This window comes from Protopterus annectens, chromosome 4.part1 (genome assembly GCF_019279795.1).
Source record: "Protopterus annectens isolate FY-2018-M chromosome 4.part1, PAN1.0, whole genome shotgun sequence".
Lineage (NCBI taxonomy): Eukaryota > Metazoa > Chordata > Ceratodontiformes > Protopteridae > Protopterus > Protopterus annectens.
Genome location: NC_056734.1, coordinates 744,713,997 through 744,786,085, shown reverse-complemented (window position 1 = coordinate 744,786,085; position 72,089 = coordinate 744,713,997).

Here is a 72,089-nt window from a genome sequence, read left to right as displayed (position 1 = left end):
ATCTGTATAAATATTTGAAATCTAAAAGGAGATGTAGAAAACAATAATGTACCAACCTGTCACACTTATTTTGTGCATGACTTTTAGTTACATATTGAAATATGTCTAGTATTAGTTTTTCTCCTACATGCAATACATTCCTTTAGTTTAGAAAATTCATATAAAAATCCTTTTAAAGAGACAGATACATATTACAGGACCATGGAAAATTATAACATACCACTCAATCATCTAACAATTCAACACCATAGTTTGGCTATAGTTGATGCCCTGTTGCATAACCCCAAGAGGTCACATGGTGGTGTTAATCTTTGCTGCACAAACTAATAGTCAAGATTTCTTTCTTATTACAGAACTGTAAGACATTGGGATGAGTGAGGCTTCTGCTTCACCTACCAAACTGTAGGGAACACCTATCTGAGCATGCAACTTTTAAAAAGGAATACTTTGACTGTTTACATTTATTCATTATGTGATTTTGATCAGTTTCAGATATCATGCAGACCATTACAATATTCTCTGTGCTATTTTGACACTTAATGATAACATGTAATTTTTTTGAGGTAACAAGTCATTAGATTTCTGCATTAATAAACATATTGACTACCTGCACTGTCATTAAGTGATGATAACACAGACAGTTAATAAAACAGTTATTTATAAATATACTAACTTCATAACTTGTTACCATAAAACATTTTAACCAGTGTAATGGCTTTAAAGATGTCACTAAGTGATCCCTACACTTATAGATAGCAGACGATCCTAAGCAGATGCCAAACTCCCTTACTATAGCTTTAACTATAGACATCAATATGAACAAGTAGAAGATGTTATATCACAACATTGAGCTTTCCTATTATCAAACAAGAAGATAAGTAAAGTTTTTAGTTGCAAACTAAAATTTACTTATGAAAGTAAGCAGCATGAAGGAATTGTTGAATAATAAGAACTTATTAATGATTCTAGGCAAGTAATGCATTATTGTAACCAGTGGAGGTGGGACAAGAATATTAATGACAATTAATATTTTACTAATTTTTATATTAAGATAAATGTCACTGTTACCAGTATGCATACTGTAATACCGTGGTAATTAACTGTATTGTGTCTGGTATATGTTTTGCATTTTACATTGGTAAAACCAAAAATATATTGAAATTTATAATAAAAACACATTTATGATTTATAGAAAAAAATATGACTAACACTCCTTTTTGACAAATTGCTGAGGCAGATCATGATGGATGCTATACGTTTCAAGTTTTATAAATGTTTTTAGAGAGATCAGAAGGGATTATTCAAATTAGTTTCTTTCAAATAGATGTTAGTAGCATCATTTAAAAGTCAAAGTAAAGAAAAAACATTCCCCAGGATTCAAGAATATCCATGTAGGCTTGGTGTAGAGCCTAAGCAGAATGTACCCGGTAGCATGCCATGCATTTTAATCATGACAAACTGCCACGGGAGAGCATAGTAACAGGGATATTGAATCCATGTAGGCAGAAGTGTAGAGGCTGGTCATATGTTATGTACATGGCGAGGTATTCCTGTAATGTTCCCTGCTACTGTTGAAATATGCTGCAAATTGTGTTTTAAATTTCTATTTTTTTTTTGTCTTAATTTTTTTAATGTCCATTTGCATGGTGCAGTGCAGAGCACAGCAATACCAAACTGTGCTTACATATAGACAGTTGACACCTGTCAGATATATATATTTTTTAGTTTTTTTTTTCTTTTTTAAATTTTTTTAATGTCCGTTTGTGAGACAAGGTGCAGAGGGCAGCAATGCCAAGCTGCACTTGCATTTAGACAGCTGACAGCTGCCAGACATCTAAAACTAGAAATCAGATGTAATTATTTATTTCTGCTTATGTTTAAGCCCGTTTAAGCTTTTACATTTGGAAGAGCTGTGTAGTGCTAAGCACTGCTTAAACATGATTAATGGCTACTATTGTTTGTGCATTAAACTTCACTTAAACCACAGCTGTGCAAGTTTGTGCTGTGCTCAGCTCCACTTAGCTGGTTTGTGTGATGCTAAGCAACACATCACTTTTTTGAATGTAGCTGAATTATGTCTAAGGATGGGAAAACAGCCTATATTACGGGCAATAGGTGGGAATTCTGCAACAGTTGTTGGAGTCTTCTAACTGTCAGTATGCCAGGTGGTGTTGGAGAGGGTGTGTGCTTTCAGGTGCAGAAATGGAGTGTGCAGGAGTCCAGAGTTTTTGTTGGGGTCCTGATATGCAATTATGAACCTAGGCTGCTGCAGGGTGATTACCAGGGCTCAGGATGTAAGGCTGAGGCCTGGAATCAGTTGGCCAGGGAACTTAACAGTGCTACTGGTATCCCCCACACTGCTGAGCAGCATCATCACCACTATGATGACCCGAAGTGTAGAAAGAGGGGAACTTTGGACACCTGGGTCTAAGAGGCCATGGCTGAGCATGACTCAGACACATGTAAGTATTTCTTCCACTATTTTACTAAAATGCATGCCTAATGTGTGCAAAAACCGGTATGCATAATGGTGTGCTTCTCTCCTAACAGCTGCAGCTGAGAGGACTCACAACATTCTGTCTCATGCAGGGTGCTTGGCCAGGTTGCTCCATTAGAGTGGTAAGTGTGGATTTATTATGCTAACTGTAGTGCAATAAACAATAAAAAACTGTACTGCCATAAAGAACAAAATAAAAATTTTGCTGCAATAAATGAGCAATTTGAACTGTAGTGCAATACATAAACAATAACTGTATTGCAATAAATAATAAACAATACCAATAATAGTAAGCAAAATGGTGTAAAACAGGATTGTGGTGTTATAACATAATTGCACTAGAGCTGTATGCATTGCATGTCTATGATAAGGTTGCTGCAGTGAATTGTAAAACTGTAATAACTGCAGACTGCAAAATTAATGGCCTAAAATGTATTTCTCAACTCATAGTACAGTTCAAGACTGTCTCCAAGCCAATTTCAGTCACATAATGCTCTCTTTTCCTTCCACTCCAGGAACAAAAGGTATATTGGTGAGGTAGCCCACTTTATGGGCAGATATTGTGTGTAGATGTCACAGATAATTAACACCAAGACCAATAAAGTTTTAAGCAGTATTGTGGTTTCCTAAATAAATCTGTCTTAATATTTGTAGTGGGGATGTGTTCTCTGCATGTCTATTCAAGTGTCACTGCAGTCAAGTGTAAAACTGCAATAGCTGTAGAACGGAAAAATAATGGCCTGAAAAAATATATTGCTCAACTCATTGTATTGTCCAAGCTTGTCTCCAGTTCAATTTCAGTCACATAATGCTCTTATTTCCTCCCACTTCAGGAACAAAAGGTATATTGGTGAGGTAGCCCAATTTATGGGCAGATATGGTGTGCAGACTTCACAGATAATTGACACCAATACCAATAAAATGTTAAGCAGCATTGTTTTTTCCTAAATACAGCTGTCTTAATATTTGTAGTAGGGAATTCATTGCATGTCTGTTCTAAGTTGCTGCAGCCAATTGTGACATTATTTGCAGATGTCCTCTGTAGTCAGAGCTATTGGGTTCTACTCCCATGCCTGCCAACTATGGCATGACAGCTGTCAAATCCAGTGGAGTATAGCATTTAAATTACATTATTGCGAAGCCAGCAATTAATGACTGAGTTATGCACTCTTTATTCACACAATGCATTTCAAATGAAATGTCTGCTTTTCAGTGATGGAAATCACAGGCCTGCAGATAGGAACACATGTCACATATCCCTAAAGCAAAACTATATGTGCATAAAGTGTCACATCATGCATAAATATGCATTCACAGAGGATTTTAACTCAGGTAATGCATATGAGGCCCACTAATATCAGAGTGCAGTACACAATCCTTTCAATTTCACAGTGCAGATTAGTACAGCTGCACAACTAACATACACATATGAAGCCCCTGCTTGTAACAAGGACTGCCAGCACACATGTTCTAAATGAGTACCAGACTGTAACACATGGCCTCACAGTTGCCCAAATGGTAGACATAATGTCATATTTATCCCCTCTGTTGCTCAAGGACACAACAAACATGTTGCCTAGTACTCTGTTGGCAATAACATTGCCAAACATACTTACCTTAAACACATGCCTTAATTGGAGTGGAGTGGGTACCCTCACTCTGGCTCTGCCTTTACAGCAAAGCTGACACAGCTCCACAGTTACTCCTACAGCTTGTTCTCCAAAGTGTTCACACTCTCTGCCTATGCCTATTACCTGCAGCAGCCTGTAGAACACACATCTCTATATAAAAGTAGCTGCTACAGACCTACCCTCTTGGATGATATAGTCTGCTCATCTCAGTAATTTCCAGCACAACATATCAGAAAGGGCTTCTAATCTACATGAAGGCCTTATATCTTGTACAGTGGTTGCATGTCATTTGCTGATGATAGCACAAATCAGCTGTGTTGGCTGAAATTAGCATTTCAGAACCACAGATTGGTTAAGAGGTAATCACCTGCTAACAAAAAGCATGTTAAAATGGCAAATAGCTGGCTATGTGGTACCATTCTGTATGAGACTTTCTGCACACAGAACATGCATTTGCACAAACTTAAATATCACCACATATCAACAGAGGAGTTTTGCACTCTATCAGGTATCTAACAGTTTTGTTCACACCAGGATGCAGATGTGTGAATATGCTTATGTGGAATAGGGATTACAGAATTAAGCCTTCCTTGGAACTGTGATAATGGCATGTCATTGATCTCCAGATTTGTTACACCTGCAGAGGACGTACAATACATTAAGGGTGGAACATTTTCGATAATATGGCACACTGGTTTCATGGGACTGTCCCTTTATAGTGGTTGTAATAGTACACTGCTATTTGGCACTGTTGTTTTGACATATTATCAGGGGGTTGCCCCTAGGGGATACACTACAATCGACTCCAGTGTTCGCTGAATGATCACACAGCAGTATCTGTCATGGCATACATGGGAATAGCTGACTATCACTAGTATCTTAGTTGTATCCACATGCTTAGTATGTTTGCACACTGTAGAATATGACATGTGATCAAGCAGTGGATGCTGCCAGCCATTCTGTTCTTGCTGCATCTCTACATAGTGTACTTCCACGCATGTAATCCTGACATGTGTGCCCATTTTACTGTCTTTTAGGAAACATGTATCCAAGATGCTGTGCACCTTTCACGGATGCAGAGAATGATATAATAATGGAAGGCCTCCAGCAACACCATGAACTCCTACAGTCCAGGGGGAGGCAAAACAGGGAACAGCAGGCAGCATTGTGGGCTGATCTTGTCTGTGATGTAAATTCTACAGGTCATCAGAGCAGGACATATGAGCAGGTTCAACACTGCAGACAGATACTGTTTGCTGACATTTGTAATGAGCAAGCCACATAATTGTGTGCACCTTATGTTGTATGATGTTGTAATGGATGTAGACTTGCACAATGAAAGGTGTGTCATGGATCTGTTTATGTTTCTGTTTCAGGATTATGTTTCAGACACATATGGATACACTGCAGCAATAAAGCTAAAGAGGCCACAGCACAGGATGGAATGCCAGCACAGAAGAAATATGTCTTCAGCAAGGTACAGCACTATAGTTGCATGGCTTCACAGGATCATATGTGTATAACAGGTTAAGAAGGGCAATGGCATCATTCAGTGTACTTATGCATCCCTAATCTGTGAAAAGGTCTGATAGCCTTGATAAGTGTAACCAGGGTTTTGGGAGCTAACACATCTGCAAGCTGAGGTGATGGAGATGACCCATCTACAAATTTCTTGTGTCCAGTACAGACATTTTTCTAACACTGGTTATGATTGTCTTGTTAATAATCCCATTGTGCAACCTAAACATGATATGTATCACAGCAAATGTGTGCTTCACATACATGGAAGGCCTGTTACATATAAGGTGTACTGTCTGTGTCACATACCTGTCTCTCCAGCATGTACTATTTATACCACAGCGACATTGTAGGTGTGTAAAACAGGTAAGACATATGTTAGTCCTGTCATAGATATGTGGGGGGTACACAGTGGGATCTGATACCTCCATGTATGGCAGCCATACACATCCCCTCCAAAACATTTAGGAGACAGACTACACATGTAAGGTCTTGACACGGACTTCATAGGACATGTTATCTACGATATATATTAGTGTACCATGGAACCTGTGTGGCTGCTACAGTTGCAAGATATGCCTGTCTAGTGACATAGCAAGGGTGTCATGCACACAATGATAGCTATGATAAGTGTCACATTCAGTATAGCAATGACAATCTGGGATTTACATCCCATACCTTTCTGCATAGGTTGTACAAAACTGAATGCATCCCCACATCTTACCTACCAGTGAAAGTTGAAGGCTACATTACTCCCGTATGTCCATAATTCCATGAGTAATGGCTCAATTGTGTGTGGTGTGCTGACACTACTATATTTTTCAGGGGTGGATGACTTTCCAAAGGATAGTATTGTGCAGTCGGCATTTAGTATTTGTCAGTGGCTCAGGCAACAACTGAATGAGTGTCTCAGGCCATCATAGATAACTTTTGGTTCTGTGTGGGATTCAGTGACAGCTCCTAATATGCAATCACCTGCTAATGTAGTCATTCAGAGGTCACTGACAGTGGCTATGACTGCAGGGGCGGAATGCCTGGAATAGGTATGCCATTGATGATGTCTGAGGAAATCCACTGGTGACTGGCATCATTGCAGCATAGGTCTCCCAAGGCTATCTTCCCAAATTATGACTGTCAGATTCTTGCCTATCCACCAGATGAATGCTATCTTCCCAGATCATGACTGTCAGGCACTTGCCTATTTACCAGCTGACATAACACTCTGTAGATAACCTACACAGTTTCCAGCAAGGTCCATTGGCCTAACATTGTCAAACACCTTCTCAGTCATGGTAGGTAGGTAGAGTCATATTTCCTTCATCCATTACATAGTGTAACACTCAATGGGATCCACCAGGTAGAGTCTGTAGGCATGACTTGGCCTTGAGCAAAACAAATAGTGATTGGTCCAGTATCAGTAGGTGCATGACAGTGTTACTGCTGGTATCCATGCTAACTCCTTTCATGGCATTTCAAGTCACATGACTCCAAGATCTGGGGACACTGCTTAGGACTACATGCTAGTTGTCATTTGTGTAACTAAGTATTGCAGTTACTTCCAGCATGTTCCAAGAAGAGGATCATCCGAGGTGTCTGTACAGAGCACAGACAAACATGTTAGGGAGGTGTAATATGTATACCCTGTGAAGGTAAGGTGGGGGTTTTAAAAAGGTATTCTGCAGTTGGGCACTACCCAAGCAGTGCGTACTGGAAGGACACAGTTATCTTGTGAAGACTGTGTTAAGCATGGGAGTCCTTAGAATTGCCAGTGCCTAGCAATTACTAATGCTCTTCTCACCTACACCACTCTCACACAGAATACTATGCTCTGATACTTTTTCTGTCCTCACATGCAAAATGTTACTATGAAGCACATGATGAGAAGCAGAACACAGTCTGTTTGTGCATCCACATAGCTGTCCCACATCATGAAAGGCTATATAGGCTTCACATACTCTTCTCCAAGTAGATGACTTGATTAACAATCTGGGCACTCAGTTGACTTTTGCATGTCTTATGCCTTCTATTCTAGGGATGGTAGTATGTGACTAGGGAACTGACAAGAAGGGGATTAGGAGCACTGCTTAAGCACCACAATATAATGCACAATGATGAGTGACATAGATGTCAAGTCTTGCTGAAACAATCAGCACACTGGTGGTGAGCCATCATAGGTAACAATTTCACAGCTAGTCTTGCATACTGCCCTTCAACAGATTACTGGTGGATATCTGCATGACATGGCTGTGAGGCATACTGCAGGGAACTGGCCACCTTTGGCCAATGTGTGTCCATCTGTCACATGTCCTAGGCATGTCATACTGTACAGTTATGTACCCAAAACACATTTATGTGTTCCCACATCATGTCACACAACAAGTGTGCTGTCTGGTTGCTTGACAGGTATTGTACACTTGCAAGGCCAATGTAATGGCAGTAAAGTTGAACAAGTCCTCTATGCATGCATGGGCATCCACATTTTTACTACAAGATGTGCGTACAAACAATGTACAGTGGATATAAAGAGTTTAAACACCCACATTGCTATCATTGTAGGGGTCACTAACTGGCCCATTGATGGCACACATACTCAACATAGGGACATCTGCCTCCAACAGCTGATCTATAAGGCAGCAGTGTTCAACATGGCTCAGTCCTAGGTCCTCTACTGCTTGGAATCCATTTAACCATGATACAAGTGAATACTGAATGTCTGTGGCTAACAATGTTGGATGATACCTGCAAACTGTGAGCACTCATGAAGTCAGTTATGTCAATATTCTACAAGAAGGTATTGATGAACAAATGCCTGTTGACATACGAATGGCCATGAACTCCATGCAAATATATATGTAGTATCATTTCCATCACTAACACCTCTGTACCTGGTAAGTAGCACATCAGTCACAACATGTGAAGTACATAGGGGGTGAAAGAACTGGGCATACAGACCTAGCCACATAGGTTTACACCTAATGTGCCTGAGATCAACATGTCTCCCCAGTGGTATGCATAGCTGAGGGCACAATCACCCATAATTGACATACTAATAACCTCCATGTGCTCTTCCCTCAGCATGCCAATATCTGAGTGCAATAGCCAGTTGGCAATGGATCTCTCCAAGCAATACTGGCACTTGCATACAGCAGTATGGTCCCTCACAGGGGAACTTCATGTCTTCAGTATGTGTTCAATGGGGTTCATCTGAAATGAGTGTCATTGTAGCCTGTGGCATATAGACTACTCAGAGGTGATTTCTGCCTTGTATATGGGACAATGTTGTGTGACCCTGCTTGATTTCAAATTCTGCATATATGTAGGTGACATAGTACATGGATTAATCACTCTAATGACATTAATCTAGTATGTGATATTTGTAATACATGCTGGTGGGAGAAATTCGTCTAGCAGACTTTAACACACCTTTGAATCAGAACCCTGACTAATGGCAAGAAGAGCACCTCAGTGTACCTCAGCACGTCATTCATATGATTACCTGGTTGACCATCATTTCACCACAGGGCTTCTGCCTGTGTCCTGCTTGGATTGGGGCAATATGTGCTGATCATGTAAATAAGGACATAAAGTTATCTACAATTGTGAGGGCTGTATGGCCATTATGCTAGTGAAGTTCAAATGTCCCATGTTTCCATAAGCTGATGTAAAATGCTCTAACAGCCACACACACATACATGGCTACACTGTGGATAGCACCACTTCCAGTTACTGCTTATAGGACATGGCACAGCAAACACATAGTGCAAGTTGGCCGTATGTAGATTAGAATACTTACCTATAATGGTACACACTACAGATCACAGTACATGATGCATGCAACACACCTTATGTCAGCTAGTGCTATCAGTTTACTGCACATTGTACTTGATGACATCAGCAGGCCTGGTTGTGGTCAGGCATTTGCATGGCCATATCACCTGCTACAAAAAATACTGCAAAACCCTGCCTCTGTCTAAGTTACCAAAGTGATCATATTTATGCCATATGGACATACAGTACATACACACCAAGTGACCATGATTGAGAATTAGAATCCTTACCTATCCAGTCTTTCACATTATAGATCACAACACTTATTGCTTGCACTACAGCTGAAGTATGATATTACAATGGCAGCTGGTAGTCTTAAGGTAGATGACAGCATCAGGCCTTCTAGAAGAGGGCAAGCATCATTGAAAGCATTAAAAGTTAGCATTGAAAGCTGGCAGCAACTTACAGGGCCAGAAAGTGCATAAGCACTGCAGTTTGACAGCAAGTGAGGGATTCCCAGCTGTTTGGCAAGGAATACACACACACAACCATGCCAGGTGGGCTGGAGTAAGATTAGAACTCCTATCTATTTGGTCTTACACACTAAACATCCCAGTACTTACAATACATGCCATGGCTTAAGTGTAATGCTACAATGGCAGCTGCTAGAGTTAAGGTAGATTACATCATCTGGTCTTGTAGAAGAGGGCAGTTTGAAAGCCAGCAGCAACTTACATGGCCGAAAAGTGCATAGCCATTCCAGTTTCATAGTCAATGAGGGATTCTCAGTTGTTTGGCAGGGAAACACACACACACGCACGCATGCACACACACACGCACGCACGCACACACACACACACACACACACACACACACACACACACACACACACACACACACACACACGCGCGCGCGCACATTCACCAAGTAGCCTGGAGTGAGATTAAAACCCCTACCTATCTAGTATTACACACTACAGATCACAGTAATTATAGTACATGACACAGCTGATGTCTGTTTTATATATAATTGTAGGAAAACTGCTTGTGGATTACACAAACTAGGCTTGTGTTGAACAACATCTGTGACATGCAGAGTGATACTGCTTCATACTGTTATCTTCATCTAGTATCCTAGCAGTGAAATAACTGCTATTATCCTAGCTATGTGTCTACAGTTACCAGTATGTCCATATGAGGCTGTTTGCACTTGGTTGGGCAAACCTGTGTGCATGAACAATGTGCCCTGTCAATGCATGCATAGACAATATTATACATTATACCACCTGCTCACTTGTTGCTTATGTGTGGTGACATCCAGCAGGCACAGGAATCTTTAGGTAAATGCATTATCTACTGTTGAGCCCTTACTTTGGATCCTTTGAGCAACATTACAGATGTGTGATAGAGCAGCTTTACTCACCATTATTAGGGTATGTATGACAATACAGACATCCAGACACATATCTATGTATATCACAGGGATGTATATATATATATATATATATATATATATATATATATATATATATATATATATATGTAAATGTAGCTGTGTGTGTGTATGATATGTATATGTGTTATGTAGATGTATGGGTAGACACTGAGATGTTTTTTCTCTCTCTCTGTCTCACTCTTTCTCTTTATACACACACACACACACATACACACACACACACACACACACACACACACACACACACACACACACACACACACATATATATAGATAGATAGATATAGCTACAGATATAGGTATACGTCTATTTTAAAATACATAGAGACAAATTATGTTAATTATATATTAGGCAGGTGGAATGCATCATAGGTAGCCAATCACACAGTCAGCATCCACAGCAGAGCACTATAAAGTATGCATACACCTTACAATCTGATTTTCCCCTATAATCTGTGGCATTGGAGTACAGACTTGGGAACTTTAACTGAAAGAATGCCAGTGGCTGCTGCGGGTCTGCTACATCTGTATGTGCTAGATGCTGAAGTCAGTGCTGCTGCTGCTGCTGACAATAGGCCTTGGCAGAAAAGGAGAAGAGTGTTCAGGCCCAGAGTAACCTTCCATGAGCTACGTGAGCTGGAGATTGTAGAGAGCTATAGGGTGTACAGGGGCATACTACAAGAACTCACTGAGCTCTGCCACCCTCAACTCATACCCAGAGCCAACAGAGGGGAAGCCATCCCAGTGGAAACAAAGGTATATGTAACCCTTAGGATAATAGCCACAGGTACCTTCCAAACACCAAATGGGAACATGATGGGGCTGTCACATGCATCAGCATCCTTGGTACTCCACCAGTTCCTGGATGCCATGCTACCACATGCCAGTGAGCACATTTATTTTCCCCTCACCCTTAAGGTAAGGACCAGCAATATGCAACACTTCTACCATGTAATACACTACCCTGAAGTACTGGGTGCCATAGATTGCACTCATGTACATGTCAAGGCACCACCCTGTAAGGAGAATAGAATCTACTTCAACCGCAAGAGGTACCACTCTATCAACTCCCAGATTTTGTGCAATGCCCAGGGCATTATCATGAATGTGTGTGCTGGCAGCCCTGGCAGTTATCACAACTCTCATATCTGGCATGCATCATATCTGTATCAGATGTTTGCTAGGGGGGACATCCCACATGGCCATTTTCTGGTGGATGCTGGCTACACAATGGAACGTGGATGATGACATCCATCAGAAAGGCACACACACCCATGGAAAAATGCCATAATGAGGCACATGCACAAACTAGGAACATCATAGATCATGTGTTTGGGCTTCTCAGTTAAAGCTTCCAGTGCCTTAATATATCTGGTGGAGCCCTACAGTATACTCCAGCTACATGTGCACATATATTCACATTATGTGCTATGCTATGCAATCTGATCCTGTGGAAACAGCTGCATCAGGATCAGCAAAGGGAAGAAATACATAACCCCCCACCAGTGCCTAGATCACCACAGCCACACTCACAAGAGGACTCAGAGGAGAAACCCCCTGATGACGTCCCTGTAGGCAGATGTAGGTGTTCCCAGTACTCCCTGGCTTTGGCTAAGAGACAATGCATAGTCCATTCACTGACAACCTAGGACCCTAGGGTCTGACACCTTACTCCTACTCACATAGCTGCCAGGCAACCAACACAACCTGTAACTATCCATGTATTGGCTGTGTACTGCTTGCATCACACAGAGTCAGCCCAGAACTACAGGTCAGTTAACTGCTGCATTCACAAGGTCAATCTCTAACCTAAACACTACTTGTAAGGATTAACATACGATGGTATTGTATGTATGGATCTGCTGCATTTATTCAAGGAAATATAGTGGGCTATGTGTACAGAAGTAACACTGACATGTGACTACAGATACCAGGTCTAATAGTATCAGCAGACTAGGCAATCTCAGAGCTGTAACATAATACTCTATCACACATTGTATGCTCCAAGTAAAGCAGAAATAACAATGTACATATTTATGCAGTCAATTGTGTGATGAATGACTCCTCTCTGGCAGCATGTGTGGCTCAGTGGATTAGGGACATTAGCATGGGTGATGATGTCGATGGTTCTAGTCTACAAGTATTCACATCTTTTGCACGTGGGGTACTATTATATCAGTGTTTTCATATACTGTCATTCTGTGTGTGGTGTAACATGAACCTCAGTCACATATTAAGAACAGCAGAAAGATGGTGAGTGTCTTTGACAGTTTGAGTGAAGTGCAGTACTGCAGGCTTTACTGGAAAGGCTCACCCAGAGTCTGATACAGTTTGGTGTGAGGGAAAGGTAAGTTTGTTTTTTATTTGTTGTGTTTTGTATTACTTTATTGCATTTTTCTATGTTGTATACTGTGATTTGTTTTCTTTACACTGTGTTTTACTTGTATTCTGCTTTTAACTGCATACTAAAACTTGAAAAGAGACCACAGCTCTGTCTCTTGTAAGTCACACAGAAATTTACCCACCCTCCTACCCGGATGCTGTTGAGTTCTTAAACACCACTGTCTTTCTATTTGCCTGCCCCTTATGTTAATTTGACCATATATCCTATTTCCTCTCTGCTTTTACTGGCTGGTGTAAGTAAGCACAAAATTATCATTTTGTGAAATAACTCCCTTTCAACTATTTAAATTTATTGGCCATCCTACTGTATTTCATAGTACCACAATACAAAAGTGACCACCCCCTTTCAATCTATCTTGCTGTTTTAAAAATAGTGACTCTCCACTACAACTTAAATTTTAGACAGGTAAAACTTAAGTTACCTACTTTCACATCTAACTTCTCTAGTACACACTGCAGTGTTTAGGATAAATATTTTTTTCATCTTACCTTTAAGCATCTATTGAAAGACCACAAGTTATTGTAGAGCCCACATTCTGCCTCTCAGTAGTCATCTTGGGATTAGTGCCTCTGTTTTCTCCTGGCGAGAGAAGGCGTTCTGTTACATTAATTCCTGGAGACTGCTGATCACCAGAAAGCTTAATAACTGCTTTATAGGTGAATGCTTAGAATATGTGCTTATATTCTGATCCTGGTGAGAGTAGGAGCAGAGTGCATTGATTCCTGACTCTTTCTGGTTGGAGAGTGAGTGCCTGTGCTTAAACTACCTGATTGGTTTGGTTGCTATCTGAGGCATCTACCAGAGAAAGGCTACAAGCTTGCAGACCCTTGCATCATCTGGGACAAGACTGTGGATCACCAAGCAAGTGATACCCTGTTTCTCTTCTTGGGGTCGATGCTAAAACTAGCTAGTTTTAGCTAGAACTAGCCAGTTCTTTTTAGTTTCAACACTCAAAACTGTTTCCTTGTGCTCCGCACTTGCTCAGAACTCGTAAGCACTAAATAAACTACATATTACTACATCACTCAACTTTCCTCACTTGTCAAGAGGAAAACAATTCTTAGTACTTAAATTAATAAGCACCTATCCAGGCATGTCCATGGGTCAGCTCCCAGTGTTTTCTCCTGTACACCTGATGAATCTGGGCATCTTGGGGCAATGTAGCAATTGCCTCATGTACACTGACAACCCTCTCCTCCTACCACCCAACACTACAACCTGTGAGAGATGCACTTATCTAGCCAAATTGGAACCCAAGCTCTCTCCAGCCAAGACTAGACTAGACAGTCAAGAGTAGAAGGTTAACACCTGCATCACACCACACTCATCACATAGTCCTTCAAAACCCACACTACCAAAACCTACACATAGAAACAGAAAACACACCCCCACATTCATGAGGCTCTCAATAAAAATCTGCCCAAGCAACAGAGACCTTCCAAGCTGAAACGCCGACATGCACCATCCCCCAACACTACCCAAATGACACATAGCCCACAAAATCAGTGTAGAACTCAAACTCAGCCCATAAGGCAAAACAACGTACCCAACACACTAGTCATAGATGACTCCATAGTCAGGCACACTGATGCCCCACTCATCAGGCTAAACAAGGAGAAAGTTACTGTCCTTTGCCTGTCAGGTGCCAGGATCTGCCACATAACTCACACACTCAGGTCACTCCACAACAAGTACAAATATGACTCTGTCATTGCCTATGTTGGTCTGAATGACCTGGGACATACCTGCCTGGACTACATGAAAAGAGACATAGAGGAGCTCTTGGATCTTGTAGCCCAGGCAGGTATAATCCTAGCCCTGAGTAGCATCCTGCCATCATCCAGAATGATGCCACAGTACAAGGACAACATGGTTGACTTCAAGAATTGGCTAAGCTTCTGGAGTCATTCTAAGGGGGATCCAGTATCTATCTGCCTGGGACAGCATGGTCGACAGACCACAATGCTTTGCCAGAGATGGCCTGCACTGGGATTTCGGGTACTGGCTCAGGCCCTTGACACCCCTATAGTGCCATTTTTAGGTAAGGTTCAAATGCAAAATTCACCACCATAACAGGTACAAGCAAGCAAACTCTGAGGGTAATATTACTCAATGGCAAAAGTCTAAATCTCAAAATGCACTCACTCAAGGCACTCCTTAAAATGGTGAACATTGACATCTGTGCTGTCACAGAGACCTGGTTCAAGGCTCCAGAGCACCCCTGCATTGCCAGGCTATAATTCATACCACACCTTTCAGCCATGTAACCTGGACTGAAACACTAAAGGCAGAGGCGTGTCCATATTCATTAAGGATATCCACACCTCCAGGTTAGTTGCTCAACATAATGCATCCAAAATTATTCAAGTGCAACTAACACTGGGCAAGACTGCAATCCAGGTTGTAGCTTGTTACAGATCCCTCACCATGCCCCAGGATTCCCACTCTTCATTTCTTAACATACTGAAAAATATTAGGTTTGACCCAATACCTTAATTATGGGAGATTTCAACTACCCCACCATCAGCTGGGAAAACTCCTCATGTACCAAATCATTTGCTCAACATTTTCTGGAAGTTATAAATTCCAACATCTTTGATCAGCTTGTCCACAACCCCATCATGGACAGCAATATCCTGGACCTGGTCATTACCAATATGTGTAACCGGTGTTCCATGCCAGAGGTCAACTCCTCGCTGGTCAGATCCGACTACAAGCCAATCACCCTAGACATCCGTATCCCACCCCAATTTAAGGAGACCACCATCAAAAACTACTCCAAAGCCATCTTCATGCTTCTTAAGACAGAAGTGGCAAACGTCACAAAATGCATGCAGACGGAATATAGATGTACAGCTGCTGAATCTTATACAAATGCAATGTATAAACACATACATGAGTGCATGGATTGTGCCATCCCCAACAGAACCAAGACGCTATCCTCCAAAAAGGAAGCCAGTCTGGTGGTCCCCTGCCATAACAAACTCAACAACAGAAGAAATAAGCTGTTGCAAAAAAGAATAAAATATAAAGATCGGTGGAACTCGCTCGTCAGCCTCAGCAAGAAACTGAGATCCCTCATAAAATCCTCCAAAGCCTGTTATGAAAATAAAATCACCACTGATTCCAAAGATAACCACAAAGCATTCTACAGCTATGTCAAGAATCTCAATGGCAACACTCAGATCTGCTCTGAGCTACAGCACAATGGCACTAAATATACAGAACCAACAAATACTGCCAACATCCTGGCAGATAGGTTCACTGCTAACTTTACCCCCCTCTTACCCTCCAAAGGGTCCATCTTAATACTGGAAGAATGCAAAGCCCCTGTAATCATGGATGAACAAGTAAAGACTGCACACTCCAAAGCCAAGAACACAGCATCCATATGAGCAGACAACATCCCAGCCTGTGTACTTCACGAACTACAGAACGAACTGGTACCCCACATAAGTACCATGTTTAATCATAGCCTCACCTCACGCTATGTGCCTACTGAATGGTGCACAGTAATGGTTATCTTATTCCACAAAGGGAAACTACTGCCCCATTAGTCTGACGAGCCTGATCTGCAAGGCCATGGAACGTATCATCTTGAAGTTTATAAACAAAGACATAGGTAACCTCCAAACCCAGGACCCCACTCAGTTTGGGTCTGTAAAAGGTAGATCATATCTACTAAACTTGATTGTCTTCTTTGAAGTAATCACTAGAGCCACAGACGAGGTCAAGGTAGTGCACACAGTCTATCTTGACCTCACCAAGGCTTCCAATACCATCCCCCAGTCTGGAATTATAGATAAACTCACTAAACTGGGCATAAATCCCTATGTCACAAGATGGGTGGCCAACTGGCTCAATGACAGATCCCACACAGTAAAAGTAGCCGACTCCAAGTCCGACTTCAGACCAGTGATGAGTGGAGTACCATAGGGTTTGGTCCTGTGTCTTCTTCTGTTCAGCATCTACTTCTCTGAAGTGCAGGCCAACAAAGAAGGTCTTTGGCTAACAAAGTTCGCAGATGACTGCAAACTGGGGGCCATAATTGAATCACCTAATGATGTAGACATTCTACAAAAGGGCCTCACAGAGGCAGATTTTTGGTGTCAAAGTCATGGCCTCAAGCTCAGTGCCAAGAAGTTCATTGTCATCTCCTTTGGGGAAAACTTGGTACCCATGAACTACCACATAGGCAGTAGCTCACTTAACACTGAAAGTGTGATAAGAGACCTTGGGACACAGGTGGACAGTAGTCTCTCTTTTGATAACCACATCAACATAGTAGTCAGGAGATCCTTCTATGTGGCACACCTCATCACAAAAGGGTTCTCCTCTAAAAAAAGGATGTCATTGTTCTTTTCTACTCATCCCTCATCAGACCCATTATAGAGTACAATGCCCCATTTGGCATGTATCTCACAAGACACCTACAACAATTGGAAAGGCCACAGAAATACCTCACTAAGAGAATTACTGGCCTCAAACATATACCATACGCAGACTGTCTCAAAAAACTCCAGCTCTACTCTGTCGCATATCACCTACTCAGAGGCAATCTCTACCTAACATACAAAGATATGTCATACCCAGAGCTGTTGGACATGCTACACTTAAAGAAATCCCAATCTCTCCAAACCACATGCTCCAGGGACCTAAACCTTGTCACCACAATAAATAGAACATGCTGCAGGGATAGATTCCTGTCCCAGAGACTTCCCATACTCTAGAAAAAACTACCCATTCATGTCAAGCAATGCTCCCCGTTGGCCCTCTTTCAGAAAAATCTTGACGACTGGATGGGAAATAGAAAATTCACCCTGGGGATCACTTCTGCAGCACTGCTTGACAGGGGCATGAGAAAATAAATTTCTTGGGTGGTGAAAGCCAGGGAACCTTTTTGGCTAGGCTTATATAGCCCCCAAGGCGGATAGCCTATTACCTACCTATGAATCTATGAACCTATGCAGAAACAGGGACATATGTCAATGTCTGCAACATACCTCTCAACCTCTTAGTGCAAGAAATCTGGACAAAATCCTAACAAAATGCGGGTACAAAGACCCACAAATAGGCACATATCTTAAATACTGCTCTTATATACCTAAACCTTTGCTAGAGTAACAGGGTTTGTGTCAACATATGTTTTTTCTGACTGATTTGAAGTCAGAAAGTCAAATGTATGTCATTATATAGTGTCTGCATTCCACAGATCATTCAAGTAATTTCCCGGAAAGCCACAAATTTTATGAGGAACAGACCAAAAATATGAGCCAAAACTCTGGACATTCTGAAAAAAATCTGGATAGTTGGGAGTTATGGTCTGTAACACACAAAATCCTGGACTGGAGTACAAGTAGGTATGGCCTGGAGTCACTTTATAAGGGCTGATAATCCCATTGGGCATGCCCAAACACTTAGATAAATGAGCGCAATTCTGTTGCTCCATCAGCAAAATTACCTGTAGATATGTCTATGAATACAGACATATACATATACGTCTGCTGGTTTACAGTCAAATTGTTGAAAGTCCGTTACATGACAGAAACCTCCTCGAAGATGGCAGGAGCAATGATCAGAGTGTCAATGTTGAAGTGTCCGTCAGTGAAGAAGGCCATACACACAGCAGGGACACGCAGCATGGTTGGCAATGGCAGCTGCCAGTGTTAACATTGACAGTGAGTTGTTGATGTTGATGCGTCTACCTTTGGAACCAATTAATATTTATGAGTCGAGCATATGCGTCACATAAATCAATGTTTGCGATTGTGAGTTTCAACTTTTGACAGTAAACTCTATCTGCCACTATTAACCTATGAACCTATATCACGTCAGTCGCCTAGCTAGACAGGGGTCCAGGGAAGTAAATAGTGTGGGAAGAAATAGCCAGGGAATTGTTATGGCTAAGCTTGTATAGGCTTTAGGGCCGATAGCCTAGTACCAACCTATGACTCCATGAACCTATATCAGTCTCACATACTTAGTATATCTATCGTTATGTAGTGTCAAATAGATATATACTGATATATAGCTATATATATATATATATATATATATATATCTGTGTGCGTGTATTAAAATATACCCCCATATATCTACATAACACATATACATATCATACACACCCACAGCTAGATTTATATGTACATCCCTGTTAATTATGTAAGTATGTTTGTGGATGTCTGTATTGTCTGACATACTTTAATAATGTTGAGTAAATCTGCACTGTCACACATCCATACTGTTGCTCAAAGGATCCAAGCTAAGGGCACAACAGGACATAATCCACTTATCTACAGACCCCTGTGCCTGCGGGATATCACCGCATACACAGACAATGGTGAGCAGGTGGTGTAATGTATAATGCTGTCAATGCATGCAGGGAGTAGGCACATTGTTCCTGCCCACAGGTTTGACAATCTAACTGCAAGCAGCCACATATGGCCATACTGGTAACTGTACACACATAGCTAGGATAATAACAGTTATCTGATTGTTAGGATACTACATGCAGATAACAGTATGAAGCAATATCTCTCTGCAGGCCATAGATGCTGTTCAACACAAGCCTAGTTTGTGTAATGCACAAGTACTGTGCCTGTAATCAAATATACAACAGACTCAAACTGTGGCATGTGCGATAAGTACTGTGATCTATAGTGTATAAGACTAGATATGTAGGGCTTCTAATATCACTCAAGGCTGCTTGGTGTTCGTGTGTGTATTCCCCTGCAGAGCAACCATGTCCTCATGGGCTATCCACCTGCATTGGTTATGCACTTTTTGGCCCAACTTGCTGTTGGCAGCCAAACAGCCCTTGTATACAAGGCCTGATGATGTCATCTACCTTAAGACTACCAGCTGACAGTCTAGTATCAGACTTAAGGAGTAGCATGTCCAATAACTACTGTGATATATATTGTATAACACTAGATAAGTAGGGGCTCCAATCCCACTCCAGTTTACTTTGTGAGTGTGTATGTCCATATGGCATAAATATGATCACCTTGGTAACTTAGAAATAGCTAGGGCTTTGTGGTGTTTTTTTTGTAGTGGGTGATGTGGCTCCCCAAAAGACTGACCACAGCAGGTCTGCTGATGTCATCAAACATAATATGTCCTAAACTAATAGCACTAGCAGACATGAGGTGCGTTGTGTGCAACACATACTGTGATCTGTAGTGTGTACCATTACATAGGTACATGTTCCCATCTACATACAGCCAACTTGCACTACATGTATGCCTTGGCATGTCCTGTACGCAGTAAATGCAAGTGATGCTAGCCTCAGTGTAGCAGTGTTTGTGTGTGAGCTTGTTAGAGCATTTTACATCATGTTATGGAACTGCAGGATATGTGATCTTAACTATTATAATAGCTATGCAGCCCTCACAATCATAGACATCTTTATACCCATACTTACAGGATTGGCACATATTGCCCCAGTACAAGAGGGACACAGGCAGATGCCCTGTGTTGGGATGATGGTTGCCTAGCCAATATATAGATGGCATGTGTTGAGGTGCACTGAGGTGTTCTGTGTGCCATTATGCAGAGTTCTGCTTCAGGGTTGTGTTTAAGTCTGCTACACAAATATCTCTCACAAGCATGCAGTACTAATGTCACACACTAGGTTAGCATCCTTACAGTGAGTTATCCATCTCCTATGCCTCCTGCAGATAGGCAGCATATGAAGTCAAGCAGAGTCACACATTGCCCTGTATGCAAGGCACAGATCACCTCTGAGTAGTCTATATGCCACAGGCTGCAATGACACTCATTGCAGATGATCCCCAATGAACACATACTGAAGGCATGAAGTGTCCTTGTGAGGGACCATACTTTTGTGTGCAATTGCCAGTACTGCTATGGCAACAAATGTCCATTGCACTCAGATACTGGCATGCTAAGGGTAGAGTACATGGAGTTTAAGAGTATGTCACTTACTGGTGACTGTGGCCTCAGCTATGCCATATGATTCTTGCCATACTACTGTAGAGACATGGTGATCTTTCTTGCTTATTGCATTACAGTTAGTATAATACATCTGTACTTATCACACTCAAGGTGCAACCTGGCCAGGTGCCTGGCATGGGACTCAACATTGCGAGCCCTCTCAGCTGTAGCTGCTGGAAGAGAAGCATACTATTATGCATACCAGTTTTGCAGACATTCAGCTTGCTTATTGATAATACAGAGGTAAAAGTACTTACATATTTGTAGGACATCCCCTGCTCTTGCCTCTTAGACCCAGGTGTCCGAGGTTCCCCTCTTTCTCCTTTTCAGGTCATCATAATAGTGATGACACTGTCCACCTGTGTGGGAGGTACCAGTAGCACTGGTGAGTTCCCTGGTCAACCAGCCCCAGGCCACTGCCTTAGACTCCAAGCACTGGAAACTGTCCTGCAGCAGCCTGGGTACATGGTTCTTTACCAGGAGCCCAACAAGGACCCTGGACTCCTGAACACCCCATCTCTGCGCCTGAAAGCATGCACCTTCACCAGCACTGCCTGCCATATCAACAGTTGATTGAACTCCAAAGAATGGTGCAGAATTCCCACCTATTGAGCTTAATATAGGCTGTTTTCCTGCCCTTACACATCACTGAGCAACATTCGAAAAAGTACAGCATTGCTTAGCAGCTCACAGACCAGCTAAGTAGTTTGAAATCTCACACAACCATGGTTTTAGCGAAGCTTAGCACCAGCACCATGCAAACTGTAGTATTCATTAGCATGTTTAAGAAGTGCTTAGCATGGTTGAGCAGTACTTAGCACTGCTCAGCAATGTCATATTTCACAATTATTTAATTAAATTAAGCAAAAATAGTAAATTAAATTACAGACATGTTTTGCCTGCTAGGGACTCGAACCCAGCACATATTACACATAAGGCCATAATTCTACCCATATGGATATTATAAAAACTTGTATGCCTTCACATATACTAGTTGGCTACCTCTTACTGTTTCTGAGCACTATGCAGTGCCATGCAGACACACCCAAACAGACCTACAAATAAATAATTACAAATGGTTTCTATTTTTAGATGCCTGGCAGGTGTCAGTTATATATGTATAAGCACTGCTCAGTTTTGACATGCCACACTGCACCATGCAAACAGCAATTCTACAAATAATAATAAAAAAAGAAGCATTAATTATGATGATTAATTGCATCCAGTTTCTATTTTTAGATGTAAGGCAGGTGTCAGTTGTCTATATGTGAGTACAGCTTGGCATTGTTGTTCTCCATGCAGTGCCGCACAAACATGCAGGAAAATAAATTCATAAGAATAAAATATTACACATTTCACATAATTCACAGTATTGCAGCAGTGGTGGGGAGCATTACAGGTAGCCTCACCCTGTACATAACATCTGACCAGGCTTCCACACCCATGGGTAGCCTCTACACATCTCCCTTCACTGATTCAGTATCCCTGTTCCTATGCTCTCCTTCAGCAGCATGCCATCATTAATATGCATGACTTGCTGCTGAAGGGGAACCATGGCCATGCACATGGATACTATCCGTGTAGGCTCTACATGGTGTCTACATGGATTTTATTAAATCCTGGGGAAAGACTATATTTTAATGTATCCAAAATCCTGTATTGCTTTTACATGCATTTTTATGGCTAGGATTAATTTATCTACTTGAATACTTATATTTTATACTCTTTATTTATTACTTAAATGATTTACTTTGAATGTAAATGCATATGATTGGGTTTCAGAGTGGGCAACCAAAGTTGTTGGTGTTCTAATTTTCCATGTACCTTTCTTCTTAGCCTGATTGGCCATAAGCAGTATTCTGGTGATGTCAGTGAATGTTACAGTTTCTGAACAACTCTCAGTTATGCTAGAATCCATTCAGGAACATAACTTTACTTTCTTGTAGAAACTTTAATTTCTTTGTGGAAAACTTTACAACCGTGAATGCTTATCAAACGTTTACAGAATCCACTATTATCTTGGTACGTAAAGACAGGTCAAATGTTAATCTGAGTCTCCTTGACATAAAAAAATTTGGTGGAAATAAACTTGTTGACATCATTTATAGGCTAGCAATGATGGCCACTATACCACTGTATTAGCAAGTGAAGCTAGGGAATACCTTAAAGTGAAGGAGTCAGTAAATACATATTTAATGAAACTGTTAGCACAGCACTGAAGAGTAAAAACTGAATATTGGAAAATAGCATACCAACCATGGTAAGATTAAAACCTTTATGCCAATGCATTACCAATGCAGATAATACTGCAAGAGTAGACATAGTCACAGAAGCTGTCACATACATGCATTATGTTTCGTTTACTTCATATTGGCCTGGTAAATTACTATTGCATGCAAAAATTATTTATAGACTGATGGAAGGTAGATTTCAATGGATTTGAACCTCTGCATGCTGAGCTTACAGTCTAAAGACTAAATACCTAAGCACTATCAAGTGATGCCTCAGAAGAATTGATTGTGAGACTGTCAAAAAACACACATTTCAAGGGAATGTTAAACCAGTGCTGAAGAATGAAAACTGATCACTGTCAAACAATATAGAGCCATCAGAGATTAAAACCCTTCTGTCGGTTTTCTGTAAATGTACACATTCATGCATGGGTACACTGAGTCATTGAAACTGTCACATACCCATATTAATTTTACCTTACTTCATTGCAGAAATGATGAAGGGGACAGAAAACACACATGTGAAAGGAATGTTAGAAAAGTGCACAGAAATGACATTTTAAAAGGCCTTTGTGAGCATGTTTGTGATGCTTCTATCTACGTTAAAACTGTTTTCTAGTTTGTAAATGGGAATCTAGGACAGAGATAAAAAGGGGAAGCAAGCAATGGGAACAACTCAAGGTGAACAAATATAAAATGAGCAGGATGAAAGTGGTGACTGGATCCAGACATAAATTAGGTTAGAAAGTGACAAACTCCCCAACATAATTTAAATATTAATAATATAAATAGATTCTTACAGGGAAATGGAACTCATGATAGAAATAAAGGGACATACAATTAAATGGACTTGAATCCCTGCCTTTGTGAAAGATATTCTCCAAACCAGTGCACTAGCATGGCATGTCATAGAAGTACTTATAAGAAAAGGTTCTGAAAAGCACATATCAGGAGCATGCTAGAACAGTGCTGATGAATGAAAGCTGCACATTGTAAAACAACAATCATGGGAACAAAACTGTCCACCTTATTTATAGAGAGCACATCTCTTCATGAGTAAGAAGCCATGGAAGCTGTTACAGTGAAATTATGCACTTCACCTTATTCTGGTATTACTTGATGACATGCCTTGATGTTTAGCTCATTTACAGTAAGTATGCTTGGATCTTAGGCATGCAAAATGTTTCCTCATTTTTGTCATAGAACAAAAATTGTCATTTCTCTATAGTTATATATAATCACTGATGTTGATCTCTGTCAACTGTTGTGCAATAAAATTTTTTAACATAAAAAAAAAACAACCCAACACCAACCAGGTATCTTTGCTTAAAATAAATAACAGAATCGTTGAATAAATAATAAAAAAGCAAAGATTATGCTCCAGCTTCTCTCCAAAGGCAGACTTCTTTAATGGTAAACACAAGCTCTTTCACAATTAGCTTCTTCTGGTGTATGATACATGTGAAGAAGCTAATTGTGAAAGTGCTTGTGTGCACCATTAAAGCAGTCTGCCTTTGGAGAGAAGGTGGAGCATAGTCCTTGCTTTTTTATTATTTATTCAAATAATTTTTAACAGTTTAATGTGATTTTAATATATATATATATTGTATAAGGATTTTATTGAGTATAATTATTTAAGACTTTTTTATAATATAGTTTATTTTTAAGCAAGTTGCTCAAAGTTTGTTTATATTTTAGGTTTTCATATTCCTGGCTGTGTAATAATACGATAGAACCTTATCGGTCCCTTTAAATCAAGTGTGCCATTTTGATTACTATTTTGATTAACTAAATTGATTGATAAGAACTTAATTGATTTTGTGTGTACTATATAAACTCTTTACTTGATGTGTTTTTTGATTCTGATGAAGTCCAACTTCTGGTGGATGAAATCATTCAATCTTTGTTTTAATAAAAGTTGTGGTTTTTAAGTTTGTGGATGTCCAGTTGTTTGGTAGTTACAATACTTAATTTTATTTATTTTTCATACCACTGTGTTTTATTTACTGCTGTGCAATGTATGACCATACAGAGAGGATTCATGGATATTTGTATATTGTGTCCATGCATCTTTTGATCAGGTTGAAAGTTGGAAATGGGATGACCAGACTGAGATGAAAAGGGGAAACATAAACAAGTTAGAACACAAGGTGAGGCAATAAGGAATGAGCTGAAAGAAGGTGGAGTAGAGGCATATTTCACAACTTCTTAGCTCAACAATGTCAGATGATTAAATGTTTACATTTTTCTACACAGTGACATACTTCTTGAGATAATGTAAACAATGATGAGAGTAATGTTTCATTTTTGGGGAAAGAAACGCTTGATATCAGAATAAGATGATTACACATCCATGGATATGAAACCAACCCTTTTGTCTTTCTCATTATCCAATGCTGAGCATGAGATGGGTATACTACAGAACCATACATAGGAAAGGTGTTGGTAAAACCTGTATCGGGTAGCAGAACATAGCAAGTGACATACACCTAAACAGATCTGAGCCCGTGCGTTTGTTATTCATATCCCCAAAACAGAACAATAGTGCACTGAAGTACTCAAAGAATAAAGGCATACAAATAAAATATATTTCAGGGGATTGGAATACATTCATATGATTATTTATTTATTTACTGGCATTTGATTACTGGGAAAGTCTGACTGGGTAGGTGCCCATTTTCATTGGAGGCCCAAGGAGAAAAGCTCCAAAGTACTATGAAAACATTTCAAGAACAATACCTTTACAATCTTCAAAATAATATAAAAACATTTGCAGTTTAAATGATTAGACCAAATTAAGCATAATGTGAAAAAGCTGGTTAAGAATAGGTACAACATATATGACAATGATTTAATATTTAGAGAAGTTGGAAGCAGTTTATCAAGAAATGAAAAGAAAGTTAGTCTAATGCAAATAGGAATTGCAATATGAAGTAAGAGAGAAAAAAATATATGGCATATTTAGAAAGAGAGTCATGGAATAAAAATTAGGGAAGTGAGTGAAGAAGAGAGATTAAGAAGGAGTAAGGTATAAATAGGTACTTGTTCATATTTAGGGATTTATGGTATGAGTACAGACCATGCCCTGCAAATTTGATAGGTTTATGCACAGTGAGGAGTTTTTGGTCATTGGACTTGGAACATAGTTGTGTAGAATGGTAATTAGTGCTGGATAAGCAGATTGATGCTGGACCAATTTAGGCTTTTTAGTTCTATACAGTGGTGGGTTGTGAAAGAGGTATTTGCTAAAAATGTAGCCATTTTATTATAGCATTGTTCAAATTTAGATTTTTTTTTGGATGCCTAGAACTTAGAAAGGGTCTATATTAGTAACTTGCATGCTTACCTTATCGAATCCCTAAATGTCGACCCATCCTTATCGAACTGCGAAAACATCGAACGTCCAAAAGAGCGAAACCGGAAATGTCGAATAGTCATGGTTGTCCTTCTGTGGTATAGCTCCGTAAGGTAAGTGTGCAATAGTCACGGACCTTAGGATTAGGGTGCGGGTTAAGTTAAGTGCATAGATGGTAATGTATGTTAGATTTAGTGTAGGGTTTTGTTATGTGTATGTGTGTGGATTATTAAGTTTGTTTGGGTTTAGCTTTTAAGGTAAGTGTGAGATAGTTACGGACCTTAGGGTTAGGGTGCGGGTTAAGTTAAGTGCATACTTGGTGGTATATGTAAGATTTAGTGTAGGGTTAGAAGTAGGGTTTAGTTTAGGGTTAGAAGTAAGGTTTTGGTTAGTGTATGTATGTGGTTTATTTAGTTTGTTTGTGTAGGTAGTATGTAGTGGGCAGTGGGGTGGGACAAGTATGATAGTTCGATGTTTTGAATTTTGTGGTTTTAGGGCATTTGGTGTTTATGCGGTTCGATGAAGACAGATCGACATTTAGGGATTTGATAAGGTAAGTGTTCGTGTTTATAATATAGATCCCTTAGAAAGGATGGGAGTGCCATAAAGTAATGAGGAGAGAAAGTAAATAGTGGCAAGTGCAGTTTTAATTGCATTGGTGAGAAAGTTTTTGACTCTGTAAAGCATCCATAGTTTCTGGTGAGTTGTTTATGCAATTTTGCATATGCAGGTCAAATTTAAGATTATCATTCACTATCATCATTAATAATTATCTATGAGAAGTGACTTCAGTTGTTGTATTAACACAAGAGAGGATTTTAAATTTGTTTTTTCTATGAGAGATCGATTTATGGGAAAAAATAAGCAGTTTTGTTTTTTGGGGGTAGTTAGTTGAGCATGAGTTGAAGTTACAAAGATGTGTTTCAGTGGATGTTAAAGCTTCCTGTATAATTTCTGGAGATGTGTCAGGTTGTCAGATGTGCATATGAGTGTGGAGTCATTTGCTTATTGTATTAGTGAGGCCTGTTGTGTGGCTGTGTGGAAGGTGTTGATGAGAAGGGGACCAAGGATAGTACATTGTGGTACACTAGTGGTCACTGGGAGGTATGGAAAGAGGTTAAAGTGACATTTTTCTAACTGATACTGATTGGACAGGTGGCTTTTGAACCATAGATAGGTGGGATGAAATAGACCCACTGAGGACAACTGAAGTAGAAGTTTGGTTTGACAAATTGTGTCAAAATCTAGAAATAAGGAGGACACTAGTTTTCTGTGGTAGTATCTATAAAGTTTAGAAGTGCAGTGTTAATATTATAGGAGGGATGGAAGCCATGTTGAGTGGAGAGTATGATTTCTTCCTGCAGGAGATAGTTTAGCAATTGTTTTTGAATACATTTTGCACACATTTTGGAGATGGAAGGATAAGATTGCTATAGGTCTAAAGTTAGTAATGTGTTCTGAATTTCCTCAGTTGTGTAAAGGGATAATGTGTAACTTTTAGAGACAGAGCACATGGAATTCCTGGACTGAACTATTTATAAGGATTGAGAGGGGATAGGCAATGCTCTTGAATACTATTTTAAGTTACTCTTTTCAAAGGTCATTAGCTGAAGTAGAGCATGGTTTGAGTTTGTTTAAGAGTAGTTTTATATAGGACATGGGCACATGTTTCAAGGCAGAAGTAGATATGGTGATATTTGGCTGATGGGTAGGGCTGGGACTGGATGTAAAGAATCCTTGGTTAGGAATGCTATACTATTTATGAAATAACACTTGAATTCTATTGCAGTTTTGTGCAGTGGGTTATTGGGAGAGAGGTTAGGGTTGAATTTTTGGCCAGGATGAACGATTTCTTTAATGGCTGATCAGATTTTATACAATTGTGTTTACTATTGTTCAGAAAGTTGTTTTGGTATGTTTTTTGCCTTCACTTATTTGATTTTTACTGTGGTTACAGGGAATTCTGAAGTTTTCAGTTCTTTGGACTCTTTTTTTCCTATGCTGTATCAGAATTTTCCTCTTTTTGGATAGCCAAATTAAAGTATTTGTTTTTAGTCTCTTACTTCTAGAAGGTGCAAGACTATTCAAGATATTTAGGAACATTGTATTAAATTAATTTATAGCATCATCTAAGGGGAGGAAATTAAGATGTTCCAGCTAATAGATGATGTGGTAGTAATGAATATTTCTGGTTTAAACTTGGACAGGTTGTGTGTTGCTTTATAAACATGCTGTGGAAGGGATGTGTGAGATGTCGGGTTGTATAGATTGGGAGATGGTCACTGACAGGCACTTAACATTGTACTTTCAGTGGTGATTTTGCTAGGGTCTGATACTAGGATCCAGTCTAATAAAGAAGTTGATGTCTTACTATAATGTTTGTAGCTATTAATTAGCTGGGCAAAACCATATGCGTTCATGATAGATGAGAGAAGTTAGAAGTTATAGACAGCCATTTGATACTGACTTCATCTAGTAGTATTTTTCTTGTGGAATTTTTAAGGATATTCAAAATAGAATATCTTTCAGGGTAGCTGTATTGTTGCCAGGAAGGATGTAAAGGACAATAATACAAATTTGTTTATATTTGTTGAAAGAATGTAATGCTGCAAAACAACACTCAGTTCACTGTGGTTAGTGTACTGGTAATGGACCCATTACACCATGAACACATTGAGCCACTAAAGCCTTTACAAGGAAACTGTTATTTTTACCAAATTCCGTTATTGCTTTGTGACATGCATACATGATCAACTCATTTGCACAAGTGATGGCAAGATCGTTTGCAAATATCAATGATTTTTCTACATTTTTGCCACAGGATAGGAGCTACTATTTTCCTGTGGTTATAAATGACCATTGATATTGCTTGCTGCCAAAAGTCACGCAATGTGTGATCAAAGGAAGACAATTTTGAAATGCAAACCCCTTGTGGGCATGTGTATGGTGTTTTCATCAATTATTCACCATATAATAGATTGGAAATAAGAATATGTGATAGAAATGAAAAGGGGGAACAAGCAGAGGCTACAACACAAGGTGAATAAATGAGGAATGAGCAGGATGGAGTTGAGGTAGGAACATACCTCTCAGCTTCTCAGCTCAACAATTATCATGAATTACAATAGTTGTAATGGTTTAATGACTGACGTCCTCAATGGTTTGTCAGAAAACAAAACTTTTTATGACAAACAATTATAGCATAAGAGGTGGGAAGGAAGGTAAGGGTGGGTTGTAGTGGAAGACAGACATGAATGACTGGGGTAGGATAGCACAATGAGGGAGGAGGGAACACAATGGTGGAGGAGGCATCCAAAAAACAGAGGGAAGATAATGGTAAGATGAGGCTGTGCAACAAACTGAGGTAGGTATGGTCACAAAAGGGAGAATACCAGGTTTGAGGATAGGACTGGGTGTTTGAAGCTGCAGTCTCTGCCAGCATAAATGGAGTGTGAGACTACTCCTAACCTTGTACACCATCAGTAGTTTGTCCTGCCTCAGATACTGGAGACAGAGTTGGACAAGGATACAGCCCAATGACTTATTGAAGCATGGTCTCTATAAAGCCAATGTGGGCATTCAACTTCCTGTCTGTTATCTCCCCAACATGTTTTCCAGCTACTGATGGGTGATAAAATTGTCACTTCCATTTGCACTGCTACTACAGGGTACTGCTGTATTACCCTCCTGTGCAGGGTTACTTGACACTGATGGTGCAGGTAAGGCAGGAGGTGTGCAGGCAACTCTGGCAACAATCTTTCTTATCTGTTGAAATATGCCTAAATAAGGTTCAACTTCTCCTTAATTCCAAGAAGACTATAGGTAGGTTTATAGGTTCATAGGTAGGTATGAGGCTATCTGCCCAAAGGCATTTATAAGCCTAGCCAGAATGTGTTAGCTTTTGCTGCCCCCATTGATTAATTAACTGATCTTTTGTCAAGCAGAGCCAGTTAAGTGATCCCAGGAGTGTATTTTCTGTTACCCGTCCACTCATCAAGGTTTCTCTTGAAGAGTGTTAATGAGGGGCTCTGCCTAATGTATTTTGTTCCAAAGCATGGGGAGTCTCTGTAACAGGAATGTATCTCTGAAGCATGTTCTATTTATTGTTGTGGTGAGGTTTAGCTCACTACAGCACGTGGCTTGCAGTTACTTGGATTTCTTTAGATGGAGCATCTCCATCAATTCTGATTTGAACATGGCTTTGTAAGTCAGGCAGAGATCACCTGTGAGTAAGTGATATGCCACTGAGTACAGCCGGAGTTTTTTCAGTCGGGCTGCATAGAACATATGTTTGAGGCCAGTAATCCTCTTGGTTAGGTACTTTTGTGGTTTTTCCAGCTGTTGGAAGTGTCTTGTGAGGTACATCCCAAATGGGGCATTGTACTCTATGATGGGTCTGATGAGTGACGAGTAGAGGGCCACTATAACCTCTTTATTTTAGATGTGAACCCTTTACTAATTAGATGGGCCACATAGAAGGATTTCCTAACTACTTTGGCAATATGATTGTCAAAGGAGAGATTAATATCTACCTGGCTCCCCAGATCTCTTATTACCTCTTCTGTATTAAGGGGGCTGCCACCTATGTGGTAATTTGTGGGTGTTTTGTTTTTCCCAAATGGGATGACTATGCTTTTTTTGGCATTTAGCTTGAGGCCATGACTTTGACACCAGGTGTCCATCTCAGTAAGGCCCTTTTGGAGAATGTCCATGTCAGCCAGAGAGTCAATTATGGCTCCCAGTTTGCAGTCATTGGCGAACTTGGTTAGCCATAGTCCTCCTGTGTTTGCCTGTACTTCTGAGAAGTATATGCCAAACAGTAGGGGTCCCAGGACCAAGTCTTGCAGGACACCACTTGTGACTGGTTTAGAGTTGGACCTGGAACCCGCTTTTCTTACCGTGTGAGCTCTGTCTGCAAGCCAGTTGGCAACCCATCTCATGATGTAGGGGTTTATGTTCAGGCTGGTGAGTTTTTCTGTAATACCTGAGTGGGGAATGGTGTCGAAAGCCTTGGTGAGGTCAAGGTAGGCTGTGTGAACCACCTTTCCATCATCTATGGCCTTGGTGACTGTTTCAAACATGTCAACCAGGTTTAGTAGGCATGATATTCCCTTAACAAAGCCAAACTGGGTTGGTTCAAGTGTTGGGAGGTTCCCAATGTCTTTGTTAATGAGTTCCATGATGATGCGTTCCATTGCTTTGCAAACCAGGCTAGTCAGGCTTACAGGGCAATAGTTACCAGGGTCAGTTGTGGCCCTTCCTTTGTGGAGTGGAATAACCATTGCTGTGTGCCATTCTATTGGCACATAGCCTGTGGAGAGGCTGAGGTCGAACAGCGTGTTTAGATGGGGGGTTAGTTCATTCTGTAGTTCATGCAAGATTCAGCCTGGGACACCATCTGACCCCATTGACGCTGTGTTTTTTGGCTTTTGAAAGGGCTGTTTTGACCTGTGCATCTTTGATTTCCGGGACACTGCAGTTTTCTGGTATAGTTTTGGGCCCTTTTGGGAGTGTGAGGGGGGTGAAGTTTGCACTGAATCTATTTGCTAGGATGTTGGCAATATCAATAGGTTCAGTATATTTTGTGCTATTTTGCAGTAGTTCAGTGCATATCTGCGAGTTGTCACTTAGATTCTTAGCATAGCTAAAGAAGGCTTTGTGGCTATCTTTTGAATCCTTGGCTATTTTTCTTTCGAAGTTAACCTTGGATGATTTTATGAGAGACCTTAGTTTCTTACTGATACTAATCAGGGATGTCTTTCCTTCTTGAGGTTTGCTTTTTTTCTGAACTAGTTTCCTCCTTCTATTGTATAGCCTGTCTATTGCAGGGGTCCACCAAACTGGTTTCCTTCTCTTAGAGGAGTGAGTCTTGGTTTTGGTAGGGATGGCACAATCCATGCATCCTTGTAGGTGCTCATAGAGTGCATTTGTAAAGGTTTCTGCATCTTGGGCAGTGTTATCCTTTAGCGTGGGGGCTGTGAAACCTACCGTCTCTGTCTTAAGTAAGGTGAAGTTTGCTTTAGAAAAGTTTTTTACTGTGGTTTCTTTAGTTGAGGGTGGTGGTGGGGTGTGGACATCAAGAGTGATTAGTTTTATGGTGTGATCTAACCAGTGACAGGTTGACCTCCAGTGTGGAGCACCTGTCACCCATGTTGGTGATGAGCAGGTCCAATATGATTTACCTCTGGTAGGGGAGTTTACCAGCTGATCCAGGGTGTTTGAGTTGATAAATTCCAGGAAGCGCTGGGCCTGGGAGTTTGTACTCAAATAGTTTTCCCAGTTAATTGTAGGGTAATTGAAATATCAAGGTGTTTGGTAGGACCTTCATGTTTTCCAGTGTCTCCAGAAAGGTGGAGTGGTAGTCCTGGGTCATGGATGGTGATCTGTAGCAGGCCAAAATTTCCAATGCAGATTTGCCCGATGTTAGTTGCACATGGATGATTTCAGAGGTATCATGCTGCACCACTAACCTGGAGGTGTAAGTATCCTTGATGAATATGGATACACCCCCTCCTTTTGTGTTTCCATCTATGTTCTGTGGTTGAAACGTGTGGTATGAGTTGTAACCCGGTAGTGCTGTGGTGCTCTCTGGAGTTTTGAACCAGGTTTCAGTTACTGCACAGATGTTGATGTTCCCCATACTGAGGAGTGCTTCGAGCTCATGCATTTTGAGATTTAACCTCCTGGCGTTGAGTAGCATAATCCGCAGTTTTTTTGTTAATTGTGTTGTTTACAGAGGTGGGTTTGACTTTTGAGCCTTGCCTAAAAAAGGCACTATGGGGGCAGCAAGAGCCTTGGCCAGTATTCGAACGCCTAGGGGTGACAGGTGTAAGCCATCTCTTGCAAAGCAACGTGGCTTGTCGAGCATGTCATCCCAGGCTGACAGGCACTGGATCCCCTTTGAATGACACCAGAAGCTTAGCCAATTGTTGAAATTGATCATTTTTTCTTTATATTGAGGTATCATTCTTGGTGAGGGCAGGATGCTACTCAGGGTCAGGGTCATACCAGCCTGAGTACATGATCAGAGAGCTCTTCCATGTCTCTTTTCATGTAGTCCAGGGAGGTACATCCTAGGTCATTCACACCAACATGAACAATGACAGAGTCATATTTGTACTTGTTCTAGAGTGACATGAATGCTTGTGTTATGTGACGGTTTCTGGCTCCCAACAGGCGGCTAACAGTAGCCTTCTGATTGTCCAGCCTAGTGAGTGGGATGTCAGTGTGCCTAACTATAGAGTCACCTATTACTAGTGTGTTAGGTATGTTATTTCACCTTAAGGGCTGTGATCGTGCGCCACATTGATTTTGTGTTGTATGTGTTGCCTGGTTTGTGATGGGAGGTGCAGGTTGTTTGGGTATCTGCTTTGGAGGTCTCTGATGCTTTTGCAGGTTTTTATTTAGAGCCTCTGAGTATAATTTTGCGTATTTATGTGTATTTTTTGCCAGTGCTGGTTTAGTAGGTCTATGCGTGGCTGGAGGTGTGGTGCAAGTGTTAACCTTCTCCTCTTGACTGTCTGTTCCTGTCTTGGGTGGAGAGCCTCCAGTTTGGCTGTATAATTGCATCTCTCGCATATGTTAGTATTTTGTGGTAGGAGGAAAGGGTTGTCTGTGTACATGAGGCAGATGTAACATTGCCTCAGGATACCCAGATTCACCAGCTGGACTGGACAGTACACCTGAAATTGCCCTTTGGTCATGCCTGAATAGTAGGGTGAGCTGCTTAGTCGGTTGGTTGGTGAGGGGTGAATAAAGAGCCTTGCCCTCCTGGGAAATCAAGTGACAGGGTATGTTAGTGCTTGCTATTAGGTCTGAGCAAGTGCTGGGCTGTAGGATGCTTTTTGAGTGCTTAGGTTGAGAGTTAAACTAGTTTCCAGAGAAAAACTGAAGAAGAAACTTAGTGGAGCCGAGAATAATTTAACCCTAGCTAACCGGCACTGCCCGGCATGCACAACCATGCAAACGCGGTTTTTATAGCAGGGAAATGAAAGAGATAGAAATAAGCCCAAAATGGCCAATAAGCTACTAACTTCTGAACTGGAACCACTCCTCCAGGGACAGATAGGCTGCTCAAAGCTCCCCTCTCTCACAGGTGATCAGAGAAACTTCCTTCTATCCAAGTAAGGTATGGGCAACTTAGAAACTTGTAATGCAGCACTGAATTCAGCACTTGCCTGAAAACTGGACTATACTAGCTTAGAAAGGCAGGAAACAAGGATTTTTTTTAAAGATAAGGCACAAACAGTAAAAAATACACTCAAAACAGCTTTAAATGACTACAAACAATCAGAAAAGGCTATCACACTTTAGTGGGTATCCTACAACAGTTAAACAAATTATTTAAACAAAAAATGACTTTTTAAGCTACTCTTATTTACTGCTAAGCATCTTTCAGTAAATAATAAAAAAATAAATAAATCTTCACTATATATTCAGTCAATAACACCAAAACAGAGCAGATCTCAATTCTTGTATACTAAACTTCTAGGGATCACAATAGATGGCAAAGTGATATTTGACCATCACATAATCCAAACAATAAACAGAACTCAGCAAAAACTTGGCTTACTATATATGGCCAAACCTTATCTGATTTACAGAGCAAGAAAACACATAAAAAACAACCTTTCTATTGTCATCCCTCCTGTATGCCTCCCCAGTACTCATCAATTTTAAACTACATTTCTACTCAAAATGTAACAACTCTATAACAAAATCACTAAATTTATAGCTAACCATCACAACAGAAATCACCACTTTCTCTCACTAAAAACATCTTTAATGGTTAGGGCTCTCACAGCATCTAACCTTGACACAGCTGCTTTTATCACACAAATTTATGCATCAAACAGATAATTGTCCTGTTTTACAATCTGTTATCCTTCTCTATTCCCCAAACAGAGACCTTAGACCTGAGGACATGTCTCTGATTGTTTTTTCTAAATCATATAACTCAGCAGTTGATTCACTTTTCTCAAGTTGTGTTTAAAAGCATGGGAATCCATTCTTCTCTATATAAAAAAGTCAATAACCTAAACTCATTTTAAAACTCTCCTAAAGCAGTATCTACTGAGTACATGGTCATGCTCCTGCCCACCTCCTGATTTTTAACCAACTTCGCTGAGCCCATCCTAAGAGTTAGAACTCACAAACTACTATTTCCAGTAAAATCAAAGGTCATTTGTGACACCCCTGCACTGGCCCAGTAATAAAGGAGCCTCAATCCTCACCACTAGCACCAGTGAGGAACATACACATTGGGAGGATGACAAGTACACACAAAACAAAGTACAATTTCTGTTGAGCACACAGACTCGTAGCCAGTCTGGTGCTGGTTTCTCCCTCACTCTCTCTCCAGATTCACAATAAGACTCCCCACTAGCACAGATATAGGGTTAAGATCTTAGCCAAGTGGTCAAACCAAAACCTCCAGCACCCTCTCAGTCCAAGCAGTGCTTCGTGTCTCTGCCCAAGTAGATGACACATGCATTTTGAGATTTGATCTATATACAAACACACACACACTCCTGGGAAAGGCTGGCACAGGTTTAGTATGCCCACTTCTGCCCATACAAAAAGGCAGTTATCACTGCCACCAACCAGCTCTTTATCAGCTACTATAAGACCCTTCTCAAAGGGTGACCAATCCTACTGTGTGATGTCACTATTATCCAAATGGTAAGTGTGACCAAGACTAAGGCTATTTAGGAGTAGCCTGTACAGTGTCACCAAATACATATGCAAGTACGCTAAGAGCTTAAATATCTCTAAACAAATCATCCACAATTAAAAGGTTTAAATATATTTAATAATAAATAATAAAAGAACAAGACAATACTCAAACAACACAGTAACTACAGAGTTCAGAATCACAGGGAATAAAAACAACATTGCAGGACAGCCTCAAATAAATACAGAAAACATATGAGATAATCTTTACTATACTCCTATCTATATCTAAAAGAAATAACTGTATCATAGTTAATTACAATTACCAAGGCAGAAGTGCTGAAGATTACTGTTTCCAGCCAAAAACAAAATCCAAAATATGTCTCTGAGAGAGTTCTTAATTCATTCACTGCAATGGACCGCAGGACGTTTGCACTGTAACTTCCAATGGGTGGAGCCTAAGCCTTTTGACAGAATCAAATGATGTCCTTAGATTTCAAACAAATATTTATATCTCTGGAACCATTGAGATTATGAAAGAAGTATAAATGACATACTCTTCAGCATAAACTATTTTTTATAGTGGTAGTATTCTTTAGATTCTAGGTCTTAAACTGGGTCTTATAAGTCACAGTAAACACAGTAGCTACAATATTGCATTTGCAATACTTTATTAACAACTTACAATATCTCAGCAACCACTCAAGTTACACACACACTGTCAACAGCATTTTGTTCATCTTACTCAGAACTTTCAAATGAATCTAAGAAGTTCTTTCTGTCTTACTTGATTGTTGAGATATTTAGAAAAATGTAAAAATTATATCTATATAAATTAATATCATAAAAAACAACAGTTAATATCTATTTACATGCACTAGACAGAAGTAAAATATCAATGCATTCGGGATAGCTATTATGTAAGCTTTAAGATTAAATATTTTAAAACCATGTAAATAGCATGGTTTTGGAATTATTTATGCAAATATGAACAAGCCTAGAGGTGTCAGTAGGAGTTAACTGTAAATGCACTTGGACGGGTCACTCGGATGTAATGAGTTAAATTACTATCAAACATTACTCCTGGGTCATCTCGGATGACATCACTCTTTGTCACCTGCCATCACTTCCCAGGTGAACAGAAAATAACAGAATTTTAGCATCTCTATGTGAGAAGTACAAATCTCTCATAAGTTTCAAGAACATGGAAGTCGTAAAACAATACAATGCTTTTATATGCAAAATCTAGTAATTATTTCTGTGTCAAAACAATACAAAAACTCATAGGTCTAGATATTGTGTCTGCTGCTAAACTGAAACTGAGATAATACAATTGTAAAACCATTTTGACTTATTTTCTTGAGGTTTTGCAAGTTAACTCTGTATGTTCCTGTTTCTACTATTAAAACATACATTTGCACAGGTATATAGTTTATGAACATTTCTGTTCTTGTCCAGTAGGGTACACTGTGGACGCATCCTTGAAGCTCAGTACTGTACAAACCCAGTTCAACACACACTTCTGCACCAGTAGTTTAATGCACACATAACATATAGTTCTCTTACATTTGTAAGGCATGCATATGAATCATTTTACTATTCACAAATGACATATGATTATTTACAAAATTTAAGATAGCTGGGCTGGCAATGTCACATGTCTATATAAATCATATTAATATATTCAAGTGACATAAAATTATTTAAATCATTCCAGATAGTTGGACTGGCAGTTTTTCCCTGGTGTCACTTTTCTCCCCTCCCTGAAAAATCAAGCTATTATTTCAAGTGACCCTTGAGAAAAGTTGCTCAAGAGGGTTGAACCTATCTGGGAATATCTTACCCCATTCCCTGTCTTGACACTCCGGCTGCCTTGGCATTGCTGACTCCAGTACCATGCTGCACTGTCCCATCATATGCCTGCAACCCTAGGCTCCACCATAGTAATTTGCGATTTTCCTGGCTTTCTCCCTGTAGCTGCAGATCCCCCTCAAACTCCTCCTGCCTTGTACTGCAAATACTTAGCACAAGGGCCTACCTGTCTTGGTAAAGTTTCATAATGTTAACATGGTACAATTTGTGCCCTTGCCTCCTGCCTAACAATTCTACCAAATAGTTAAAATCACTGACCTTCCTTGTCACCTTGTAGGGTCCCTCTCAGGCTGCCTGCAGCTTGTTGTGTCTGACAGGAATGAGAACCATTACCTGCAGCCCTGCAGCAAACTCTCTAGCTTGAGCATTCCTGTCATACCAGACATTTTTCTGCTGTTGAGCTTCTGCCAGGTTCTCCTAGGCCAAGCCAATGAGTTCACAGAGCCTTGTCCTGAGGTCTAGGACATATGCAACAACAGACTCCTTGTGGGATTCACACTCACCCTCCCACTCATCTCGAATCAAATGTAGAGGTCACTTCACCCTATGCCCATACAGCAACACAAAGGGTGAAAAAACAGTGGATTTCTGGAGAACCTCTCTGTAAGCAAACAACAGATGGGGCAAATATTTGTCTCACACCCTCTTAAACTGGTCTGCAAATGCCCATAGAATCATCTTGAGTGTAGAGTTTAACCTCTCAACAAGACCATTAGTCTGGGAATGGTAGGGATGGTCTTTAGGTGCTTTACCCCACAGTACTTCCACAACCAAGACAGCAGGTCTGACATGAAATCAGTACCTCTGTCAGTCAGCATTTCTTTTGGGAAACCTACCCTGCTGAAAATCTGCCACCTTTTCTGCCTCAATGGAGGACAGAGCCACTGCCTCAGGGTATCTGGTAGCATAATCTACTATCACTAGGAAATACATTTTCCTTGTGGAACTTGGGGTTCTCTGAGGCCTCCCAATTTCCATAGCTACACTCTGAAATGTCTCCTCAATCACAGGCAAAGGCAGCAAAGGAACTTTCACCTTGTCTCTTGCCTTGCCTACCATTTGGCACTGCTGACAGGTACTGCAGTACTCTGTCACATCTCTAGAAAGCCCAGGCCAATAAAAGTTCTGCATAACATGTCTCTTTGTGCATTTTATACCCATATGACCTGCAAAGGGAATATCATGGGCTATGGCTAGAAGTGCTAGATGGTAGGCTCTGGGCACTACCAACTGCTCTATTCTCTCACCCTCTAGCCCTCCCTCAGGGGTCCACTCTCTATACAGTAACCCTTTGTTCCAGTATACATATTCTCCCTTCCCATGAGAATCAGGTGCCTCACTAGCTACCTCCCTCAGGCCTTGTAATGTAGGGTCTGAGAGCTGAACCTGTCTCAACTCTCTCTTTATAACCCTTTCCAGCTCCTCTTCCACAGGATGTCTGCCATCCTCTGACAGAGCTGCCTCACTGTCAGCCTGGGTACTACTATTACTCACCTCTGCCCTTGCAATCATTCTGTCCAAGGGAACATCTGTACCCACAAGCAGCTGTGGATCACCTTCAGTCTCACTGCTACAGGTAGCTCCCTCCCTGAAGAAACCACCTCACCAGTTCTGTCTGCAAGTATACGGTCTGTCTGGGTCTCCCCCAGGCAACCAGATCCACATGCTTGTCTCCTAGCCTGACTGCATGTCACTGCATGACCACATGGCACTGCATTATCAAAATCATTCCCTATCAGGACATCTGCAGGGATATCCTCAAACACACCAACTTGCTGGCTTCCTTTTCCACCCTCCTAGTCAAGGTGAACCCTAGCCAAAGGTATTTGGAATGGGGTCCCTCATAAAGCTCTGACTGGAGTAGACTAACCAAGCAAATGGTGCTCCTCTGTAACCATTGCATGCTTCACAATGGTTAAGTAACAGGCTGTGTCTTTCTTAGCCATGGCCTCTTTCCCATTCACTAAGATAGGATATAACCTCTTGTGGTAGATTGGTACCCATGTTGTCTTGAGACAACCTACTGTTGGCATTTTGTCAATCCCACTTACTGGCTTTCCCAGCTTTTGTTCCCCACCTTGCCTCTGTGGACATCTATATGCTACATGGCCCCACTGGTTGCAGTTAAAACATTTAATTCTTAGTCCTGGATGTGTACCTGGACTAGTGGCTTCCTCTGCTACTGGCAGACTCTGTTAGGGCAGTCTGGGTTGCCCACCATGGGTTCCCTTAGACTCATGAGCAGCACTGGGTGTCCCTCTCCTGTGCAGTGATGCTCTGCTTGCTATGTATAGGTCTCCCTTCTTCCCCAACTCATCTGCATTAGTGGATTGTCTATCAGCTAACCAGATTCACATGTCCTCAGGCAAAGTGCTAAGGGCTTGTTCCCTCACCAAAAGGTCTGCCAGCCTTTCAAAAGTGATGACCTGACATCCACTCACCCACCTATGAAAATAAGTGCTTAGTTCAGCAACATATTCACTCGCACTTTCATCTGCCTTGCGTCTATGCTCACTAACCATTTTCTTATAAGCTTCAGATGTTATAGGTTCATAGGTTCATAGGTAGGTACTAGGCTATTGGCCCAAGGGCCTATACAAGCCTAGCCAAAAAGGTACTGTGGCTTTTGCCATGCAATAAAATTATTTTCCTTTGCCCCTGTCGAGCAGAGCCAAAGAGGTGATCCCTGGGGTGACTTTCCTATTTCTCATCCAATCATCAAGATTTTTCTTGAGTGCTAATGAGAAGCTTTGTTTGATATACATAGGCAGTTTGTTCCAGAGTATGGAAAGTTTCTGGGACAGGACTCTATCCCTCCAGCATGTTCTTTTTGTTGTGGTGACAGGGTTTAGGTCCCTAGAGCATGTAGCTTGGAGGGACTGGGATTTCTTTAAGTGGAGCATGTCCAACAGCTTTGGGTTTGACATAGCATTGTATGTTAGACAGAGATCGCCTCTGAGTAGGTGATATGTGATGGAGTAAAGCTGGAGTTTTTTGAGGAGGTCTGTGTAGGGCATCTGTTTGAGGCCAATAATCCTCTTTGTGAGGTATTTCTGCGGCCTTTCCAGTTGTTGTAGATGTCTTGTGTGGTACATACCAAAATTGGTGTTGTACTCTATAATGGGTCTAATGAGCGACAAGTAGAGAGGAACAATTACCTCTTTTTTGCTGGATGAGAAACCTTTTGTGATGAGGTGTGCCACACAGAAGGATTTCCTAACTACTGTGGTGATGTGATTATCAAAAGAGAGACTACTGTCCATCTGTGTCCCAAGATCTCTTATCACACTTTTGGTGTTAGCTATGTGGTAGCTCATGGGTACAGAGTTTTTACCAAAGGAGATGACAATGCACATTTTTGGCATTGAGCTTGAGGACATGGCTTTGACACCAGGCATCTGTCTCAGTGAGGCCCTTTTATAGGATGTCCACATCATTAGGAGTTTCAATTATGGCTCCTATTTTGCAGTCATATGTGAAGTTTGTTAGCCAAAGACCTTCTGTTTTAGCCTGTACTTCAAAAAAGTAGATACCAAACAGGAAAGGACCCAGGACTGAACCCTGTGGTACTCCAGTTGTCACTGTTCTGAAGTCGGATTTGGAGTCTGCTACTTTCACAATGTGGGTTCTGTCAGTGAGCCAGTTGGCAACCCATCTTGCGACATAGGGATTTATATCTAGTTTAGTGAGTTTATCTATAATTCCAGAGTGTAAGATTGTGGCAAAACCCTTGGTGAGATCTAGATAGGCTGTGTGAACCACCTTACCTATGTCTACGGCTTTGGTGACTGCTTAAAAGAAGTCTATCAGGATTGGGAGAAATGATCTGCCTTTTACAAACCTGAACTGGGTGGTGTCCAGAGTTTGGAGATTACCAATGTCTTTGTTTATAAGTTCCATGATGATGCGTTCCATGGCCTTGCAGACCAGGCTCGTTAGTCTAATGGGGCGGTAGGTCCTGGTGTCCTTGGTGGCTCCCACTTTGTGGACTGGGATAACCATTGCTGTGCACCTTTCAGTGGGCACAAAGCCTGAGGAGAAGCTAACATAGGTGGGTGCTAGTTCATTCTGTAGTTCATGTAGAACGCAGCCTGGGATGTTGTCAGGTCCCATGGATGCTGTGTTCTTGGCTTTGGAGAGTGTAGTTTTGATCTGTGCAGATGTGATTACAGGATCTTTGCATTCTTCTGGTATAGAGATGTGCCCTTTGGAGGGTGAGAGGGGGATAAAGTTACCACTGAACCTATCTGCCAGGATGTTAGCAATATCAGTTTGTTCTGTATATTTAGAGCCAGTGTGCTGTAACTCAGAGCAGATCTGAGTATTGCCATTGAGATTCTTGACATAGCTATAGAATGCTTTGTGGTTGTCTTTAGAATCAGTGGCCATTTTGTTTTCATAACTAGCTTTGGAGGATTTTATGAGGGATCTCAGCTTCTTAATGAGGCTGACCAGTGAGTTCTTCCAATCATTGGATTTTACTCATTTTTTGCAACAGTTTCTTTCTTCTGTTGTAGAGTTTGTTTATGACAGGGAACCACCAGATTGGCATCCTTTTTTGGAGGATAGCATCTTGGTTCTGTTAGGGATAGCATGATCCATGCACTAGTGTAAGTGCTTATAATGTGTGTTGGTGCAGGATTCAGCAGTCGTACCTCTATTGTCTGTCTGCATTGGTGTCATGAAGTTTGCCATTTCTGTCTTAAGAAGCATGAAGTTGGCTTTGGAAACATTTTTTATGGTTGTTTCCCTAATAGGGGGTGGGGCGGGATGTGGATGTCTAGGCTGATTAGCTTGTGGCCGGATCTGACCAACAAGGAATTGACCTCTGGTGTGGAACACTGGTCACCCATGTTGGTAATGACCAGGTCTGGGATATTGCTGCCCCTGGTAGAGGTGTGGATAAGTTGATCCAAGGCATTTGAATTTATGAATTCCAGAAAATGTTGAGCAAAAGAGTTGTTACATGAGTAGTTTTCCCAGTTAATGGTGGGATAGTTGAAATCACCCATTATTAGGGTGTTGGTTTGTACCCTAATATTTTCCAGTGTATCAATAAATGAGGAGTGGGAATCCTGGGGCATGGTGGGGGATCTGTAGCAAGTTACAATTTGGATTGCGGTCTTGCCCAGAGTTAGTTGTACTTGGATAATCTCGGATGAATTAGGCTGAGCAACTAGCCTGGAGGTGTAGATATCCTTAATGAATGTGGACATGCCTCCGCCTTTAGCGGTTTGGTCCACGTTAGGTGGCCAAAATGTGTGGTATAAATTATAGCCTGGTAATGCAGTGGTGCTGTCTGGAGCCTTGAACCAGGTCTCTGTCACTGCACAGATGTCGATGTTCTCCATTTTAGGGAGTGCCTCGAGTGAATGAATTTTGAGATTTAGACTTCTAGCACTGAGTAGCATTACCCTCAGATTTTGCTTGCTTGTACCTGTTGGTGACTTTGTTATTTGAACCTTGCCTAAAAAAGGCACTAGAGGGGTGGCAAGAGCCTTAGCCAGTATCCGGAATCCCAAGGGAAACAGGTGCAGGCCATCTCTGGCAAAGCATCACGGTCTGTCGATCATGTCATCCCAGGCAGACAGATACTGGATCCCCTTAGAATGACACCAGAAGCATAGCCAATTGCTGAAGTCAATCATTTTGTCCTTGTACTGTGGTATCATACTGGGTGATGGCAGGATGCTACTCAGGGCTAGGGTCATACTTGCCTGGACTACAAGATCAGAGAGCTCATCCATGTCTCTTTTCATGTAGTCAAGGGAGGTACGTCTCAGGTCATTCACACTAACATGGACAAGGACAGTGTCATAGTTGTACTTGTCATGGAGTGACCTGAGTGTGTGCATTATGTGGTGGATCCTGGCACCAAACAGGCAGCTGACAGTAGCTATTGCCTTGTTTAGCCTGGTGAGTGGGACATCAGTGTGCCTGACTATAAAAACATCTATGACTAGAGTGTTGGGTACATTTGTGGACTGTGTCATTTGGGTTGTGTTGGGGGGGTGGAGGTTGCATGCACATCTGCTATGGAGGTCTCTGTTGCTTGAGCAGATTTTTATTGAGAGCCTTCGTGAATGTAGGTGAGTGTTTTATTTTGCTATGTGTGTGTTTTGATGGTGTAGGTTTTGAGGGACTATGTGGTGTGGTGTGGTGCAAGTGCTTACCTTCTCCTCTTGACTGTCTAGTCCAGTCTTGAGTGAAGAGAGCATTGCTTCCAGTTTGGCTATATAAGTGCATCTCTCACAGGTTGTAGTGTTAGCTGGTAGGAGGAGAGGGTTGTCTGTGTACATGAGGCAATTGTTGCATTGCCCCAAGATGCTCAGATTCATTATGTAAACAGGAGAAGACACCAGGAGCTGACCCTTACACATGCCTGAATAGGTGCTTATTTATTAAGTACTAAAAACTGTTTTCCTCTAGACAAGTAAGGAAAGTTGAGTGCTGTAGTAATTTGTAACTTATTTAGTGCTAACAATGAGTTCTGAACAAGTGCTAAGCACAAAGAAACAGATTTGAGTGCTAAAGCTGAAAACCTGGCTAGTTCTAAGGGAAATTTTGAAGAGCAGACTTTATGGCACCGGGAATATTTTAACCCTAGCTAAGCGGCAATGCATAAAGTGTATTTTTTTTTAGTATAACAGTAGCAAATGAGCAAATTGATTTAAACAATTTAACCAATAAAAAGCTAAAAACTGAGCCCCATTCCAGCAGTCTTCAATCAGACAAGTTCTGTCTGCACACTCCTGCCACTAGGGAGAAGGGGAACCTTCTCCAAAAAAAGATGGTCTGGATTAGTGCTCAAGTTATACAAACAAAACTAGCTTCAGCAGGTCTGAATTTAGTCTATGCTACAGCAAACAAGGCGTACCAATTTCAGAAAGAAACAGTTCAAATAAGCAACACAATAAGCCTTTAACCAGAAACTCCCAGCTCAGAAGGGCAGAATATACCCTCTCCACCCACAAGAGTGCAGACCATGCCTTCTTAATGTAAAATAACTGGCCCAAGTGATTAAACCAGAACTAATATACTCTTAGAATAACAGACACTAAGCCTTCAATCAGCAACTCCCAACTTAGAAGGATGTAAGCTACCTGTCATACCTCTCAACTGAACAGATTTTCACAGAATGTCCAGATTTTTGCATCATATTTTTGGTGTGCTTCTCCTAAAATCTGCACCTTCCTGGCAATACCTGAGGATTGAAGTAATTAAATAATTACAAACATTTGAGTTTAAGACTCCAAATCCTTCAGAAAATTCATGCTAATGCAAAACCTATTATTCTATCAACTATCTAAGTTTGTAAGAGCAATATTTGAAATCTGTCCCTATTTGTCTCCCCATCATTGTAGGCTTTGTCCAGATTTATTGCTCTAGGTTGACAGGTATGCTACCTGTCCTGCCATAACAGTGCAGACCAAAAACCTTAATGTAAAACAACTGTTCTAAAGCCCAAGTGCTTCAAACAAAGGCTTAGAATAACAGTTACAATTTAATCTGGCTACTAACAAACAGTAATAAATGCAGCAGAATAAATGCAATAAAGTAGGAAGAAACACAAATGCAGTAAAAGCAGATGAATAAAGTGCAACATTTTTCTTTTTATATAACAATAGAAAACGGGCAAACTGATTTAAACAAATGACCAAATAAACCAGTAAAAAAGCTCAAAACGGATCCCTGTTCCAGCAGTCTTCAAGCAGACAAGTTCTAACTGCACACTCCTGCCACTAGGGTGCAGGGGAACCTTCTCCAAAAAGATGGCCTGGATTTGTGCTCAAACAAAGCTAGATTTAGCATATCTGAATCTAGTCTATGCTACAGCAAACAAGGTGCACCAATTTCAGAAAGAAACAGTTCCAATAAGCAGGCACAATAATTCTTTAACCAGAAATTCCCAGCTCAGAAAGGCAGAATCTAACCTCTCCTCCCACAAGAGTGCAGACCCCAACCCTTCCTAATGTAAAATAACTGGCCTGAAGCCCAAGTGCTTAAACCATAACTAATACACTTTTAGAATATTTTAGAATAACAGACACTGAGTCTTCAATCAGCAATTCCCAATTTAGAAGGATATAAGCTACCTGTACTGCCACAACAGTGCAGACCACAAACCTTCTTAATGTAAAACTGGTCGGAAGCCCAAGTGCTTAAACTGAAAGGCTTAGAATAACAGTCACAATTTAATCAGGCTACTACCAAACAGTAATAAATGCAGGAGAATAAATACAACTGAGTACTTTTAAGACGAGGCAAAAGCAAAATAAAGTGCAATTTTTTTTAGTAAAGTGCAAGGAGAGAGGAAGGAGGAGCAAAAGAAAAAATCAAGGTTAAGAATTTAAGTGGGTTGGCCTTCTAAAATGTTCACTCTATATTAAGTAGAGTGAATACCAGACTGGGAGGGGTGTCCCAGATCAAATTTACAGTAGGGACGGGCAATTGCAAAGCCACCAACTATAACAACACTACAAGAATAGGGTGGGAGGGAAGGAGAAAAACAGTATCAGGACAGATGAGAAACATAAAACAATGCCGAAAATGTAAAAAATAATTCAGTCAGGCAAAATTAAGACAATGCAGAACACTGAAAGGTTAAAATGCCAAGAAATATACTTATTAATCAGCTATATATTTCCAGATTGTTTGAGAATCCCACCAGCCAGAATGCCAGGAGTTTCCAACAGTGTATGCAAGAATTTACAGAAAGAAACTATTTTTAAATCAGCAAGCCTTGAAGCAATCAGATAACACAAAAGCTGTTAGACCAGTTTTATAAACTCCACCTTAGAAAGAGGGGGGAAGCAGTTTCAGGAGAGTTGAAAGACATAAAACAATGCCAGAAAATATATAAAATAATTCAATCAGGCAAACAATAATTCAGTCAGGCAAAATTAAGACAATGCAGAAGTCTGGAAGGTTAAAATGCCAAGAAATATACTTATCAATCAGCAATATATTTCCAGATTGTTTGAGAATCACACCAGCCAGAACATCTGGAGTTTCCAACAGTGTATGCAAGAATTTACAAACAGAAACTATTTTTAAATCAACAAGCCTTGAAGCAATCAGATAGCACAAAAGCTGTTAGACCAGTTTTATAAACTCCACTACAGAAATGGGGGGAAGCAGTTTCAGGAGAGATGCGAAACATAAAACAATGCCAGAAAATATATAAAATAATTCAGTCAGGCAAACAATAATTCAGTCAGGCAAAACATTCTAGCAAACAGTTCTTTACAACATTATAATTTAAACAATCGGTATCAGACAGTTTAGAAATTACAGTTAGTGTTTTACCATGAGGTAAGGGGGGTCAGGAACCGTACCCAGAGGCCTTGGTCAACATTATACTGCTTAAATACCTTCTCAATCATATGAATGAAACTATCAAAAGTACCCCCCTCTGTGAATTGTGGAAGAAATTTACTGACCTTTGTGGCTTCTGTGGTTTAGTTATTCCCTTCCTCATAACCTCCATGACTCTGGCAAAGAGTCAGCATCTCCTGTTCATGTTGCCTTTGCCTCTCATTCTCCTCAGCCTGCAGATGTCTCAGTCTCTATGCTGCTTTTATTTCCAAATGCTTGGCCTCCAACTCAAGACTCTTTAACTCCAGACAGATTTTTAAGTCATCTGTGGAAAGGTTGAGCTGTCCATTTTCTGAGAGTTGTACATCTCCAAGACCAGTCTTATTGTTCTCCTGGTGGCTATTCTGTGATGCAGCTGTGATTAAGGCTGCAATCACGTCTGCTTTAGTCAGGTTGCATGCATCAGTCCTTTAGCCTGGTATATCTTAGCCAAGTGGCTCCTTGTCAGCTTGACATACTCCTCTGCTGACATGCTTGCCTGCTTTCCCTGACTAACTAAGCTAACAAAAAATGAAACAATTGTGATATGAACTCTGAATGTTCACTGCATGGTTGACTGAGAGTACAATCACCTTCAGTGACCACTGTACACAGACTACAGCAATTCAATATCCACAACACTACAAGCCAATTAATATGTGATGTGGCTAACTCACCACTGTCAACCAATTAATATTTCATGTGGATATCTCACCACTGCCAAACAATTAATATGTGACACCCATGCACTAGCACAGTAATCAAGGAGTCTCAATCCTCACCTCTAGCACCAGTGAGGGATGTACACTTGGGAGGATGACAAGTACACATACAGTAAAGTACAATTTCCCTTAAGAGCACACAGAGATCACAGTCAGTCTAGGGCTGGTTTCTCCTTCTCTCTTTCCAGATCCCCAATAAGATTCCCCACTGGCACAGCTATAGGGTTAAGATCTCAGCTGAGTGGTCAAGCCAAAACCTCCAGCACCCTCTCTGTCCAACCAGTGCTTTGTGTCCCTGCCCAAGTAGCTAACACACACAGTTTGAGATTTGATTTATATACAAACACACACACACACACTCCTGGGAAAGGCTGGCACAGGCTTACTAGCTATAACCCCTTCTGAGCAGACTAAAAAGTAGTTATCACTGCCACCAACCAGCTCTTTATCAGCTACTATAAGGCCCTTGCCAAAGGGAGACCAATCCTACTGTGTGATGTTACTGTTATACAAATGGTACTTATGACCAAGACCAAGGCTATTTAGGAGTGGCCTGTACAGTGTCACCAAATACATATGCAAGCACTCAAAGACCTTAAATATCTCTAACCAAACCAGCCACAATTAAAAGGTTTAAATATATTTAATAATAAATAATAAAAGAACAAGACAATACTCAAACAACAGTAACTACAGAGTTCAGAATCACAGGGAATATTGTAAAACAACATTGCAGGACAGTCTAAAATAAATACAGAAAACAGCTAAACTAATCTTTACTATATTCCTATATATATATATATATATGAAAGAAATTACTGTATCCTAGTTACTTACTATTTGCAAGGCAGAAATGCTGAAGATGAATGTTTATAGGTCAAAAACAAAATACAAAATGCAAAATCTGTCTCTGAGAGAGATCTTAAATTACTATCAAACATTACTGCTGGGTCAGCTCAGATGACACCACTCTTATTCACCTGCCTTCAGTTCCCAGGCTAACAGACACTAACAGAATTTTAGCATCTCTATTTCTGTGTGAGAAGTACATATCTCTCAGACGTTTCCAGAATATAGAAGTTGTAAAACAATAAAATGCTTTTACATTTGAAATATAGTAATTATTTCTGTGTCAAGACAATACAAAAACTCCTAACTCTAGACATTGTGTCTACTGCTGAACTGAAACTGAGATAACACAATTGTAAAACCATTTCAACTTATTTTCTTGAGGTTTTGCAAGTTAACTCTGTATGTTCCAGCTTCTACTATAAAAACATATATTTGCACAGCTATATAGTTTCTATACATTTCTGTTCTTGTCCAGTAGGGTACACTGTGGACACATCCTTGAAGCTCAGTACTGTACAAAACCTGTTCAACACACACTTCTGCACCAGTAGTTTAATATACGCATAACATATAGTTCTCTTATATTTGTAAGACAGGCATATGAATCATATTACTATTCACAACTGACATATGATTATTTACAAAATTCCAGATAGCTGGGCTGGTAATGTCACATTTTTATATAAATAATATTAATATTTTCAAGTGACATATATTACAAAATTCCAGATAGCTGGACTGGCACTATTTCCCTGGTGTCACATCATATATCAGACAAATTCAACTTTTCATTTCTTCATGCAACACTGTTATTTTAATCTTTATACTTTTTTTCACAAGACCTCCTTGTATACTAAACCATCCTTCATTCTCCTCCAGTCATCTATAACATGCAGTGTCTCTGTTCTAAATTTTCCCTCCCTCCTCTGTATTTTGTCATTTAGTTTTAGTGAGTTTTTCTCTTTTCTTACTTTTCTCACCTCATCCGCTCTTTGCCTACTGTCAGCCTACCAACCTGTATCTCAGCTGTTTTTGAATAATTTATAAACTGCAACGAGCACTTCTTTTATTTTTTTCACCATATATTTTGTATGATACATTATTTTTTACTTGTAACAGAAGTAAAATTATACCTCTGCCATTTTGGTGTTTTAAGTTATTATCACTAAATTACATCATATTGCATTGATGTTTTTTTTTGTTTGTGTTTTTAATTGTTTCATACAGTATTTTATTTACTTATTTACTGATAATTGATTGTATGCCATGGTGGTACGGCGGTAGTGTTGTTACCTCACAGCAAGAGGTTCTCCCGTTCAATTCTCGGCTTGGCTTGGGAGTGCCTTCTGTGTGGAGTCTGCATGTCCTCCCTGCGGTTGGGTAGCATTCGAAAGACATGCGTGTGTAAATGGGTGTGCCTCCGTTGAAGGTTGGGCATCGAGCTGGCACCTCGGCGTTTCATAAAAGTCTACTGCTAATCATTAGCGGACCAGACTTCCGCTGTGGTGACCCCTTACCGGGAAAAGCCGAAAGACAAACAAAAAAACATTTACTGATAATTGATTACTGGGAAAGTCTGAGTTGGCATGAGCCCATTTTCTCAGGAAGCCCAGGGAGAAAATCTCCAAAGAATTAAAATCATTTTAATAATAATAATGATAATGATAATAACAACAATAATAATAATAATAATAATAATAATAATAATAATAATAATAATAATAATAATTTTACAGTCTTTAAAATAATAAAAAAATAATAAATAATACTAAATTAGACATAATCTGAATATACTGGTTAAGAGTAGATGCAATGTATATGGCAAGGATTTAATAGTTAGGGAAAATGTTGCCAGTTTATAGAGAGATTAAAGGTAAGTGTTTATAACACAAACAGGAATTTCAATATGAAGTGAGAAAAAAGCAGGCTTATGGTATATTTAGAGAGAAGGCCAGGAAAGAACAGGTATTTTTTCACATTTAGAGATATTATTTAAATTGGGGTTGAGCAAGAACAGAACCAACTTTTGGCTAGAAAGTCTTTCACAATGGTTTTGTCAGATGGTAGGGAAGGTATTGACCTGATGGATAGAGATAAGGAGTTTCAGGCCTTAGCAACATGGTATGAGTGCAGACAATGCCCACCAGATTTGATAGACAGGAGCTTTTGCATGTGTAATCATTGTTCTGAGTCATACTTAGACTGGATGATTTTTTTTGGTTCTTTCGTTTTGATGTATTTACATGTGATGCATTCTTTGGCACCAGTAGGCACCAGCAGTGTGCAACTGCGCTGTCTGATATTGGAGGATCTTTAGCCTCTAATAATGATGGCAAGAATGAGATGGCAAAGTCAGGGGATGTAGAGAATGTTGGACACCTTGAGTATAATGCTACATCATCTCTTCAGAGTATAGATGCAGTATCTATACCTGTGCTTACCCAGAAAATGCTACCATCTGAGAGTGATACTGGGTAACTGTAGATAAGGAAAGTATGATGAGCTCCAGAACAGACATGTCTGAATCTGCCCTTAGCTGTCTTGGGCAGAGGGAAATGCATAGGGACTTTAGAATCGGTGCTGATTTCTAATGTATGTGCAATGCCATCATGGAGACACACGTGAGTTCCACCAGAACTTCAGCAGTGGTTGTGAAGGTGACCTAAGCTGTGTATACTAATTTAAGAAAGGCTATGACCCATATAGGTGACTTATTGGATATAAATTAATCACGCATTGGAATTTGCAGTGTCTATTTTGGTTCATCTGTCAGGGATAAGGGCCTGCCATCACAGCTGATGATCTGGCATGTCATGACATGTTAGTTGACATGGCTGTGGATGAAAAAAATCCTGCCCCCCCACCTGCTAGCATGTCCACTACAGGATCAGCTATGGATATGTTTATACCTAGGAGAGGCTGCCAACGGGGTCGCTGTCATCTTACAGCAGATATAGGTTGTGGGCAGGTAGCATCTTGCTATGTGATTCAAAGTCATAGGACAATCAGTGCAACTCCTGTTAGCATTAGCTCTCATATGTGGTCACAACTGATTCCTCTGTCATGCATGCCTTGGAGCAGTCCAGCAGAACAAGGTGCAGTACTGCACCATGTACTGCGGCTGTCTTCCTACAGAAACACACACACATACACACACACACACACACACACACACACACACACACACACACACACACACACACACACACATGTGCCAATGCACACTCAGCACTACAGACCCAACACATCCCACTCACCCACTAATCCTGAACCTCCTAAACATTAACTGCCCCGACCCAAAAAAAAGTTCTTACACTACCCAAACCTGCACATTTTCATTTGGGACACCACAACACTCACATACTTTACTGTAAAAAACATGCTTTCCTGTACTGCCTTGTCCGTCTGCGCATACAATATTAAGTGTGCCTTGCCTTGAGTACATTGTGAACAGAGTTGCCTATGTCAGATGTGCAGTATGGCCTGCCTGTGCATGACAAAGCACAGTTTGTTTTACATGAATAACTATTACTACTGTATATTTGCTTAACTGTTTCATACTTACGTTGTAAAACTATATGCAATTCAATGTCTCTTTGCTAGTGCCACAGTATACTGTACCCTGTCAGCCCCTAGTCCTGGTTCCTCCTTTAACTCCTCATCTGTCACAGCTGCCACTGAATGTTGTTCTGGGAACTGAGGCTACCTTTCTACACAGCATACACAGTAATTATTTTTGTACATGTGGCAGGGTAATAGTGCAGGTCACCACCAAATGTATCCATACAGTGAAGGAGTAGCTTCACCAGTCCAAACACACATTCAGTGATGTTTCTAAACTAAGCTAGGGCATGGATGTGATTGTGTTAAATTTGGCTATGAGGATTCTTAAGTGGTGTTATGAGCCAGGGTTCCAGGGCATATCCAGTATTGCCCATTAGATACTCCTGCAGGAAGCCATCCTATGCAATTCACTGATAAAGGTCACATTGGTGCATATGTGTAAGTAAAGGAAACAGCCTGGGTGCCCTGAGCGCTTGTGCACGCGCACACACACACACACACACACACACACACACACACACGCACGCACACATACGCGCACACGCGCGCACACACACACACACACGCGCGCGCGCGCGCACACGCACACATGCATGTGCACACATGCACGCACACACACAAGCATGTATACGCACACACACACAAACACAAGCATGCGTGCACACACACACACACACACACACACACACACACACACACACACACACACACACACACCTTGCATGTGATACCCTGTGCATTACAAACCACCCATTTGTTGCTGGAGTAGTATACTTTTGATTCATATACAAACTTCCCAGTCCACCAGGTGGGACCTTTATTTCAATATGGGTACAGTATAGAGCCCCCATAACCTCAGAAAAGTGGTTAATAGCACATAGATGCCCCAAATAGTGTTTGGTCTCTCCTCTGGGGTGTCTAGGAACCACATATGTTTCTACAAAATGCTGAAGCATGGCACCAGGGAGCTGGTTGAGTATTCATGAGGAAGATACCTAAGATATTCCAAATGCCTCCCAAGTGGGCTGCTGAAATGTCCCTGGAACTAATATAAATAAATCAATATATACTGTAGTATCCATTGGGATAGGCACTCCATGACTCAAAGAGGGCGGCAGATGAATCCAACATATGTGTACTATATGTTTTATGGTGTCCCTGTCCACACAGTAACGGTCACCTATGTTGATGTCATGGAAGGTATGAAGTGTTAAGTGCAGTCAGAAGACACTGAATCTTCAGGTGCAATGTCACTCAAAATCAGCTGCAATGGCTACTATAAGATCCTCTTGCACATACAAGTGCACAATAGTTGTAGCAAACCCTAACATTGTTCATTACCTCACACAGCCTGATCAGAAGCATCTGTCCATGTACTTATCTAAAGTGGGAGCAGTGCTTTTATAAAACATTTAAATATTTCCAGATGTTTCCACCATGTAGTTTAACCTTATTAACATACCCAGAGCTTAATTATATAGTCCTTAACATATAACATGACCGACTGTGTTCTTTTGGTTAGCATCTTCATGTAGTTGGGTTTAATTGCACATACCCTGTGCATTACTGCTCATTGTGCAAAGTCATTCACTGTGATGTGATAAAGTTGTATAAATCTGGTCCTTTGTATGTTTATAGGCAGATAAATACTAATTAATCAGCTATATAGACTAATTCCATCCCTTTGAAGTCTGAAGTGTTGCTAATGAGATTAAAAGTCAATGTTATAAACATGACAATAAAAAACAAAAAAACAAAAAAACAATTATATAAGTTGACCAGACAAATCATGCCATATAGATCGATCATTAGTAAGGAGAAATATTATCCATGCAGCTGATTAATAATTTGAAAGGTAAGTAATAATGTAAGTAATAAAAGAAGAAAAGTATGCAGACTATATGATAGAAAATTTCAAAAACTGTTTTTGGAATAATGTAACTGTATGAAGAAATGATGACCAAGATAAAATATATGAGGACTCTGTGGCTGAAATAAAAGAAGGATGGAAAGGAAAATGTTTTATATAAAATAAAGATTACTATGACTAGGAATACAACGAGGAGAAGCATCTGCTTAGAAAGAATACGAACAAATAGATACATACAAGTGATAAACAATATAATCTCATATAAATGCAAGAGATATATAAAGTTTAATTTGAAATTAGAAAAAAATATAGCTAAAATAAATAAGATATGATCGTATCAGTTATCCATTCAAACAATACTCAAGGCTTCTAGAATTTGATAGCTGATAGATTAAGAGGGAATGAAGTTCAAGCTAATTGGATCAAAAGTAAAAAAGAATGGTTTGACTATTACAAAGGGAAATTCAGCATTTCTAAAGGAGAGTTGGGAAATGAGGGGAAGTGGCTTTGAATGAAATAGAGGAATTAAGATAGGATAGTTGAAATAAAAGTTTGAAGAAGAAACAATAAGGGCATATTTTAGGAATTAAAAATGGCAAACTGATGGGTGTGGATACCATATTTTCTTAAATAAAGAAATGAAATCATGTGCATCGACAAATATTTTACAAAAATAATTGGAGATGGTAATTAAGACCTGTCACTTTGCTTGCACATGTAGATGAGGTGAAATTATTTTAATCTTTGAAAAAAGGGAAAAGAAAAATCCAAGTCTATGTAGACCAATCACCCTATTAGATGTAGCATTAAAATATTTTGTTCTGTTGTATTATATAAAAAAGAAAAAAAAAAGAGATATCAAGACTTGGATCATTTAGAACCGAGTTTTCATATTGTGACAAGTTGACTAAGTAGGCATGTTTTGTCTTTAACATCTAATTGAAAAAAAAATATGATTCTGTGACTTTTACGATGTTTTGGTAACTTGGTTAAATAAAAGCTCTGGCAGATAAAGTCAAAGGTGATTATTTAAAAAGTTGTTAGCTATAGTAAGTGAATTATATTCACAAATAGGTAAAGTAAAGATAAACAGAGCTGCAGACTACACTGATTGAATTAGTATAGATAATGAAATTAGGTAAGATTGCCTCTTGGGTCTTTGGCTATTTCTGACATATAATGATGTGATAACTAAACAAGCTTTGTTAAATAAAGGACATATTGTACAAATAAGGCAAGATAAGATACCAACATGTGATATGTTAACAATCTGTTTTAGATACTTTTAGCTTCTCCACATGAAAAGGCCATCCCTTAAATTATGGTGGATTATTAAGGAATTCATGCCAAAAAAATCAAAAAATTATATTTTACTAAAACATGGGTGGTTTTAAACTCTAGATACTTACACTTATTTACAAATTTGAATTTCTATAAATTTCACATTCAGTACTTAAAGGTATAACTGAAAAAAAAATAGCTGCTGTATGGCACTTAGATAAAAAAATTGAGAATATCATATAATGGCTTACTGACAACAGCTAAAAGTGAAATTAACAATCTATGAGTTAGAGAATTGTGGTCAGAACGGAAATGTCTAGGTAATACAGAAATTAATATGACGTACATTTTTTCTGTCCCAATCATTTTCAGAAATTTACATCAGAGAGAAATTTGGACTGATGTGGGAGCTAGTGCTATGATTTGTGAAAGTACTTTCAAACTGGTTGAAAATTACAATGTTGCAAGTGGGAGGATGTTTAAATGGCTACAAACTGAAAAAAGAAGATAAAGAATGTACAAAAAGTATAAATTTTAATCGACTACTCAAGAAATGAGTAATTACATCCTGTAAAATTATAGTCTTATCTAAGAAACTGGGTTTATATTATAAGCTCAAAAGACCATTTAATCGAATACATAAACAGTGACACATATTTACCAAACCATGAATACACTGAATGCCGTAAACTGCAAAACTTAAAATCACGAATCGTCATACTCGGCAAACCCCATCACCTGCGACATACTACCTACCCAAACAAAACAAATAAATCATATACATACACAAACCAAAACCCTACTTCAAACCCTAAAGTAAAGCACCAAAACCCTACTTCTAACCCTACACTAAACCTTACATACATTACTATCTATGCATTTACCTTTACCCGCACCCTAACCCTAAGGTCCGTAACTATTGCACACTTACCTTACGGAGCTATACCGCAGACGGGCCAACTATGATGAATCAACATTTCGAATTTCCCGGTTTTGAACGTTCGCTGTGGTTCGTGCAATACGTGTTGCTCTTTTCATATTCGCTGAACAGGACCTTCAAGTTTCTAATATAAATACTAAGAAACTATGTAAAAAATATTAAGGGATGCTTTTCTTTATGTCTAAAAAATAGTTCATAAAATATGGGCAAATATAAACAAAACCATGAAAAACAGGAGCAAGTATTTCACATTTTTGCTCATAACTTGATATCAGCAAATAAAAGTTAAGTGACAATAAAAATCAGAAACATTTTATGGATTAAATAAAATATAAATTTTAGATTTATGAAAGCAATTTCTTGAAATCCGCGTATGAAAGGAATGTTTTTCCTTGTCTTTGCAAATAAGATGTGAAGAAGAATATTATCCATATTCAAATGGAATGTGACTTATTTGAAGGAATTGGGGAAACATGTAAGGATAGTATAAGAATACCTTGAGTTTTCATAGAAAATAATAAGGGAAATGTTAAATGATTTTTCTTCACAGAATGTTATCTAATTAATAAAGACTGAGTTACTGTTCAGTATAAGATATTCAAGCATGTACAATATTTAAGAAATAGGCATCCGAAAGGGAACTTGTTGAATAAATTAGAAGAATGAATGTAAAAAGTAGCATATAGAATAGTATTGCCATTATTTGCATTACTTTATAGATATACTGATAAATAGATTTGTGTGTATATATATATATATATATATATAGAGAGAGAGAGAGAGAGAGAGAGAGAGAGCGCTAACCCATGTGATGCAAACTTGTGATTCTTTACATTTTTTTGTTAATTATTACAACAAATCTGAATCATTGTTAATATATTTGCTTAGATATTTATACAGATATATGAATGTTCTTTTTAAATTGTATAAACCTTTAATGAAATAATACATTTTTCCATACTTTGGAATTGAAACAGGTTTACTGAAACTTGTCAGATATGTAGGATGCATGGCTAGGCTTAAAAGGTCTTAGTGGTCATTAGCCTAGTACACATCTATGAATCTATGAATCTATATTGTCTGTGGAATGTCAACACAACTAAGCAGATTTTCCATAGGCAGGCAAGAGTAATGTTCCTCTTTGTTTCTTTCAATAAGAATATATAAAAAGGTATACAATGAAAGTAGATAGGAGATAAGATAAGTCTTGTTTTGACTAATGATAAAATGAAACCATGGCCAGTGCTGTGTATGTTCTTCAATAAATTGTTTGCTTCCACGCAGTTCTGTTTAAATGATTACCAATCTGAAGTTTTGCAATATCTATATATATATATATATATATATATATATATATATATATATATATATATATATATATATATACACACACACATCACAGAGAGAGAGAGAGAGAGAGAGAGAGAGAGAGAGAGGGAGATACATTACTCTTATTTGTGTGCTCTACACATGAATCAATTTCTCTTAGGAATTGTGCACAAGTGGAAGTCCTCAACAGCAACTCATTTTCAAGCAACTGCATTTTTTATTTCTTGTTTTCTTTTATGGTTTTAATATGCTTCCAATTAAGGCAAGCACATTGGATCTGTTATAAAGCCTTATTGTGTTGTTGTTGGATCAACACTATTTTGAGCACAATGAGAATAAAAAAAAGAAAAAAAGGTGAAAATGAGAAATATATATGGCAGATGTTTTATCATTACTGATTATAAGAAAGACTTAGGTATTATACATTTTTTTATTACAGATCAAATGCACTCCAGACCACCACTTTGGAATCTATATATATTTAGTTGAATGTTTAATATAATGTGATATATGAATCAAAAATTTAGATCAATTAAAATAATGGTCTGAGCTACAATGAAAATCAAGTGCATTTTGTGACACAGTTTTTTAATTTTCATAACAGTCATAACTAGAATGATCATATCACACTGTGTGTGTTTGTGCATGTATATACCTGGTGCTTCACACCTAATTTTATTACCAAAGAATGGTTCCTTCTAAATTTCTCTTTATTATTTGTTGTTGATGTTTATCTGTCATAAATAGTAATAGCTATCTCATGAATTATTACATAATATTCTGTGTGTAAAAACAGATTTTATCATTATTATTTTCTAGAAATTTTCTAGAACTCAAACCCAATAATTTTTAGAAGAAAGTATATAAAATATTTATTCAATATCAGTTATTTATGTTTTTTATAATATACAGTGCTTCCATTAAACAAACATGCATACAGCTGTACCTGTATTTATTTGTATTGATAGTTATAGCTACAAAAATGTATATTTATATCATTATTTGTGAGTAAGTAAGTGCATGGCTATTGCCACTAGGTATGACCTGATCTGAAAAAATACAAGTTAGTTTTCTATACAAGATTTTCCTGGATTTGGAAAGGGAAAGAAAATTAAACTTTTAATATTCCACAGGGTTTTACATTTAAACTTCATTATTACATGTTCCTCCTATGACTGACTTTGCTTATCTGCTATTTGTTCACTGCTGAATTTTGATGTAATACTCCAAAAAAATGAAAAATACTTTTTTCACAAAGTATTCCTTCTCAGTTTTTTTTTTAAATATGAGCTGTTATATGATATAATCCTTTCACCTTAAAAGTAGGACTGGTAGTCACATACAGCAGTTGTTCAGCATGTTTGAGTCTCTAAGAAGCTGAAAACATCTCACCATCAAACACATAACATTCCACATGATCTTAAAACAAAACAGTGGTCAGTGCTGTGTAAATTGTTTGCTACCATGCAGTTCTGCATAAACTTTTAGTAATCTGATTTTTGCAATATATATATATATATATATATATATATATATATATATATATATATATATATAAAATCTTCTTTTCATATACATATATATATATATATATATATATATATATATATATATATATATATATAAAATCTTCATTTCCCATTATTCTTTTTGTGTCGTCTACATATGAATTCATTTCTCTTAAGAAATGTGCACAAGCCCTCAGCAGCAACTAATTTTTCAAGACACTGCTTTTTTTTTGTTTTTCTTTCTTTCTTGTTTTATTTTATGATTTTGATATCCTATAAGTTAAGACAAATAAACTGGATTTGTTATAAAGCATTATTGTGTTGTCGGGTCAGCAGTATTTTGAACACAGTGAGAATGAAAAAAGAAAAAAGGTGACAATGAGAAATATATTCCCACTGCTCTCTGGACCTCTTTATCTTAATTTCTCTCAGCTTTTTCTATGAACTTGTATACTGAACTCTTTATCCCCCTGTCTATGAGCTTCATATCTTACCTTCTCTTCCTTTATTGTATGGATGATTGTAGCTTGTAAATAGTTTGATAGCTGCTTTGATCATGCTCTGTACATGCTCAACAAACAGCTACGTTTTTGTAACCAAGTATTTACCACATTCTGATTTCTCTGTTATGTTCACATATTTTTTCAACCTTTGTAAATGTTATTTGTACTTTTGTGGAGCTTTTCTCCCCAGGCCAACACTGAAAAGGGCTCTAGCTCAGTCAGACATTCCCAGTCAACAAATGTCAAATAAATAAAACACACACACACATATATATATATATATATATATATATATATATATATATATATATATATATATATATGTAGTAGATGTTTTATTATTACTGATTTCTATAAGAAAGATTTAAGTAGCATCCATTTTTTTAATTATAGGTAGGACTGGCAGTCACGTACAACAGCTGTTCAGCATTTCTTAGACTATGCCAAGCTGAAAACATCTTACCCTCAGACTCATAATGTTTCACACCTCCTTTTCACTCCAGTATTGCATGTCACATATCAGAAGCATTGAGTTTTACTTCCATCCAAGGTTGTACCTCATGCTTTGCTGTTCATTGACCTACATTTTTTGATACTTTTTTCTTTTATCTTGGTTGTTCAGGTCAGGTTCATAAGTTCATTGGTTCATAGGTGTTTACTAGGCTAATGACCACAAGGGCCTTTTTAAGCCTAGCCATGCATTCCAAATCTCTAACAAGTTCTGTTACCCTTGATAAACGTAAGCATGGACCTGGGAGATGAACCATTTGCAGGTAATCTCTGTCAGTTAGACACATAGGTGCCAAACCAGGGATGAAGGAGTCAGGTCTTTAATTTTTTGTGTTTTTGATCATCATTGAGACTATAGAAAGACATTATTTGCTTGCTCTTCTCACCCTTCCATTAGGTCACTGTTTTGTTTTGGTACTGTCTAGCCATCTGAGCATCAAAAGCATTTCTTTTATTTTCTTAGGAAAATCTGGATGTGCTTTTTTGTGCTAGTTCATGTTTGTAATGTCATCTTTTTTTCAATAAGGATTAACAAAACTCCTTAGTGCTACATAAATGTACTAGATGTGGACAGAAAATTCCTTTTCAAGATGCACTTTTTTCTATAGTGCGTTTGGTAATTGTGCATTTAGATGCCATTTCTGAGACTGGGATAAGTTTGCCCAGTTGCTTTACAAGTCAGATAAACTCCTGACTAGTATGTCATTTTTGATGAAAGTGTATCTGCTGGTGTTAATTAAAGATATATGTATATATATTTTGCTGTTCTGCAGTGTCATATTTAGCTTTAAAAGAAAGAACAAATGAACTTTTTTTTTAAATGGGTTATTCCCCAGAGACTCTTTTTCCATTGTTAAATCCAAGAAAGAGAAACAGGACACTAATGATAATAATTACTGCATGAATGCAGCTGTTTTTTCTCTGTGTTTAAAGCATACTGCATGGATATTTCACCTCCTGATATCAGGAGAGGTCTGTGCTTAGTGGCATCCAGGTTTTATTTCCAAATGCTTCTTTTATCAAAATCACAATGCGTTAGGAGCCTGCACATAGAAAGAGATAAATGAGTTTATTCTCTGAGAAAGAATTATGTACATATTAAAATCTAAGTGCATTTTGGCTATTTCTGTTTAAAATCTCCAAATTCCTCCAAAGTATCTCCATGCGTATGGACCAGGGAAAAATGTTGAGGATAATGATGAAGCACAGATTGTACTAGGCAGTTCCTCTTCCCACTGTAATTTGAAAACTGCAATAGAAGGTCCTCCTCCCTCTTTTTAGTCTATCATTCCTTCCCAGGACTTGTTTCTTGCACTGTGTACTTCAGACATAATAAATTTGATATCAGCTTTAGCACCAAAGACTGATTCAGTACTTAGTGACATTGCTTTCTTCTGCAATGGTGACTACAATGCTAAGTTCCTTGGTACTGAACTTCACTGTGATCCACATTCCTCTCACTGATGAATCAACAGCAATCTTGGCTCTGATGATCTTGGAGCCAATGTTAGTGTCATTCCATCACAGAAGCCATCCTCATTCCTGACATTGACCTTAGTGCCAACAGCTGATGCTGCTTCAAGAGTGCTGATCCTTTTAGTTTGTATGCCAGTTCAGCCACCAGCCTCCCACCCTCCTTTGTGCTGAAATTCATGATATAAATCATTGGCAAATTGGAAACAATATGGTCACAACATCTGGGTTGGTTTATGCCCTTATGAAGTCCATAGAGTCTCAAGATTGCCCTTAGTCTGATACCTTGGCTCCATCATCTTAAACTCAGTGTGGCAATGGGGCAGAAAATAACTGCATGGTTAGGGCTATGGCATTCAGATAGAATTACTTTTGTGCATTCTCATTTGAGGCATCTCCAAGTGTTCCTAGGATGAAAGTGTGTAAAAGCAAGCTTTGTGGGCTCACCAGGAGCCTCCCACCTAAAATACAAATTTAGAGAAAGCAAAGGCTTCTGCTATTTTTCCACTGATGATCTCAGCTCTTGGAACTCCTGGAATTAATGTGGTAGAGGAAACATTGTCTGTTGACCCCACCTCTTCTTCTGGAAAATATACTTCAGGAGGATTAATGATCTACTCTGGCTTCTCCTTGAGTGGTCCTCTCTGATGATGATATGTTCTCTCTTATTCTGCAGAGCTTGTATGAGTGCCATCTTAGTGGCACATATACCAAGGAGATAACCTAGGGACTAGGCATGTTAGAATAAAGCACCCATGGCTTGCTTTGTTGTCATGACAGCTGCCATTTTAAAATGACAGTGATGTGCTCTGTCTTCCCAATAAAGTTTCCAGGGCTTTATACCTCTTTGGGAAGTGTGTGCATGAATCAGAGAATTTTTCAAGACATTCTTTGAAATGACACATATGATTATGTTTTATAATGATATAGGGGACCATACCTTATAACTATTTCAAATTATGTCACTTAAGGATCTTAGATGTAAGTAAGCATATCAAGTGGTTAATGTGACCAGCATAGCTACAATTTCTTTGTGTCTCCTACATAATGCAGTTGGAGTGAAAGATGAAGCTGGGTCTGGTATTACCACCATATGCCTGCCTATGGCAGTATAATCTTGCAGAAAATTCAAGCATCTTTCACTCCCAGCCTGTATGGCAGTTTCTTTTCAGACTGCAGAAGAAGTAAAATCTGAAAAAGAGCAAGAAGGATGGGAAGAGTCTCACTGCAGTGGGCATTAATTTCTCCACCCTGCAGAGGACATTTCATTATACCCAGAAGACTGCATGGAACTTATGGTTTAAGAAGGCCACACCAAGAACCTGAGCAACATTCTGACAGAAAATAATGCAGACTTAAAGATTTTCAGAATGAGCACCATCCAGGTGCAAAGTAACCCACACAATTCTGTGTTTCCAATGTACTTCGTCAGGATCCCCAATTTAAAATACCTGAGGACATGTTGCCTGCTACACTCAGGAGAAAGTTGTAGGCCAATATCTATTCATCTTCATATCTGGCAGCCCATAAAGTAGAAGAGGTAGATAATGGAGGCAGATTCCAGAGGCTATACAATTCTGTTTGTATCATCCATAAAATTTCTTTCCCTACCCTTTCTTAAAGTCTCATCATATCAGAAAGCAATTCCTGAACTGGATTTGGTAAAACTCATAAGCAAAACATCCATTTAAGAGGTCTTACCAGAACAGAGAATTTCTGGTATTTATTTAGGATATTTTGGGCCTAAGAAAACTCTACAGTTCAGGCCTACTCAAAATCTAAGTGTGATTAACTGGGTTTATATTAGATAATTGAAATCTACTTTCCTTGACCCCCTATTCATCAACACCAGAACAGCGAAACACACTTCAGTGAACATCAACGATTTTACTAGGGTAAGTAATCACTTGGCCACCATAACACTACAACACACATTGCACTAAATCAAACCTAACAAAGTGAGGGGCTTTGCACCACACACCACATACCCCCAGATATATATACCACCTGTGAGGTTGTGGTGAAAAGGACAAAACTGTTGTGTTGGCCAATTGCTTCCATGCCCTAGGAAAGTTTTCATCATTTGTGGAAGTGAATTTCACTGTTGTGCTGTTGATGAATAGGGGTTTGAGGTAAGTAGATTTTGATTATCTAATATAGACCCAATAAACTAGATTTCTTAAAAAATACAAATTCCTGGACCGTTACTGTGTAACCTCAGCACTGGCCCAGCAATCAAGAAGCCTCAATCCTCACTACTGGCAGCAGTGGTGAATGTACAGACTGGGAGGATGACAAGTACAAACACATAGTAAAGTGTAATTTCCCTTAAGAGCACACAGAGATCACAGTCAGTATAGAGCTGGTTTATCCCTCTTTCTCCAGATCCCCAATAACACTCCCCACTCACACAGCTATAGAGTTGAGATCTCAGCTGAGTGGACAAGCTAAGACTGCCAACACCCTTCGTGTCCCTGCCCAAGTAGTTGACACATACACACTTTAAGATTTGACTTATACACAAACACACACCTGGGAAAGGCTGGCACAGGTTTACTAGCTATGCCTCCTTCTTCCCATACTATAAGGTAGTTGCGACTGTCACCAGCCACTACTTATCAGGCAAAGTGCTAAGGGCTTGTTCCCTCACTAAAACATCTGCCAGCTTTTCAGAAGTGGTGACCTGGCATCAACTCATGCACCTGTGAAAATAAGTGCTTAGTTCAGCAATATATTCACACACACTTTCATCTGCCTTGCGTCTATGCTCATGAAACTTTTTCCTTTAAGCTTCATGTGTTAACTTAAAACAGTGTAAAAGACAGTTTTTTACAGTATTATAATTAAAGCAATCAGTATCAGACAATTTAGAAATAGCAGTTACAGCTTTACCATGGAGTAAGGTGGTCAGGATTCCTACCCAGAGCCCTTGGTGAATATTATACTGTTTACATACCCTTTCAAACATATGAATGAAACTATCAAAATGATCCCCATCTGTAAATGGTGGAAGAAATTTACTGACCTTTGTTGCTTCTGGGGTTCAGCTACTCCTTTCCCATTACCTAAATGACCCTGGCAAAGAGGCAGCATCGCCTTTTCATGTTGCCTCTGCCTCTCATTCTCCTCAGCTTCCAGACATCACAGTTTCTCATTTTCCTCAGCCTCCAGACATCTCAGTCTCACTGCTGCTTCTGTTTCCAGATGTTTGGCCTCCAGTTCAAGTCTTTTTAACTCCAGATGGATTTTTTAGTCCTCTGCAGAAAGGTTGAACTGTCTATTTTCTGAGATTTGTGCATTCCCAAGGCCAGTCTGACTGTCCTCCTGGTTGCTGTTTTGTGACGCAGCTGTGACTAAAGCTGCAATCATTTATGCTTTAGTCAGGTTGGCATGCACCAGTCTTTTAGCCTGGCACATCTCATCCAACTGGCTCCTTGTTGGCTTGCCATACTCGTCTGCTGACATGCTTGCCTGCTCTCCCTGACTAACTAAACTACCAAAAAAAAATAAAACAATTGTGATATGAAACTCTGAATGTTCCCTGTGTAGCTGACTGAGAGTACAAACACCTTCCTTACTTACCACTGTTTGCAGGCTACAGGAATTCAATATCCTCGCCACTACAAGCCAATTAATATGTGATGTGGATATCCCACCACTGCTAACCAATTAATATGTGACACCCCAGCACTGGCCCAGTAATCAAGGAACCTCAATTCTCACCACTGGCAACAGAGAGGCATGTACACACTGGGAAAATGACAAGTACACACACAGTAAAGTGCAATTTCCCTTAAGAGCACACAGAGATCACAGTCAATCTGGAGCTGGTTTCTCCCTCTTTCTCCAGATCCTCAATAAGACTCTCCATTGGCACAGCTATAAAGTTGAGATCTCAGCTGAGTGGCCATGCTAAGACCTCCAGCACCCTCTCTGTCCAATCAGTGCTTCATGTCCCTGCTCAAGTAGCTGGCACACACACACACTTTGAGATTTGATTTATACACAAACGCAAACACACACCCGGGAAAGGCTGGTGCAGGTTTACTAGCTATGCCCTTTTCTGTGCAGACTAAAAGGTAGTTCTGACTGCCACCAGCCACTACTTATCAGCTACTTTAAGGCCCTAAACAAAGGCTGTCCAATCTTACTGTGTTATGTTACTATTAATCCATATGGCAGTTTGACCAAGGCAGGCTATTAGGAGTGGCCTATACAGTGTCACCAAATACATATGCAAGTACTCTCAGAGCTTAAATATGTCTCACAGATATCAGCCACAATGATAGGTTTAAATATATTTAATACTAAATAATAAAAGAACAAGACAATACTCAGTAAGTAATCAGTTACATCAGAGTTCAACATCACAGGAAATATTAAAAACAAAATCACAGGACAGTCTCAAGTAAATAAAGAAAATATCTAAGCTATGCTTTACTATATTCCTATCTGAATCTAAAAGGGTTACTATGCCCTAAAAACTTACTTACAACAAGACAAGCGTAGAAGGTGGTGAATGGATGTTCTTGTTAGGTCAAAGACAAAATACCAAATGCCCTCTTTTTCTCTCTCAGAGAATTCTTAAATTGATATCTCAAATATTGCTTCTGGGATACTTGCAGCATGACATCACATTTTGTCACATGACTTCAGTTTCCAGGCTAAACCACCTTTGTCAGAACTACCAGCATTTTAGCATCTCCCTGTGAAAAATACATATGTCTCAGATGTTTGCAGATCCAGGAAGTCATAAAACAATGAAACACTTCATCTCAAACATAGTAATTACTTCTCTTTCAAGACAATACAAAAACTTTCTAGTTCTAGACATTGTGGCTGCTACTACACAGAAACTGAGATATAGCATCTTTTGTTTATGGCCTGGCTATAAAATAACTTAACCTCAACTATTCTTAAGTTTTGCAAGGTAATGTTCTATGTTCCAGAAGGGTACACTGTGGATATATGTTTGAAGCTCAGTACTGTTCAAACCCTGTAAAACACATACTTTTCTATCAGCAGTTTAATATATGCATAACATACAGTTCTAGTACATTTGTAAGGGAAGCATATGAATCATGTTGATGTTCACAAATTACATATGATTATTTACAAAATTCCAGATAGCTGTGCTGGCAGTATCACCTTTTGTTACATTTATAGATTCATAGGTTCATAGGTTGGTACTAGGCTATCGGCCCTAGGGCATATACAAGCCTAGCCATAACAATTCCCTGGCTATTTCTTCCCATGCTATTTACTTCCCTGGTCCCCTGTCTAGCATGGTGACTGATGTGGTCCCCGGGGTGAATTTCCTTTCTCCCACCCAGTCATAAAGGTTCCTTTTGAAGAAGCCAAGGAAGCACTCTGCTTGACATGTATGGGCAGTCTATTCCAGAGTCTGGGGTGTCTCTAGGTCAGGAACCTATCCCTCCAGCATGTTTTGTTTATTGTGATGACAAGGTTTAGATCCCTGGAGTGTGTGGCTCTGAGGGATTGGGATTTCTTTAAGTGTAGCATGTCCAACAGCTCTGGGTTTTACATGACCTTGTATGTTAAGCAGAGATCACCTCTGAGTAGACAATATTTGGCAAAGTATAGCTGGAGTTTTTTAAGGCGGTCAGCATAGGGCATCTGCTTTAGGCCTGTGATTCTTTTAGTGAGGTATTTCTGCAGCCTTTTGAGTTGTTGCAGATGTCTTGAGAGATACATACCAAATAGGGCATTATATTCTATAATGGGTCTAATGAGGGATGAGTACAGTGGGACAATAACATCCTTTTTTCTGGATGAAAAGCCCTTAGTGATGAGGTGTCCCACATAGAAGGATTTCCTGACTGTTGTGGCAATGGGGTTATTGAAGGGGAGACTACTGTCCACCTGTGTCCCTAAGTCTCTAATCACACTTTCAGTGTTTAGTGTACTGCCACCTATGTGGTAATTCATGGGTACGTGTTTTTTTCCCAAAGGGGATAACTATACATTTTTTGGCATAGAGCTTGAACCCATGGCTCTGGCACCAAGCAAATGTTTCTGTAAGGCCCTTTTGTAGAGTATCCACATAATTTGGGGATTCAATAATGGCTCCCAGTTTGCAGTCATCTGCGAACTTTGTTAGCCAGAGTCCCTTAGTGTTGGCCTGTACTTCAAAGAAGTAGATGCCAAACAAGAGCGGTCCCAGGACTGAACCCTGAGGTACTCCACTTGTCATTTGTCTGGACCTGGATTTGGAGTCAGCTACTTTTACAGTGTGGGTTCTGTCAGTAAGCCAGTTGGCAACCCATCGAGTGATGTAGGGATTAATGCCCAGCTTAGTAAGTTTATCTATGATTCCAGAGTGGGGGGTGGTGTCAAAGGCCTTGGCAAGGTCCAGATAGGCTGTGTGGACTGCCTTACCCTCATCCACAGCTCTGGAGACTGATTCAAAGAAGTCAATCAGGTTCAGGAGACAAGATTGGCCCTTCACGAACCCAAACTGGGTGAGGTCTAGTGTTTAAAGGTTGCCAATATCTTTGTTTATAAGTTCCATGATAATATGTTCCATGGCCTTACAGATCAGGCTCATCAGCCTGATTGTACAATAGTTCCTGGGATCCAAGGTGGATTCTCCCCTTGTGGTATGGGATAACTGTAGCTGTGCACCACTCAGTGGGCACGAAGCCTGAGGTGAGGGTATGATTAAACATGACATTTAGGTAAGGTGCCAATTAATTTTGTAGTTCATGTAGTACACAGCCCGGTACACATATTCACAAATGATATATAATTATTGACAAAATTCCAGCTAGCTGGGCTAGCAGTGTTTCCCTTTGTCACAGTTACAATGTAATCCATTCTTACCACCTATAAAATGGGGATTGACTGGTCTCTAGACCTCAAGGATGCCATTATAGATATCTGATAGCCAGTGTGTCTAGGGAATGTCTTTGCTTCAGAGTAAGGGCCAGACAATATCATTTCAGGTCAATCCTAGTTGGTCTCGCAACAGTCCACCCTGCAGAGGATATTTCATCATAGCCAGAAGATTGCGTGGGAGCAAATGTATGGTGATTGTAGCAATATACCACAGAATGCCTAGAATCAATGTGTGTCACTGTCTTGACTGGTTCCTAGCTGACTGACAAAGGAACCACTGAAGTAAATAGGAGACTACTTTCTACATTCTTAGGGATTATAAGTGAACATTACAAAGTCCCATCTGAAGCTGTTTCAAGCTTTGGCCGGCTAAGAACTTGCTATATTCAACTGGACGTATAAGAGAATTTAAGTACCTTTATCTGCTCTTTTTTTTCAAAAAAATACAGTATTTAAATTGATTTTAACTGTGTGGAAGGAATATTAGCTGAACTGGAAGTTAGTCAGTGTTTGCTGAATTTTGTTATTTGCTAGTAATTACAGGTGTGGGGGTAGTCACATTCTTTGATTTCCTGTCCTTGCTCTTTTAAGTGGTACAGTGTTTAATATTTTCTGCTTAAAAACCTCAGCTTTGGCTGGCTAAGAACTTGCTATATTCAACTGGACGTATAAGAGAATTTAAGTACCTTTATCTGCTCTTTTTTTCAAAAAAAATAAAGTATTTAAATTGATTTTAACTGTGTGGAAGGAATATTAGCTGAACTGGAAGTTAATCAGTGTTTGCTGAATTTTGTTATTTGCTAGTAATTACAGGTGTGGGGGTAGTCACATACTTTGATTTCCTGTCCTTGCCTATTTAAGTGGTACAGTGTGAAATATTTTCTGCTTAAAAACCTCAGCTTTGGCCGGCTAAGAACTTGCTATATTCAACTGGACGTATAAGAGAATTTAAGTACCTTTATCTGCTCTTTTGTTTTCAAAAAATACAGTATTTAAATTGATTTTAACTGTGTGGAAGGAATATTAGCTGAACTGGAAGTTAGTCAGTGTTTGCTGAATTTTGTTATTTGCTAGTAATTACAGGTGTGGGGGTAGTCACATTCTTTGATTTCCTGTCCTTGCCTATTTAAGTGGTACAGTGTGAAATATTTTCTGCTTAAAAACTCAGCTTTGGCCGGCTAAGAACTTGCTATATTCAACTGGACGTATAAGAGAATTTAAGTACCTTTATCTGTTCTTTTTTTTCCCAAAAAATAAAGTATTTAAATTGATTTTAACTGTGTGGAAGGAATATTAGCTGAACTGGAAGTTAGTCAGTGTTTGCTGAATTTTGTTATTTGCTAGTAATTACAGGTGTGGGGTAGTCACATTCTTTGATTTCCTGTCCTTGCCTATTTAAGTGGTACAGTGTGAAATATTTTCTGCTTAAAAACCTCAGCTTTGGCCAGCTAAGAACTTGCTATATTCAACTGGACGTATAAGAGAATTTAAGTACCTTTATCTGCTCTTTTTTTTAAAAAAAAATACAGTATTTAAATTGATTTTAACTGTGTGGAAGGAATATTAACTGAACTGGAAGTTTTCACTCTGCTCTTCAGTTAGTCCCACCCAACCTCCCTGTTTTTGTTTTGGTGTTAATCTTAGTGGCCTTGCAACTGCCCGCCCCTCTTGTAAATTTGTGTTTGGATACTCCTTCTGGGCCCATCTCATTTGCTCACTCAACTGAGTGCAGTGAGATCATATTCTGATTTCAGGCACTCCTACTGTGTACAAAGAGAGCATCTGGGAAACAGAAAATAAAATTAAGCTTGTTTCCTGCCTTTCCTGTTAAGTGGTATAGACTATTTGTAGGCTTCTGAGCCCCCAAGCCCTTCTGTGTTGGAGGGAAGCCTTCTAGCTTAGTTTTTTTTCTTATAACTAGCCAGTTTTCTAGTTTCAGCACTCAAATCTGTTTCTTTGATCTCAGCACTTGTTCAGAAAAAAAAAAATGTTCATTTGCTTTTACTGTACTTGTGTTTCTACCTACTTTTTTTTACTTTTGCATCATCTTACAAGTACTCAATTGTATTTATTACTGCTTGGTGTAACTCATTCTAAGCCTTTTGGTTTAAACACTTGGGCTTTGGACCAGTTGTTTTGCACTGAGAGGGTTTGTGGTCTGCACTGTAGTGGCAGAACAGGTAGCTTACATCCTTCTAGGTTGGGAACTGCTGATTGAGGGCTAAGTGTCTGTTATTCTAAAAGTGTATTAATTCTGGTTTAAGCACTTGGGCTTTCAGGCCAGTTATTTTACATTAAGAGGGTTTGTGGTCTGCACTCTTGTGGGAGAAGAGGCTGGACTCTGCCCTTCTGAGCTGGGAATTTCTGGTTAAAGGCTTATAGTGCATGCATATCTGAACTGCTTCTTACTGAAGTTGGTGCGCCTTGTTTGTTGTGGCATAGACTGGATTCGGGCCTGCTGGATCTAGCTTTGTTTGTGTGACTTGAGCACTAATCCAGGCATTCTCTAAAGTATTCAGTTGTATTTATTACTGCTTGGTAGTAACTTGATTAAAGTGTAGCTATCATTCTAAGTCTTTTGGATTAAGCACTTGGGCTTCAGACCAGTTGTTTTACATTAGGAAGGTTTGTGGCATGCACTGTGGTGGCAGGACAGGTTGCTTTCATCCTTCTAAGCTGGGAACTGCTGATTGAGAGCCCAGTGTCTATTCTTAAAGTGTATTAGTTCTGGTTTAAGCACTTGGGCTTCAGGCCAGTTATTTTACATTAAGAAGGTTTGTGGTCTGCACTCTTGTGGGAGAAGAGGCTGGAATCCGCCCTTCTGAACTGGGAATTTCTGGTTAAAGGTTTATAGTGCCTGAATATTTGAACTGTATCTTACTGAAATTGGTACACCTTGTTTGCTGTAGCATAGACTAGATCCAGGCCTGCTGAATCTAGCTTTGTTTATATGCTTGTTGTTT